The sequence below is a fragment of the Cynocephalus volans genome, chromosome 3 (genome assembly GCF_027409185.1).
Source record: "Cynocephalus volans isolate mCynVol1 chromosome 3, mCynVol1.pri, whole genome shotgun sequence".
NCBI lineage: Eukaryota > Metazoa > Chordata > Mammalia > Dermoptera > Cynocephalidae > Cynocephalus > Cynocephalus volans.
In genome coordinates, this window is record NC_084462.1 from 51,630,243 (window position 1) to 51,702,331 (window position 72,089).

Below are 72,089 nucleotides of genomic sequence, written 5' to 3' on the forward strand. Positions count from 1 at the left end.
CTCAAGGGCTTCTTGTTCTATAGGATCTAGAGTTTGAGTTTTACTAACTTTTGTGGTGTACTTTCTTCATTTTTTGTATTTCTGGTATCTTTTTTTTGATGTTTATTCATTGTGGCAGGGGGTTTCACAGTCCACCGGTTTGAGACTATTGACTGACTATGATGTTGCTGTGGTTGCCAATTTGGTATGGCTACCTCTGTGACTGCTCAGTTGGCCTCTAGTGCCTTGTGTGTGTGGTTACCTCGAGTCTTGGGCCTCTCCGGGGAGCCACCTCTCTCATCAGCTTGGACTCTGCTGGGCTGCTGGATCATGGGCGGTACCGCAGGGTGTGTGGTCTGTGCTGAGCTTCCACTACCCATGCAGGACTTCTTCCTGTTCCATGCACTCTGGCCCGGGCTCCTGGATCACACAGTGGTGGCCCCACAGGGTGTGTGGTTTCTGTCAAGTCTCCGCCTCCCTAGCCGGACGTCTCCCCACTCTGTGCACACTAGGCTGGGATGGGACATGTCTTCTGCAACCCTTGTCTTTCAGCCGGGCCTTCAAGACCCTGTTTGGCACCACCTTGCCCAGGAAGTCTACCAGGTTTCTTCTAGGCACAGACAACCGGTCGCTCTGGGTGCCTTTGTAGCACTGTGTAGATCTTTTCAGGACTTATCACCTTCCTCCTGGTATTGCAGTTATTTGTGTACTTGTCTTATCTCCCACACCAGAGCGTGAGCTCCTTGGGGGAGTAGCCCACAGCACACGGTTTACCTTTGAATCCCCCTGGTGTGGACCAACTCTGGTGCCCGCCTGCAGTCAGCTCTCTGGCAGGTTCAAGTGAACTTGCGAATGCTCCGACCGCACTATTCCTAACCAGAAATCGGTTAGGTGTTTTTCCGAACTGGTGGCCGCAGAGATGGTATATGCCTCCCGGTAACAGAAAGTTTACCCGGGGCCAGAGCCCAGGGTGCAGTGGAGTGACAGTGGGCCCAGCCCATACTTCCTTACCCTCCTGACACTGGCCAGGGATGCCCCATGCCACCAGCCCCACCAGAGAACCACAGAGGGAGTGGGAGGGGAGGCCAGCCCATGGGCAAGCAAGTGGGAAGGCTCAGTGAGGAGCCGAGCTGGGCGACGAGGATAGGCCTGGCCGAGCTGGGCCGGAGCTGCCACCACCTGAGAAAATGGAGGCAGCCCCAGGGCCGGTGAGTGGCCTGGTGGGGCAGGTGTAAGCCGGGCGGGTGTCCACCCCCCAAGCAGGGCCGGGCCGGGGGTCACTCACGGGGCTGGGCTGGGCCGGGTGGCTCCCTCTCTGCCTCTGTGTTGTCGCCGTCCCTGTCCTCGGCCGCCGCCACCTCCTCGAGCTACTCACTCGGTCCTGTGGCATGGCTCGGGCGCTCCCAGGAATCTTCTTTTATGCCAGCATGAAACCTCGAATCCTGAATAGGGCAGCTGGCCGCTGCAGCTAAAAAACAGTTCTTTTCCTGCTCCACACTTCAAAGCTGTTGCCTGTAAACGAGGCAGCCTCTCCTGCCAAGGGCAAAGTGGTGGTCAGTCCCCACGACCAGCCACCAGCAGTGATCCTCCCTTAAGAGACGGCAAGAGGAAGGTGCACAAGTTTCCCGGCTGCCTAAGGCCCAGTGGCCACCTTTTCCACCTCAGCAACTCAGCGCCAACCACCGCAGCCATCGATATCTTAACTCGTGGGTTTTTAAACACTGATTTAATCCACACTTCATCAGTTTGTGATTTCACTTTAAAGTAAGAAGGTAAAAGGTAATTTTCTAGTAATAGACTGATCCTTTATCTTTCTATATTACAGCTTAACAGTTCTTTCCAATGACTTGAGCTGTTTGCACAGAGTGGACAGCTGCTAGTGAATTTCTCTATATACAAAAGGGAACATATTTGAAAAAACAAAACTCGTTCTTGGCTGGGTAGCATTAAACACTAATTTAAAATAAAACTTTATTTCAAGCTACATTTAGTCCCTAAGAAATGAGATGAAAAGAGACCAAATGAATCAGCCAGACAATCCCAGCCTTTTAATCACAAGCATCACTATTGTTAATTGAATACTCAAAGCACATTGGCTCCACTCCCTGAGGTACACTAAAACAAATATACAATGCATGTCTCCTTAAGATTTCATGTGATCAAAATTAAAAGTACCCATAAATTGCAGCAAAAGCAGAGTATGACATCTACATAGAAGACTGAAACCTTGTAGTGGAGATAATAACATTATTCACTAAATCATAGAGGTTCAGAACCAGAAGGGGTTTTATGACTACAGGTTTTTCAACAAAACTTAGAGAGTCTGACTGTCAATGCTCTTGAGCAACATAATGAGGGTAAACCTGAGACCACCAGACTGTACATGTGAGTTATCTGGAATCTATTATTTGTTGCTAATTGGGTTGTATTAGAGTCAGCTGATTTGGTCATTAAGACCATCAAAGTAACCAGATGTTTCCATTAATTGCTTGGCTTGGCAATTGATCTGAACTTTTTATAATATAGTTGTTTCATTGGTGCTTTTTGATTTGGTTTCCAAGGTAGAGATGTTGACAGTAAGTAAAATATTCAGCATTTGTGGAAAATGTCCCTGGGCCCTTTCCTGCCAGAGAGTCCTGAATTTCATCTTTTCATACTTATAGGGGAGAAGAATGTGAAAAAGCTAAGTTTGGGCACAGATAGACAAATTGTAGGGAGCTAATTCCATTGTGTGGTCCACCTGTAAATGAATATTAATCAGAACAGGAAGTGAATGTGAAAAAGCAAGCATCTGTCTTTGAAGTTCGGCTGAATCCTTTTCAAAAAAACTTTTGTTCAAAAACATGACTAAGAACATTCTGAGTGAATCCCATGTGTATATTGATTAACTTCTGAGTACATATTTTGGCCCATCATACTACAAGTGTCTTTAGTTGGCTGTGTGTAAGACAGGGCTATAATATACAAAAATGTTTTAAAGAATTATATTTCAAGATATAAATTTTGCCTCATTGTAATAACAGATTTGTGTAGTATTGGCCCTGGTTGAAACAAATCCTGAATTTAATATTTTAAAAAAGAATTAAAGAAGACAAATCTTAACAATATTAAAATGTGAGGAAGCTTTAAAGCTATAAAAATATATTGGCCACTAGGGTGATGCACAGACCAAAAGAATATGTTAATCACTTGTTTTAAAAAATGAGTTAAAAAATAAAGTCATAAATGGTTTGATAATGTTTTACTTTTGGTTTTCCTTTTCCATTTTTGTCTCATTCATTCAAAAAATTTTTAATTCCCCAAAATATACCTCCCTGCTGTTCTAAACGTGAGCATTGGCATTCCTCTGGGAGCTTACTAGATATGCTGACTCAGCCCCTCGGAGATCTGCATTTTGCCAGATCTCCAGGTAATTTGTATACACAAAAAAATTTTGATAAGTACTAGTCTAAAAGGCTCTAAGACAAACATAAAAAATAAAATTGGAGGGCTGGATGGTTAGATCAGTTGCTTTGGCCCCTGACCTCAAGTAACGCATATTCTTGGGAGCAAAATGGATCAAATAAACAGGTAAGTATGGTATAAGTATCAAAACATGTACAAAGCATTATGGGAACATAGAGAGAAAAGTGTTTAACTTACAGGACACAATCCATTGAACAGGTAGAGAAATTAGAGTTGTATTTTGAAGATCCAGTAAAGAAGAGTGAAAGGCATTCCCAGCAGAGAAAGTGTGTGATGTTTGGAGACTGGAGTCTTCTTTGTTCAGTGGACTGGTGATGTTTGAACCAGGAGGCAGCAATGGGGTGAGGACAGTAAGACAGCATCCATTGCAGGACCTAGAAGCAGAGTGTGAGCTTGGCCCTGGTGAGAGCGAGCAGACATCAGAGCTTTGAAGAAGGGGCATGACTTGATCACACTTCTATTTCAGAAACACTGTGTGCAGTGTACATAGGCCACACAAATGAGGAAAAGACCAGGGAGCAGGCTGTTGCCAGGCCCACATTCAGGAGGTAGGAACTCAAAGAAAGGGAGGATTTTAGAGAATGCTGGAGGGTGGAATTAATTGGGTGTGAATTTGACCCCTGAGATCCATTTTACTGGGGCATTTTTAATACCAATAGCACTCTGAAATGATGAACATTCACTATATGGTTTTAGAATTTTTATACCTTCCTAATATTCACAAGGAAATTCATTTGTGACACGTTTTTCTATCTTTCTCAATTAAGAGTCCATTTTTACCATTTTTATGAGGATTATATTTCCCACAAAGATCATCTCCATCACTTCTCAGTCCAGTTGCATTACATTCAGCATGTAAGAGCTGAATCAGTTGATTCTCTTCTAGACATTTTCTTTGTCATTAGGTAGGATCTATCCCATCAAGCAAGAAGCAAGGGAAAACAAACGCTATTGTATTTCCAACCATAAAAAGGACATCACAGTTTATCCAGATATAAATAAAATAAGCAACAAAAATGATCAACAAAAAATTTTAAACAATGCTAATTCTCATTGACTTAGATTTTGTATCTGGAAAGATTAATTAATTAATCAATTAAGCATACTTTTATTGAGCTTGTCTATGTGGACTTTGCACAGAGCCATGGATGTTGGTAGAAAAAGAAGTACAGTAAGATGCTCTGCTGTTACAAAGTATGGATTATGGACACACACATGTTGTATTAGTCCATTTGTGTTGCTATAACAGAAATACCTGAGACTGGGTAATTTATAAAGAACAGAGGTTTATTTGCTTACAATTCTGGGATAGCTGCACCGGGCACTGGCCTCAGGCTGCTTCTACTCATGGCAGAAAGTGGCAGGCAGCTGGCAGGTACAAGCAGATCACACGGTGAGAGGAAGCAAGAGAGAGAGAGAGGGGAGGTGCCAGGGTCTTTTAGATAATCAGCTCTCACAGGAACTAATAGAGCGAGATCTCACTCACTAATCCCCCCACCTAGGGAGAGCATTAACCCATTCATGAGGGATCCACCCCCATGACGCAATCAGTTTCCAACACTGCCACATTGGGCTTCAAATTTCCACATGAGTTCTGAGGGGATGATACATCCAAACATCATCACATGTATATGACCACTCTTAGAGGTAGAGATGCAGGCTTCAGAGCAAGACTGGGTTCAAATGCCAGCTGTTCCACTTACTGACTGTGTGACCTTTGTTAAATTATTTAAACTCTGTAAACCTTGGTTTCTCTACCTAAAAAATGTAAATAACATGTTGTAAGTATTAAATGAGTTAAAACATGTGAAACATGTAGAATGGTGTCTGACCTACAATGAGAGCTCAGTGTTAGCCATTACTGTCATCATTAGGAGATACATTGGGACCACAAGAGGAAAGCCTACCAATTCCCACAGAAACGTTAGAAGATGACATTTGAATCAAGCCCTGAAAGTTGACCAGACAATCTCCCAGTGGACAAGATAGGAGGAAGAGGGATGTGAAAAGAAGGAGCAGTCTAAGCAAGAGCATAGTGTGCTCTTACAATTTCATAAGTTGAATGGTCTAAGAGTATAGGAGACAGATGATGAGGGGACAAGGATGAGCAGCTTTGCTAGGGCCATTGAACAGGGAATGGAGAAGAGGGGGTGGATTGTAAAGAAGAGTAAAGCCATAGGACTTGCACGTACTAAGTGTGGTGGATGAGCTAAGTGCAGTCTTCATGCTGATTCCCAGACTTCTCACAGGAGACAGATTTTAAGGCATGATGGTAAATTAAATTTTAGACATATTGACTTTGCGAGCATGTGAGACGTGCAGGTGGAAAGGGCCTAAGCAGTTGCATAAAGTTGTGGCACATCATAAGAGCTCAATAAACATTGCTGAGTAAAATAAACTAGAGCACGTGAGAGAAAGATCTGGGCTGGAGATAGACTTTATCTCAAAATGTTAATGCATGGACAATTTTTTTTTACAGGTGTCTGTGGACATTTTTAACTCATTTATTTTTCAAATTAAAAAAAACTATTGTTAATTAGCGACCCCATCCCATTAACCAGAGATAACTCCTGTTAAAATTCCATTGTATGACTTTTCAAATTTTTTATGATGAAATTTACATAAACATATTTTTATAAAATTTGGTCATAATATCTATAATGTTTTGTACCCTGCCTCTTTCTATTAGCAACCTAGAGACAACTATATATGTCTCTATAAATAAATACACATGACTATTTTAATGGCTGCCATCTATATCTTTGCACACATATCCCATTGTACACTATCCCATATAAAAGGAGTCCCCCCTTTTTTGATATTAAGAACAATAAAGTAAGATCCTTGTAAAAAACATTTTGCTTCACATGTCCAATTATTTCCTAAGGATAATTTCCTAGGGTAAATTCCTAGAAGTGAAATTTCTGGTTTAAAGGAATGGCCCATTTAAAATTAGATAGTCATGCCAAATTGTCCTCCAAAAGTATTCACAAATTTATCTTACCAAAAACAATACAAAAGAATGGCAGTCTTCATCCCTAGCCTACTGTCCTCATCAACACTAGCTTTGAAACATCAGTTTATGATAAGAAAGGTAAACATACTTATCATTTCCTTTGTGGTGAAAACATTTAAATTCCATTCTTTTAGAAATTTTGAAATATGTGCATATATTAACTACAGTCACCATGCTGTGCAATAGATCATCAGAACCTACTCCTCCTGTCTAACTGAAACTTTGCTCCCTTTGACCAACATCTCCCTTTCCCCCACCTGCCCCTCCTCAGCCTCTGGTACCCTCCTTCTACTCTCTACAAACATGAGTTCAACTTTTTTAGATTTCACATATGAATGAATTCATGTGGTATTTTTCTTTCTGTACCTGGCTTATTTCACTTAGCGTAACGTCCTCTAGATCCATCTATGTTCCACAATGTATTCATGTATCAAAACATCACATTGTACCCCATAAATATTTACAATTATTTTTGCCAGCTAAAAATAAAATTAAATATAAAAGAAAGGTAAGCAAAGTCCTGGTCTCAAAGAGACTTGTAAATCAGGAGAGAGATATATACATGGGTGTTTTGAGGAGTCTTTGTCTTTCGGGTGTTATTTGAAACCATGAGGTGGGTAAGAGTGTCCCAATGCAAATGTGTAGAGTGAGAAGGAAAGTAAGCCTAGGACTGACCAAAACCCTATAATCAAAGGGACTGATAAAGGAAGAGGTGTCAATGGAAAAGATTAGGAGAAATTAGTCAAAGGAGAGTCAGCCAGAGACACTGGAGACATGAGAGCAAGTTCTCTAAGCCAAGAGGTCTATGTCTTCCATAAGTTGCCATCGCTTACTTCAGAGTTAATTTCAAGTCAGTGATTCCTCTAAGACCTCTGTTGACCTTATTAACCAGGGTCAGGTAGGGCCATAGAAAGTAATTAACTCTATATTCTAGACATTTTCAGAAAAGTTAGGATATGCATTTATCTTTCAAGTTATGTACCCCAAAGCAATCTGAGCTTTGTGGAATTCCTATTAATGCTTCTAGATGAACCCCACAGTTAAAGAGCTTAATCTCACATTGTCAAATAAAAAAGTCGATCTCATTCTGTTAAAGTACAACTAAAGATGCAGATATGTAAATACAAGGGGACTTCAAGCAGTTTGTGGAAAATGGAATTAAAAGATAAAAATAAAAATATAAACTATATTCTCAACATAAACTTCATCAAGTTCAAGACACTTTTGTAAGTGATGGTAAAAGCCACGTAATCCATCCCTAAAGAACTGAGGGTCCTGGGAATTTAACCAAGTCAATGCAGTCTTTTTTACACTATTAATAAAAGAAAAATGGGTTCCCTTTAAAGAGTTTTTAAGATTAAGAAACAAAAAGAAGTCAGAAAGAGCCGAATCAGGACTGTAAGGTAGATGCCTAAAAATTTCTCATTGAAACTCATGAAATTGTCCTTGTTTGAAGGGAGAAATGAGCAAGAGCATTGTCATGGTGAAGGACTCTGGTGGAGCTTTCCCAGGCTTTTTTCTGCTAAAGCTTTGGCTAACTTTCTGAAAACATTCTCACAATATGCAGATGTTACCTTTCTTTGGCCCTCCAGAATGTCAACAAGCAAAATGCCTTGAGCATCTCAAAAAAACTGTTGCTATGACCTTTGTTCTTAAGTGGTCCACTTTTGCTTTGACTGGACCACTTCTGCCTGTTAGTAGCTATTGCTTTGGCTGTGCTATGTCTTCAGGATGGGACTGGAAAAGCCATGTGTCATCTCCTGTTACAATTCCTTGAAGAAATGCTTCAGGATCTTGATTTCATTTGCTTAAAATTTCCATTGAAATCTCTGCTCTTGTCTGCAGCTGATCTGGGTGCAACAGTTTTAGCAGCCATCTCGTAGAAAGTTTGCTCAACTATAATTCTTCAGTCAGAATTGTGTAAGCTGAACCAATTAAGATGTCTGTGGTGCTGGCTATTCTTTCCATTGTTAATCATCAGCCCTCTTCAATTAGGGCAAAAACAAGATTAATTTTTTCCTAGCAATTTGATGTGGATGGTCTGCTGCTGTGAGCTTCATCTTCAACATCATCTCACCCCTTCTTAAAACAAGTTCTCCATTTGAAAACCGCTGTCTTCTTTGGGGGCCTTGTTCCCAATAAGCCTTTTGTAAAGCATCAATGATTTCACCATTTTCCCACCCAAGCTTCATCATAAATGTCATGTTTGTTCTTGCTTCAATTTAGCAGAATGCATGTTGCTCTGATAGGGGCTGTTTTCAAACTGAGTCTTATTCTTCTTAGTGCCTTAAACTACATCCTGTTCAGACATGATATAACAAGTTAGTATAAGTTTATTTTGGTGCAACAAATTTTTGAAATGTATACATAGTTTTTTCATAATTCACATTTCCCATGACCTTTTTGAAGACTCCTCATTTTAGAGATAACGAATGAAAACATGATCAAGAAATGCAACAAAATTAAAACTTCAAAATAAATCAAAAATTTTTCCTTATTTATATACTTTTCAATTTCTATGGGGTAAGGCATCCGTTCATGTTAAAAATATATATAAGAATCAGATAAACCTGGCTTTTTTCACTCAATCTGAGATTTGAAAGCCATTACTAGTTAACCTTCCCAGACCCTGAAATAGAATAAGGATTCTTTAAAAACTATATAATGTGGCATAACAAGAGCAATGCCAAAACAGCATAAAGAAATTTAAACATCTTTAAAAAAAAATTTTCCCTCAAGTGTAGGCAAAGCTCTCTTTGGCTGAATATTTTTAGCAACTAACAAGTCTTTCAATCAGAAGTTCTTATAAGGTATATTAGCAACTACCTGACTCCTAGAACAGTGAATAACAACTTCTTAATAAATAACATTATGGTTGTAACATTACAATAAATTGCAGGATTTTCTGTAATTTTCAAAGTAAAGAGATTCAGCTTGTCTTCTAAAAATATTTCTTTCTCAGTTATTCTTCTAAAAGGAGAAACTGTGCTAGTGGACAGTGAGAGAAAGAAGTATGGAAATTTCATTATCCTTGCCAGTCTAAGAAAAATGTAATTAATGCATGCTTTAAATTGCCCATATATGATAATCAGCTATCATCCCTGTTTTACAACTCTTGACAAAGTTGTCAAGACAACAGAAAAATGTTCTCAAGTATGCAAAGGCTGAGAAAACACACCCATATACTCATCCTAGGAAAACAAAAAAGGAAGAAACCTTACTTCAAACATAGTACATCTTATTATAAGATTAATTTAAGTTAAGAACACAGAAACAGTGTGGTCTAGTGGAAAAGGATCAGTAGTTAGTATCATAACAAATTAAAGTAACTGTAAATCATGTAATTAAAATACGACTACAAAATGAAGCCAGCAAAAATATTCATGAAAGATAAAACATATAATATGAATATTATAATTTAATAATAATTATCTGAGTCACAAATTCCCAAAAGCCCCTCAGATGAAAATTCCAATTCCTCTAAAGAAAGCAGGGACTAGCTCTTTCCTCTGGGGCTGACAACTACAAGATATCCCAGCTCTCCAGGCCATGGGATAGTGTTTTGACAAAGAAAATGGCTACAGAGATGTATATTCCACTTGCAAGCCTGCCCAGAAAGCCCACTCTGCAATTTTCTTCTCTCTCTCACTCTTCCCCCACCCCCAGACTGGGGGTGAACACTCAAGGCAGCTTTGGATTTCACAGGTTGAAGATAGCAGGGCCCTCATCAGTCTGGATTCCTAACTGACTGCATGGAGCAGAATGTACCCAACCCACCTGCATCTCTCCACAGATGAACTTTACATGAGTGAAACATAAGCTTCTTTACATGCTAAGCCACTGAGACATTGGATTTTAATTTTCTACAACAGCTACCTTTACCTTAAGTAATACAATATTCTATCCAAAATCTGGGAAAATGAGTCTCTTTGTCAAGAACATCACTATACCTTGGGAATTTCCAGAAACAGTTCTGATCCATGGACCATCAGGATTTATGATCAGCTCTTCTGTGACCTCTCAAAGGTCACACTAATGTCACAACCCTTGACTCTCTCATTTTTTTTCCTCTGTATTATTTCATTGGCAGTGAGGGGAAGGAAGGAAGAAAAGGCAGGAATTGTATCAGTATGATAAATGAAAAAGAGCAATTTATTAACTCCTTCCTAAAGAAAATATCTGACATGTCTAGATGGAAATTGAATCCACAAAAGAGTGGTAAAGAAGAGAAAAGAACATGATTTAATTTATTCTCAGCTAACAGGAAACTGAAATCCATATGGCTGTCATCTCTCCTGCACACAGGATAGGTTGGAATGCCACATCTGTGAGAAATATGCTTTATGTCAAACTGATTAGGAGAGTCAATATTAGACATAACCTCTTTTTCTTTAAGGTAGGCACACTCCATCATTCATTTATTTTTCTAGTGGGGCTTAAATGGAGGCCTTAATCAACTTGCCTTATAACCTAAAGGCATTTTGAAGAAAAATCCATACTTGTTTCCTTAGTCAGATTACTGAAGCATGAAATGGGATGTCTTGTCCTTCTGCCTTTGGTGGAAATGCCATATATCCTGTTTATTTATTTGGATGGGAGAAAGTAAGAGAATTGTCGAAAAGTTTTATATATTGCCCACTGACTTTGAGTCATATGGTTCAAATTGTTAGAGAAAGATAGGCAGATGCTTTCATCCAGAAAAGACTTACAGAACAACTTTTCTTTTAAAACACAGGAAGATGTAGTCATTGTGGTGGCATCAACCCAAGAATAACAAGAAAAATTCTTAAGTTAGTTCCTTTTCACCCAACTTCATTGGGTACCTTAATTGGCAATATTGCAAACAGTAACTCCAGTCATCATCTGCAAAAGATCTCATGGCTGAATCTAAAAAGGGAAACGCAGGCTGGAAGAGAAGCTATGCAAACACCTTGATCTCCAGACTGGAGGCCTGCTGGAAGGGAATGTGGTGGACATGGAGAAAAAGGCAGAAGAGGTTCCACTTGGCTTGTTCCAGACAGGCTGTAGATGTGTGCAGAACTGCTCATCATAACAGGGATTCTCCCCAGCTGTCCTCTCTACAAAAGAAAATGTCCTTTCTCTGTGCCCTGTAATATAGCTCCCAAACTGCCAGAGAGGCAAGAGAAGCAGGTTTGGAAAACAAATTATGACAAAGAAGGCTAGACAGCAGGCAAGACCCATCCTATCAGCTCGCCACCACTGTCATTGAACTCTGAGTGGCAAAACTATCCCTGCTGCATCTATTGACCACACATGCTGGACACTGGCCCCATTGGCACTGCTGCCAAATGCTTCTGTGCACCACTAACTAGGTCACTATTCAAAGTCTGGAGTGAATGCATTTGATTAATCAAGACTGGGTCTTTCTTGTGCAATGCCCTAACTGCCAGCCAGGGCATATAAATTTCTCACCTTTGGACATTTATAGTGAAAAGAAACTGAATCTCAAAAAGACACCAACTGGGAAATTCCAAAAACATAAGAAGGAGGTCCCTAACAACAACCAAAAGAATGACAAAATCTCCCTACAGGGAGAACACTCAATTTGTTCAACCGACCTGGGAGAGACCTGTGCAGACGGGAGAAGGTACAGTAGAAGTGATGGTAAAAGTTCACAGACCAGAGTGACTCAACTGTTTCAAGTGTTTCAACAGTAAAACAACTATTTCTAGAGAGATCTGGAGAAAAGATGAGCTCATAAATCATCTAGTTTAAATGTTTAGCTGCAGGAAAAAGTCATATTTGAACATAAAGTAAATATTGACAATGGGTGTTATTATGGGAATGTAAATGCTATTTTTATTTTTAAAGGCATCTGAATGAATAGTGGAATATAAATTTCAGTATCCATACTGTAAACTTAGGAGTCTATGTTGAAAATCTTTTGCAAGAATACTTGACAATCTGAACAGGTCACACAGTTCTCCACAGCTATGCATATATACAGGAACAGTAGATTTTCTATCTCAAAGCAGGGAGAAAAAAGTTCTAGACTCTTCCAGGATCAGAAATCACTGAAAGGCAGCTGATATCTGCCCACAAAATGCCAGTTTGGCTCTACGTTGAATCAGCATAAATCTAAACCAATGTTCAGTGTTTCCTCCATTCTTCCCAAGTACAGCTGGTATTTCCAATGTAAGTTCAGTAAATTGGGGGAAAACCACGAAAAGCAAATGACACTTTCTAATCCCCCAGAGTTACGTTTTTGTATGTACAACTATTCAAGGAAAAGCTACTCTTTTTCAAAGCAAAATTGCTTTTTTGTTTTGTTTTACTCTCTAGTTATAAAAAATGAAACAGTCTGGTTGTAATAATTTTTAAAATGCCAAGAAGAATAAGGAAGAAAGCAAAGTCATCTGAATTGAATTATTCCCCTAAAGGACAAAATACTAAAAATAGCTACTTCTTCCTTTACTACTCTATGTGCTTGCATAGAAAACCACCTACCCTTCATCTCATACTTGAATACTTTTTTTTTTTGTCTGTGGAAGGCTAATGCTGGGCACCAACATATTTCTGATTACTCTGGTGAATGGTAGCTCCAAACCTTCTCTGAGCACCAGATTCAATTTCTTCTAAAAGAATCCATGTGGCTTTGCCAAGCATAAGAGATGTACTTCTTGAAATCCCTATTAGACCACCTTGGTTGCCTAGTATACCTCCCCAGGCAGCAGGTCACCAACACCACACATACTTCACAAGGCATAGGCTTCAACAGGGGGCAAGGGTATAAGAGCTCTTCCATATGTAGTAAGGCCTTGAAGGTTATGCCTGAGTTGCCCAAGGAAGCCGCCTTCTCTGCCAGCTCAAAAACATTACTTAGGGGCTGACCCCGTGGCTCACTTGGGAGAGTGAGGCACTGGGAGTGCAGCGGCGTGCTCCCGCCACAGGTTCAGATCCTATATAGGGATGGCCGGTGCGCTTACTGGCTGAGCGCGGTGCAGATGACACCAAGCCAAGGGTTACGATCCCCTTACCGGTCACAAAAAAAAAAAAAAAAAAACATTATTTAGGGCTGGTTTAAGTGCCCTGAACTATAGTTACTTTTTTCTGCTCTGAGGCAATATTCACTCACTCCTTGTGTTTCTTCATTAACTACATTATTTTGTACTTTTTTCAGAATTAGCAGAATATTAATGCATATTTATAACTTATAATTTTTAACTGGATTCCAGGTTACTATACATTACACATATACAGGAAAATTGTATGCTTTCTCCTACAAGAGCACTTTAAAATCAATATCAATTATTGTATTATGAAAAGGACTGAACTTTTTCCAAAAATGTTTCCTTACCTAACAGTGATTCACCATTTCACACTAACTTTAGGAATAAAATAAGATGTCTTCTGTTATCATTTTTATTCAACATTAATCCAGTTCAATAAGGAAAGAATAAGAAATGGAATACAGATTAGAAAAAAAGAAATAAAACTATCTCTATTCACAAAAGACATATTTGTCTTCCCAAAGAAATCTACCAAAATGCTCCTAGCACTAAGTTAGTTTTAGCAAGGTTGCAGATTTACAAAAGCCAATCATTTTTCTAGATCGCAGCAATGAGCAATTGGATTTTGAAATTAAAAGGCAATCTCACTCAAAATAGCACCCCTTCCCCCAGCAAAATACTTAGGTTTAAGCCTAACAAAACATGCTCAGGAGTTATGTGCTAAAAACTGCAAAATACTAATAAAATAAATCAAGGAAGATCCCAACGAATAGACAGATACAATGTATTCATGGATTGGAAGACTCAACATTGTAAGAACCCAAATGCCCCAAGGGATCACACCGAGGAATGTAAGAACCCAAATGCCGCAAGGGATCACACCCTGATCACATAAGTCCTTCTCGGCCACACCCCATCATGGCGCTGGTTGCCCTCTAAGTAGGGATTGTATTTTAAGCCAATCAGCCTTCCCTAGCCCTTTATATATATGTGTGTGTGCCGCCTAATAAACGAGCTCTCTCTGGTGGATCGTCAACTGGTGTCGACTCGTCCTTTCATTTCGTGCCGAAACCCGGGACAGAGTTTCTCTCGAGCGGTGACACATTTTGGATCGCAGCGACAACACCTTCCAAGTCGCCCCTCAGGGCTCCCTCGAGCTGTAACACTTTTCAAATCTCAGCGGCAGCACTTTCCAAGTCGCCCCTCGGGAACTCCATCCTGCCAGGACCGGCCTCCCTTCCACCGCTCACCATTGACGGTCCACCCTTGTCCATTCTTTTCGGCGCTGGCTCCTTCCACTCACCACCGGCTCATCATTAGGTAAGCCCCCTTTCCTAAAAGGCACCAGCCCTTTTTCAGGCTACCACAGGGAGTCTAGATCGTCTGGTAGCCCCTAACGCCCATCCACCACCCCACCACAGTCTTCACGACCACCATAAATTCCCAAACTATAACAGGTTCCAAAGCCCCGGTAAACTTTTACTTTCATTTTTGGAGGTTAAAAGCCCCATTCTGTTCTCTCCTTCACTCTCCTGTCCACCACTCTCTTCTCACCACTTCCCGGGTCCGGGACCGACCAGAAAATCCTGGCACTAGGTTTCTTCAGGCACCGGGCTTTTGCCCTAGAGATGTGGAGGTCTGAGTGATGACCCACACCTCCCTTCTCTCCTGGTTCATACCTGAACCTGCCGGGACTGATGTGACCTACTGGGGATGCCCTCTAGGATCCTGCATTTCCCAACCGGCCAAAGGATCTGTCCTATCACTAAATCTCTGTCCGATTTCTGTCTAAATTCCCATTAAGAGACCAGAATGGGCGCTTCCTCCTCCTCCCTAGGGGACTCTCCACTTCAATGCCTTCTGAAAAACCTCACCAACCTTTCCCTCAGGCCGGATATTGAGCCCAAACTCCTCACCAAATTCTGTACACAAGATTGGCCTTATTATCCTTTAGATAATCAAAACACATGGCCCCCTGAGAGCACACTACGAGACTTCAACTACTGCCAGCACCTAAAAAAATGGAAGGAGATCCCCTACATCGAGGCTTTTTGCCTCTTGGCTCAGAACCCCGCCCTCTGCTCCTCCTGTGCTCCCTCTCAAGTCCTTTTAGCCTGTAAACCCTCTTCACAGTCACCCCTCGATTCTTCCACCTTCGACCCTGCTGATGAACCCCCACCCTACCGACCTCCTCCTCCCCCAGTGCCTCCAGCATCTGCGTCACCTTCTGCACCTCCTGCACCATCCACTCCCCCATCCTTACCCTCACCTACTCCTGACCCACTAAGCCCCTCTTTCACCCGTTCCTGAGGACCTCCCCCCACCCCTTTAACAATCGCCCCACTACGTGAGGTAGCTGGGGCTGAAGGAGTAGTTAGGGTCCATGTTCCCTTTTCCCTAGCTGACCTTACAGAATTAGAAAAAAGACTAGGCTCTTTCTCTACCGACCCTACCACCTACATTAAAGAATTCCAATGGATCCTGCAGGCCTACAGCCTCACACATCATGACATCTTCATGCTCCTAGCCAATACACTCCTCCCTGAGGAATGCTGCAGGGTCTGGGATACAGCCCAAACCCATGCCACTGACACCCATCATACAAATCCGAATCACCCGCCAGGCCCCCAAGCAGTCCCAGAACAGAAACCTAATTGGGATTATAACACAGCCCAGGGAATCCAGGCTCGAGACTGTTTTGCCTCTTGCTTAATAATTGGCCTCAAAAGATCAGCTCGCAAGGTCGTCAATTTCCAGAAAATTCAAGAAATTGTCCAAAAAAAGGAGGAAACTCTCTCCGAGTTCCTCAGTAGATTAACTCAGGCCTTTCAACAATACACTAACTTAGACCTCAACTCAGAAGACAGCCAACATGTCCTTATGACCTATTTCCTGGCCCAATCCTACCCCGACATTAAAACTAAACTTAAAAAATTAGAGCAGGGTCCTGCAACCCCTCAGACCGAAATTCTGTCAGTGGCCTTCAAGGTTTTTCATAATCGGGAGGAGGAAAAGGAATGTCAAAAACAAAAGGCTGACCATGCCAACTTCCAGATGTTGGCCCAGCTTATCAAACCCCCTGGGCACCCTCCCACAGCCTCCACCTCTAAGCCTCCACCTGGAGCCTGCTTTAAATGTGGAAAGGAAGGGCATTGGGCAAAGGCTTGCCCCAACTCCAGGCCACCCACCACTCCTTGTCCAAAATGCAAAAAGAAGGGACATTGGGGATCTGATTTCCCCCTTGCCTGAAGGGGTGAGGGACCAACTGCCCCACAGTCCCCCGAACTGTGGACACCACCTATGGTGGGCCTCACTGAGGAGGACTGAAGGAGCCTTGGGCCCTTCCCGACCATCTCTATAACAAAGCAGGAGCCCAGGGTATCCATGGTTGTGGACGGCCACCCAATATCTTTCCTCCTGGACACTGGAGCCACCTTTTCGGTCTTAAGGGAATATAAAGGCCCCACCACCTCCAGCAGCTCTCCTATAGTCGGGGTAGGAGGTAAACAAATCTTTCCCCAAAAAAACCCTCTTTTAACCTGCTGCCTTCAAGGCACTCAATCCGTTTTCTCCCATTCCTTTCTAGTCATGCCACAATGCCCCGTCCCCTTGTTGGGTCGGGACATTCTATCACGGCTTCAAGTCTCCATTACTTTGCCCCTGTCCTCTTCCTCTTCCCCCATTTCTTTCCTCCTAGCGCTAGTTCAAGCCCAAGATTCTACTGATCCCACCCCTCCAAAGAAGTCCTACCTCAAATCTTTTCACTTAAACCATCCAGAGTCTGCCTTATTACAATATGTGGACGATCTCCTTCGATGCAGTCCTTCATGGGAACAATCCCAAGCTGACACTGCCCATTTGCTTAACTTCCTAGTGGGTAGGGGATATCGAGTGTCCCCCACCAAGGCCCAAATCTCCTTACCATCTGTAACCTACCTTGGTTTTCTCCTCTCCCCGGGAAAGAAGGAAATCACCCTGGACAGAAAACAGTTTCTTACTGACCTGCCCATCCCCCAAACCAAAACAGAGATCCTATCTTTCCTGGGTCTAGCCAGATATTTCAGAGCATGGATCCCCAATTTCTCTTTGCTAGCCCGACCTCTCTATACTATGAGTAAGGGGCCTCCTGAAGAACCTTTACTCTCCTCACCTCAGCGCCCTTTTCTCAAGCTTCGGCAGGCCCTTCTAACGGTCCCTGCACTTAATCTCCCTGATCTAACTAAACCCTTTTTCCTCTATGTTCATGAAAATACGGGACAAGCTCTAGGCGTCCCAGGACAGAATTATGGCCCCTCCTTTGCCCCCGTAGCATACCTATCAAAACAGTTGGACCCCACTGTATGAGGCTGGGCACCCTGTCTAAGAGCCCTAGCAGCGGGGCAGTTACTGCATAAGGAAGCATCCAAATTAACATTTGGGGCACCTCTTACCATTCTCTCACCACATCATCACCTCAAAGACCTCCTTACCTATAAGGCTCTCCAATCCCTCCCACCTTCCAGAATTCTAACCCTCCTATCCTCGTTTCTGGAAAATCCTGCCCTATCCTTTAATACCTGCCCACCCCTAAATCCGGCTACCCTACTGCCTATACCAGATTCCCCCAACACCCCTTTGCACAGCTGCGTAGAAAGCCTTCAGAATTTCATACCTTACCGCTCTTCCATCACTGAGGGACCCCTGTCTCACGCTGATCTCTCATGGTTCACGGATGGGTCCTCATTCAAGGAAACACTCATTACGCAGGGTATGCCATAGTCTCCCTTGATTCAGTTATAGAGGCCCAACTTTTACCCAAGGGTACTACCAACCAGCAGGCTGAACTTATCGCCGCCACGCGAGCCTGCGTTCTAGCTGAAGGAAGAACTCTTAACTTATACACTGACTCCAAATATGTCTTTCATATACTTCTTTTAAGTGTATCTCTCTCATGCCGCCATATAAAGAACGCGGTCTGCTTAACACCAAGGGTAACACAATCACCAACTCAGCTTTAATAGGCATCCCATTTACCTTGTGAATTAGGAGTCATTCATTGCAGAGCCCACCAGAGGGATGATTCCCCAATCACTCGTGGGAATTGTAAGGCTGACCTCACTGCACGCACTGTGGCAATGCACCCACAGACACAAAACCAACTTCCCATTCTTCCATATGACTCCCAAGGTTTACAGACACCCTCTCAGCCTCAACTGCCTAATGATGATAAGTCCTCTCTCTTTTGCTTGCTCCATGACCTAGCCCCCAAGCTTTATCCCGGTTTTTACAAGCCTTCTTCTCAATCACCCCATCCGACAAAGCCCTCTTGCAAAAAATTTCCTCCTCATGCACAATCTGACCAGGGCTCTCCCAAAAAGGCCCTCCAATCTTTCCCCTTTTGAAGTCATGTATGGTAGGCCCCTCCTACCCCCGGGGATCACAGCAACTGAAGGACCCATACCACCCGCCATGGCCTTACCCTTACTCTCCCACCTTCGCACCGAATTATGGAAGTACCAGGACTGGCTACTTCCAGATCTGTCACTTTCCAAAAATAGCCTTTCACTCAGCCCAGGCCAATTAGTATTCTACACTTCCCCGGAACCCAAAACCCCCCTAACCCCTAAGTGGGAAGGCCCATGTCCTGTCATCCTTTGCACTCCAACTGCTGCTAAACTTGCCCTGCCAGGTAATCATGTTACTCCATGGATTCTCCTGTTCTTTTCATTTCACCCAGGGAGCTTTCAGGCCCCTCTGCTAGCTCCCCAGGGTCACCCATTTACACCTGGCAACAGATCATTTCTGAAGCACTCATCTTTCTCTCTTTCTCCTGGAAATTGTTTTCTCTCATGCAACCGCTCCTGGCGGCCGTCCCCTTAAACGCTTCCCTTCCTCAACCATTTATAACCACACTGTCACCCCACCAGGCTCTTTCTTCTGGTGCAATGGAACCCTCTCTACCTCTATCCTGCCTAATCTTACTGCCCCATGCCTACTTGTCACCATCATCCCTCAACTCACTCTGTACACCAGTTCAGAACTGTTCCATCTTCTTCATCCCCCCTCAAGGCAAAAAAGGGCCGCCTTCCTCCTGATCATGGTTGGTATTTCCCTAACAACACCAGCCGGCCTGTCGGGAGGAGCCTTAGGAAACAGTTTATGGGCGGTCGAAGACATAAATGCTAAACTTGAAGGGGCCCTGACCTCCACTGCCGAATCTCTTTCCTCTCTACAGAGACAAATTACCTCTTTAGCTCAGGTCACCCTCCAAAACCGTAGAGCACTAGACCTCCTCACCGCAGAAAAAGGAGGTACTTGTGTCTTCCTTGGGGAAGAATGCTGTTATTATATCAATGACTCCAGTAAACAAACATCATCAAACTCACCGACTTAGCTTCCAGCCTACGAACCACATCCAGTTCTAACCCCTTTTCTTCTTTTATCTTAAACCCTATCCTAACTTGGATTTGGCCCATTTTGGGACCTCTAATCATTATCCTCATAACCTGCCTTTTCTTGCCCTGTATCATTAGGTTTCTTCAAGCCCAAGTGGGAAAAATCTCTAATCCTTTAACCAGCTTTTGCTTAGAAACTACCAGCTTCTAGGTACCAATGAACCCCCCGCCTCATCTCGTGAGCACCTCAGCCGATGCTGAAGAGACACCACCTTCCAGAGGGAACGCATTTCTACACTCCCTCGCCACCGATGCCTGGCTGCTCCCTCCAGTCTCCAACTACGAACAATGGAACCGGTACATATTCGACTTGTGGCTTCAAGAAATGTTTATGGACTTTTCCCCTTTTGAAATTATTTGTTTCTCCACCCTCCTTTGGGATTTCATAATGGGTATTTATGTACCTTCCTCCCTTTGCCCCCCCCACGACGCCCCAGTTCAGCAGGAAGTAGCTCGATGACTTCAACGTCCCCTTTCCTAAAACAAGAAAAAGGGAGGAATGTAAGAACCCAAATGCCCCAAGGGATCACACCGAGGAATGTAAGAACCCAAATGCTGCAAGGGATCACACCCTCTGATCACATAAGTCCTTCTCGGCCACACCCCATCATGGCGCTGGTTGCCCTCTAAGTAGGGATTGTATTTTTAGCCAATCAGCCTTCCCTAGCCCTATATATATGTATGTGTGCCGCCTAATAAACGGGCTCTCTCCGGTGGATCGTCAACTGGTGTCGACTCGTCCTTTCAAACATGGCAAAGATGTCAATTCTCTCCAGTGCAAACTCAATCAGAATTTCAGCAAGCTTTTTAGTGTAGATATCAACAAGCAGATTCTAAAATTTGTTATGAAAAGGCAAAAAAATACTAGAATAGCAAAAAAATTCTTAAAGGGAATAAAATTGGAGGATTTGCACTACCCATTTTCAAGAATTATTATAAAGGTACAGTAATAGAGACAGTGGCAAAAGAACAGACACATAGACTCATGAAAAAGAATAGAAAATCCAGAAAAGGTCCCTTACAAATATAGTCAATTGATTTTTATCTCTATCTGTCTTGGTTTTTTGTTTTGTTTTTTTTTTTACTTAGCATTTTAGTGGTTGCCCTAAGGTTTACAATATGAAATTTTAAATAATCTAAGTTCACCTTCAACTAATACAGTGCTGCTTCCTGTCTAGTGTAATGTCTTATAACAGTATACCCAATTCCTCCCTCCCATCCTGTGTACCATTATTGTCATTTATTTCACTTTTACATGTGCTATAACCATATAATATGTTGTTATTATTATTGCTTTAAACAGTCAAGTTATCTCTTGTAGCAATTAAAATATTATATTTTCCCTTCAGTTATTTCACTTTCGCAGATTCAAGTTCTGATCTGTATCAAATTTTTTCTGCTTGAAAAACTTCCTTAGCATTTCCTGTAGAGAAGGTCTGCTGGCACTAAATCTCATCAGATTTTGTTTGTCTAAGAAAGTGTTTATTTCTTCTTCACATTTGAAGGAGATTTCTGCTGGGTGTAGCATTCTGAGTTGACAGTTGTTTTCTTTCAACACTAGAAATATCACTCCATTGTCCCCGGCTTGCATGGTTTCTGATGAGAAGTCTCATGTAATTCTTATCCCTATTCCTCTCTAGTTAATGCGTTTTTTACCGCTGGTTACATTCAAGGGTTTCTCTCTCTTTTTCCTTTTCTTTTCCTTTTCTTTTTCTTTCTTTTTTCTTTCTTTCTTTTTCTTTTTCTTTTTATTTTGGTGTTTTAGCAGTTTAAATATGCTTAGATGAGTTTTGTTTGTTTGTTTTTGTTTGGTTTTCTATTAACCTGTTTGGGGTGGATGAAGGGTCGATGGTTCTCAGGGGCTGATGTCCTCCTCCCAGGAACAATTTGGCCACCTTTTGGTTGGTGAAAGCCTGCATACGTTCCTGTAAGAAATTAGAGAAACACCAAAAGAGGCAGGGACCAAGAATGGTTGAGGGTTCGACATGTTTGTCCTGAAGTCCTCCCCCATTGCTATAGCCTAGGGGAGTGGTTTGGGTGAAGCAGAAATGTTTCTGTCAGGGGGGACTGGACTCCAGCAGAATCCCCTTTGGAAAGAGCTATCCAGTAGTTTTTAACCCCATAAGAACATGATGTGGCAGTTGTCTCATCATAGCATGTTGTGGGAACATATGTCAGGGATGTGAATGTGTCCTGTAGGGTTCCCCCAAAGATTCCGGGTGGCTGACCTGGGAGGTTAGAAAGTGTCCTTCCACCCACCAAGACCTTGGTTATACATTGTGAACAGGGTGTGGCATATGTCTCTCATAGGAAAAGAAGCAAGAGGAAGAGAAAAGGCAAGCATTCAGGGGTTGAGAGGGTGCATAGTAGGAAAAAGGAGTAGAGGGTAACCTCATTGGGGGTGTAATCACAGAGGATGCCCTGCTGGGCTAATTCAGTTACCCACTCAAGGATGTCTTCAACACTGGAGGTGGTGGGTTGGGGCCAGTCTTGGAGCAGCTCCCGTGTGAAGGACGTGAAGCAGGTCTGCAAGAGTGAGAGGATAATCACCAGGGGAAAGATCATCCTTCTTCTGGGATTGGGGGAAGAGCAGAGGTCCTGGAGATTTTCAACTTTGTGGGTCCTAAAATGGATGAAGTGTGAGATGTTGGGTTGGAGGTTGTGCAGAGGGACCCCTCTGGCTTGGCGTTAACAGATTTCTTTGGGTAAAATCTCAAGTGCTAGTTTTACCAAGGATAAGTGATACCAAGGGGTCTTTCCTAGTACCTCTACTGCCATGGGGGTGGTGAGAAGTACTGTATAAGGCCCTTCCCAACATGGTGAGAGAGGCTTTGGGATTCGGGTTTTAATATATGCTTGCTGTCCTAGGCTCAGTTTAAAGTCTGAGAGGGTGCTAGGGACATGATGAGGTAATAGGTTTGCCTGTTCCCAAAGAAGATCCCTAATGAGTGAAAGAGTAGGGAGATACTGGCCTAAAGGTGATGAGCTGGAAGGGAGAGGCATGAGAGTGAAGGGTCTGCCATACATAAGTTCAAAAGGGCTGAGGCCAGTGGGTTTGCGGGGGCAGCCTCAATAGTTTGTGTTAGATTTACTATAGCATAACCCACCTGGGAGCAGACATGGAGGTGGCACTCCCATCTATGAACCGTGTACGTTGGGGCTGTGTAATGGGACACAGGGAGATGTGTGGAAAGGGATTGAGAAAGAGGTCTAAAGCCTCCATGCAGTTATGTTCTAGGGACATGAGTGTTTGGGGATGAGAGTGGCTGGACTTGAGGGAGGGCAAGGTTTAAAGGAGAACTGGGAATTTTCAATGAAGGTAAGGTGGATAAGTTGTAGGTGGGAAGGGGAGAGAATTGACATGACCTTATGGCTGAGAAGGTCTTGAAGATGATGGGGGGAACAAATGACTGTTTGTTGTCCAAAAATTAGTTTAGAGCTTTCTTGTGCTAAAAGGGCAGCTGCCACCAAGGCCCATAAACAGGGAGCCCATCCTTGAGCTGTGGTGTCCAATTGTTTGGAAAGGTATGCAACAGGGGAGAAGATATCTCCTGCCTCTTTTCCCAAAACCCCGACTGCCAATCCTTGGGTTTCAGTGCCATATAGGATAAAAGGATGAGATAGGTTTGGGAGGAATAGAGCTGGGGCTGTGAGGAGAGTGGCTTTTAATCACTGGAAGGGAGAATGAATGGACTTTGTGGGATCTAAGGGAATGGCAGGATCCCCTTTGGCTGCCTCATAAAGTGGTTTTGCTAGCATGCCACACACAGAGATATCCTGCAAGCCCCAGGAAAGAAAGGATTTCACCCTTTGTGGTTGGAGTAGGGAGTTCAGAAATTAGACTCTTGCAATCCACCATTATTTCTCTGGTGTTGGGGGTGAGGAGGACTCCCAAATATTCACATATTGAAGGAGAAGAAATTTGGGCCTTGCTGGGGGACACTCAATATCCCCTGGAGGCCAGGAAATTAAGGAGAGCAACAGTGTGGGCCTGTGAATCCTCATAGGAGTGGCTACAAAGGAGGAGGCCATCCACATGTTGTATTGAAGTGCTAGAGGTTGGGGGAAGTTCAGACAAGTCTTGAGCTAAGGCCTGGCCGAAGAAGTGGGGGCTATTCTGAAACCCCTGAGGTAATACTGTCCAGGTGAGGTGTTGGGAACGAGGCATATCAGGATCAGTCCAAATGAAGGCAAACAGGTTTTGACAGGAGGGGTGTAAGGGGATAGGAAAAAAGGCATCTTTGAGGTCAAGTACAGAGGAGAAACAGGTTGTTGTTGGGATTGTGGATAGAAGAGGATAGGAACAATTGTTAGAAACAATTGGGGTTATGGGTAAAATGGCCACATTAATGGCCCTGAGGCCTTGAACTGAATGGTATAAGCCATTAAGCTTTATAACTGGAAGGATGGGTGTATTAAAAGGAGAGTGGGTAGGCCGTAAGAGATGAGAAGAAAGGGGTTTGTGTACGAAGGGTTTTAAGCCTATTAGGTGTTTGTTAGTGATGGGGTATTGTGGGACATTAAGGAACAAAGAGGGGTTCCATAACTTAACAAGGATAGGGAATGGTGCATAACAATGGAGGGAGAAGCATCCCATACTAGGGATTAACCTTGTCTGAGGGGGAGGGGAAGGTGGAAGCCTCAGGGTCCAGGTCTGGGGTGGCCTGTAACAGGAGTATTGTAGCTGGAGTTAAAGTATTTAGGGTAAGGGTAGCTTTGAATTTGGAAATGATGTGCCATACCAGTAAGGGGGCTGGGCATTGAGGCATTATTAAAAATTTGGGTGTGAATTGGGTGTGATGTAGGGTGCAGGAAAAGGGTTGAGTGATCCATGGGTGGTATTCTGATCCTGTGACCCCTACTATTGTGATAGAGGACAGGGTTGTTGGTCCTGCATATTCAGGAAGGGTAGAGTAAGTGGCTCCTGTATCGATGACAAAAGAGATCAGCTTACCTGCTACAAGGAGAGTTGCCCTGAGTTCATGTGTGGTGATCTCCATGGGGGCCTCGGGCCCTGGGCATCATCAGTCCTCCTCTTGGGCAAATCTGAGAAGTTCCAGTAAGGATGGCCAAGAAGCCAAAGGCTGTGAGTTGGGGACTGGGCCACTCCCTCTCTGGAGAGTGGCACAGTCAACCCCCCACTGACCTGGCTGTTTGAAGTGAGGACAGGGCAGGGAGGGGGCCTGGGCTTAGGACAGGCAAGTACCCAGTGGCCTGGTTGGCTGCATTTGAAGCAGTTCCTGGGTGGCTTGCCCCTGGGGGAAACTGGCTTAGGGGTATGTGAGCCTCAGATGGCATTAGCCAGGAGTTGGTATTTGGCCTGATCTCTTTATCAATCCTTCTTCTTCTCCTCCAGCCTATTGTTAAAAATCTTGAAAGCTGCATTGAGGAGGTCTCGTTGGGTCATATTTGGACGATCCTCAAGTTTTTTTAGTTTTTTTCTAATGTCAGAGGCTGATTGGGTAATGAAATGAGAGTGTAAGAGGGCCATGCCTGCAGGGGAGTTTGGGTCTATGCGTGTGTATTTTGTAAAGCCTCAGAGAGGCAGGTTAGGAACTCGCTGGGATTTTTGGTGGATCTCTGTGTGATTTCTCTAAGCTTGTCATAATTGACTGATTTGTGAGTAGCCTTTTGGAGGCCATGAAGTAGGTGTGTGATTTGGGGAATGTACCTCATCTGGCTGTTGTTGGGCCATTATCCAGACCTGCTCCCTATCCTTGGGGGAAAAGGTAGAAGTGAGAATCATGAAAACATCATGCCAGGTGAGATCATAAGACTGGGTGAGATATCTGAATTCCTTAAGATATGTGTCCAGGTTGGACTGGAAAGATCCCAGTCATTTTTCGTTTTGTGAGAGATTGGAAAAAGAAAAGGGATATGGACTTGGACAATTCCCTTTGTCCCTGCCATTTTACAGAGGGGGTATAAAGGAGCTGGAGCTAAGGTAGGGTTGTCACCTGACAAAGGGGAAGAAGGAGAGGGGTTGGGTGGCTGAGGACAAAGAGAGGGAAAAGGTGAAGGGGCTGGTGAAGGATCTAGAGCGTAAGGAGGTGGTTGGGGAGCAGAGTGGTCTCATGGATCAAAAGATTGATCCAAGTCTGGAAGGGGAGGTCAGGCATGAACTAGGAGAATTTGAGACATAGGACAGTTTTGACAGAGAGAAGGACACAATCGGAGATAGAAGAAGGCTTGAACATAAGAAATCTATCTGGCTTTGCTGCTTTGGTGACAAAAGTTGTCTAGGTCTCAAAATATCCAAATCAAAAGTGCCATTTTCTGGCCACTGGGATCCATTGTCTAGTTTGTACTTAGGCCAAACCTGATTGCAGTAGAAAATGAGGCATTTGGGTTTTAATGTCTCCCTGGAGGCCGAGAGATTGCAGACAGCCCAGAGGAGTAGAGCGTGGAGGAAACTGGCCAGGAGACAACCCAGAAGCACTGAGCATGGAGGTTTGGATTGTGAGGATCCAATTTAGAGGGTGAGAAAGGAGGTGGTCAGTCCCAGTAGAAGAAGGGTAACACCAAGGAGCATCCTCATTGGTGTGTGCCTTCTTTTCAAGAGAAGAGTCACTGACCAGCTAGACGAGCATCCTGCAATTGCTGGGGGGCATGAGAGGGGTTCCCTTGGCCAGGCACCTGGTCTTCAGGAAGTAGACAGTAGTCATAGAAAGTAGTCAGGGGAACCCATAGAAGTAGGACAGACCCATTGACTCACCCTGAATTGAGGCCAATATTGGATGTGTTGGCCTTGAAGCAGCAAGATGAGAGAGTCCCGGAGATACCTGCTTTGGCAGGTCCAGGAAAGGCGGCCGGGGGTCAATCAACCCAAGAGAGGGGATCATCTGAAGGTCCCAGCCAGGACCCTTCCCAGGTTTTGGCACCAAAATGAAAGAAAGTGAACCAAAATGCTGCGTACCGATCAAGCTTTATTAAAGGAAAAAAATCTGCTGGGCCGCACTCAAAATGGAGGGCAGCAACCATCATTGGGGTGGGAGAGCTTATATGGGCTGTAGGGCACCAAGGGCTGGCTGAAGCAGTCAAGGAGGGGTGTTGTGAGGGAGGGGCATTGCACCCATGAGGAAGCAAAAGGGTTTCTATTTTGCAGAAGTCATGAGGCTTCTCGTAAAGGGAAGCGGGGAGGGGTTGGTGGCCATTCTGTGCTTGGCCTTGCCTAAAATGGCACTGGTTATGTTCGCGATCTATCAGCCAGGTATTGGGATGGGGGAGGGGTTGATTACAAATGGCCCACACTGGGGAATTTTTAGGGAGATGAAACTATTAACATTAGGAGAAGCATGGTGATGAGTCTATGGGAACTCTCTGAATTATCCTTGCAATTCTTTGGTAAATCTAAAATCAATTTCAAAAAAGGTTTGTAAACAAAAACAGTAAGTATCTGTAATTGATGAGAAATGAAATAGAAGAAACTTTTTCACATAACAGACTGAATTGTAGGATGGGACATCCAGAGGATGGTTAGCTTAACTAACTTATACTTTGAAAATTACAGAGTGCCCAGAGCGTTAACTGTTGATTTTAAGAACTCACTATGATTTATGATCTATTTAAATGACAAGAGTAAATAATGAATAAAGTATCCATCTTTTGAAAAATGGAATAAAAGCGAACATAGATTCTATAATCAGAAAACTGTTTTGCATGAAAAGAGTAAAACTCTTCACTAATTCTTAAATCAGTTTATATCAAAATGTATACAACTCTAGGGAACTTAAAACAATCTGATTTTTTTCTTGTAAATGAATAAAATCATTGCGTGTTCTGAAATAAAAATTGGGATGTGTTGTAACCTATGTATGTCGACAAATATGTTACTTTATTTTTGTAGGCAGTGTGCCTTGTTCAACTAGTCTAGGGAACACAATGAGGTTAAATTTCTTTTGACTTCAAGTTAAATGACTCATTCTATGCAGCTTGTTGGACCCCATCCACTTGTTGGGAGGTCTTTCTTGCTTCTCTGGGATCCTTCCCTGCATGAGAGTTCCCAATCCTGCAACCTTTCTCTATCCCAAGCCCTGGTGCCTAAGACCTCTAGAAGAGGAACTCAGACATCCTGCCCCACCAGCCCAGGAGCTGCTGGATTGTCAGCCCTGGTTGCTGTCACTGCCAATCAGTGTCCTTCCTGGAACAGTTAATCCAGCCACTCTCATGTCATTCTTGTCTTCACTATATGGTCCCCTGACCAGCAGTATCACCACCCCCTGGATCCTTCTTTGGAATGCAAACTCTTCAGCCCCACTCCAGTCCTACTGAATCAGAAACTCCCTGGTGGAGCCCAGCAATCTGTGTTTCATCAAGCCCTGCAGGTAATTAGGATGCAGGGCATGCTAGAGTCTGAGAACCACTGGGTTCTGGTGACCTGGGCATAGGCACACACAAAATATTGAAGACCCAGAAGTCAGGCCTGGAAAAGGCCTTTAGTGGCCAGGCCCACCTCTCACTGCTGGCCACTGCATTCTCTGGCTATGGGAATAAAAGAGAAAACTGCTCTCTCCTTTCAAGTTGTATTAGTCAGGGTTCTCCAGAGAGACAGAATCAATAGGATATGTTATAATTATATGAGAGGGATTTATTAGGGGAGTTAGCTCACGTGACTATGAAGAAAAGTCCCACGATACGCCATCTGCAAACCAAATGCCGGTAGCGTGGCTCGATCCAAGTCCAAAGGCCTCAAAACCAGGGAAGCTGATGGTGTCCTTGGTGTAAGTCCTGGATCCCAAAAGCTGAAGAGTCTCGAGCTCTGATGTCCACGGACAGGAGAGAAGAGTGTATCCCAGCTCCAGCAGATCAAGAGAGAGAGCTTCACCTCTTTCCTCTGTCTTTCGTTCTCTCTGGACCTCCAGCAGATTGGATGGTTCCCAGCCACATTGAGGGTGGATCTTTCCCACCCAGGCCACTCAGACTATCATACTAATCTCTGCTGGAAACATCTTCATGGGCACACCTAAAAAGATAGCTTTACCAGGTTTCTCAGCGTTCCTTCATCTAACCAAGTTGACATCTAGAATTAACCTTCACACAAGTCAAGATCAACTATGGTAGCTCCATATCATGGTAGGCTTGCTGTTGCCATTGGATGGCTCTTTTGTTGTACACACACATGCACATGCACACAAACACACAGTAGTTTCCCACAAAAAAAATGCCCATGGAGCCAAGGTCAAGGGATCCAGTAGGGTTTTTTATCTTAAAACATAGGCTGTGTCTGGAATTCCCCTCTCTCAACCTCATCACCCCAGTCTCCAAGAATAGGTGCAGTAACTCAACCTGAATCCCAAGGCCCACTCTGATTTCTCTCCCAGACAAGCAACTCCCAGACTGAAAATTCCCATTTTTGTGTATATACATACATAGATACACACACACACACACAAACACACATTTTTTAACATATTTTTTCTTGCAACTTAGAAAAACATCAAGAAAATTGGCACTGCTTTTTGGCTACTAAAATGTTACTATCTGGTGTCGTTTGAGAAGTAGCAACACGGAGACAGTTTTCTGATTTCCTCCTGAAATTCTGAAATCAGGGCACAGCCTGTCTTTGAAGCCACATGAGCTGCATGTGAACTGTGGGAGCACCACTCATCCCTCGTTGTCACTCTGCAGTGAAAGCAAAGCAAATCACCACAGCAGGTGTCCTCAGCTTTTTGTGGCAGAAAGCTATGGGCAGCTTCCCTAACCCTCATGTCCTGGGTAGACTGAGTGCACTGAGGCACCTCTGTAGGGGATCGGTGCATTTGAGAGTGTGACCAGCCAGCTCCTGAGAGCCAGCCTCTTCGCTAGCTTAAGAGTTGTGGCCATCTCAACCTCAGCAGCTTCCGACAGAATTCCACTATCCTTCTGAGGACTCAGGGAGGAGGACAGTCCTGTGCCAGAAGCCTTCCAGCTCACCATGCTCCTCTGAATTGTGAATGCCACACTGATCCACAGGGCAGGGATCTCATCCCTCGGGTTCACTGTAGCATCCCCAGCACCTACCATGGTGACCAGCACATAGCACATTATGATTTTTTTAATTTGTTTTATTAATTTTTTTTTTTACATTCTATGATGTTGTTGCAGAGCAGTTGGGAGGGAGGGGGAGAGGAGAAAGGGGAAGGAAATGGGATGGAAGAAGGAAATGGGAAGGAGGAGGGGCGGGATCGAGGCCTGTGGCACCCCCTCATTCCCACAGGGGAGACCAGGGAGCTTCCAGTGGTGGCTTGGTCATTGCTGGGCTGGGTGCTGATGTCAGGGGAATGTGGCAAAAGCCCTCGCCTCCCACCTCCCCAGCTCAGGAACAAGCCAGGGCCCTTCTTGCTATAGCTTGGTGGTTGCCACTGGGCTGGTTGTGGGTGTGGGTGGGACACAGCCAAGGCCCTTGGTCCCACACTGCCCCAGCTTGGGAGAGCCCAGGGTGCTTCCTGCAGTGGCTTGGTGGTTGTCACTGGGCTGGTTGCTCACGTTGGGGTGGCATGACCAAGGCGTGAGGTCCCCCACCACCCTGGCTCAAGAGAGCCTAGGGTGCTTCCTGTAGTGGCTTAGTGGTGGTCACTGGGCTGGTTGCTCGTGTTGGGGTGGTATGACCAAGGCCCAGGGTCCCCCACTGCCCCATCTCAGGAGATCCTGGGGCACTTCCTGCAGCAGCTCAGTAGTCGTCACTGGGGTGGTTGCGCTTGTCAGGGGTGTGTGGCTGAGGCCCTTGGCTCCTAACCTTAGTACTGGTTGCAGGTGTCGGGAGGCATGGCTGAGGCCCCTGGCCCTCCCCCTTTCTGGTTTGGTAGCCCAGGGGACTTCCGGTCCTTCTAGGTGTTATAGGTATTCTTTGGTGAAATGAGACCTTTACTAGTTAATAACAAACTTTGTCTCTGGTTGTGGGTACTTTGCTTTTTCTTTCAGTTCTGTGTTGGATTATTTGCTGTAACCACCACTCAAACTCTGTTCTGGAACTAATTTGCTGTCCTTTGCTTACTTCTAAAACAGGGGAACTTCCTGTGAGGACTAGTACTTGAGCTCTGTGGTTGAGCTAAAAGCACATTATGATTTGGTTGGGTGGTTTCATGAGCCTCAGGCTCCAGCCCTCTCCTGTTTCAAGTGAGACTATTGTAATAGCATCTTGCACAGCCCAGCACACTGAGCCTTAGCACAGCCCAGTCCATGGGACCACGAGCCAGAAAATCTGGGTTCAACGCCAAGCTCTCTACCTGTGCTCCCTCCCTCAAATCACTCAACCTCTCTGTTTCCTCATTCAACAAGAGTGGTGACACCTACGTGGCCAGGCCATGGGGAGGATAAATGAACAATGTGTAAGAATGCCCTTGGTGAGTAGTGAGGTGCTGCCTAGATTTGAGAATTGATCATTACTCCTCAAGAGCAAGGAGCTGCCTCTCTGCATCCTGTCCATCCCCATTCACTGGGTGGTCAGAGGCCCCAAACCCGATATTGTCCACATCCATCAGAGACCCTCTTACAATTTGGCCTCCTGGGAGGCTGGTGCTCTTACTTGAAAGATTTGGGCTTAAATTGGTTCAATGATGCTTGTTCCAGAACTGATTGCTGTCCCCTTACTGATTTTAGTGTCTTAGCTAAAACTGCATTTATTTTCACTTCACCCCCAGCCCAGGACTGTCCCCTCCACAGACTATTTGCTGGGGGAGTGTCACCTAGAAGATGGCACAACAGCAAGGCTTATACTGCCTTTCTCTGCTTTTCTAATCCTGTCACCTTCTCCAAACTGTCCTTAGCTCTCTGGAGCCTAAGGAACAGAAGAGAGGATTAAACACTTAGAATTATCCCTTCATATCTCCACCTGCCCGTTAAATCCCTGTGTGCCACTTGGGCCACTGAGTCGGCTTCTCTGTGCTTTGGTCCTCAAAGCTGTGATGAGAAATAATGTCACCAATGAACATTCTGGGGACTTTGTGAATTTGAACTCATAAAATGTAAATCATTTTACAGATGTCGAGGGCCTTAGGAGAGCTGCAGAAATCAGACCAGTGGAATTTTTAGCATGCTTAAAATTCACTTTTTGAACATTTTTCTTATACACCAGAAACACTGAATGTTTTCTATCTCAAATCAAAGTCTTATTTCCTTCTTTCTTGTTTTCTCACAGCATCTGATTTGCAGGGTACATGAGACCATATTTATTTGAACATTTATGAAAATGAGATCATATTTATTTGAAAATTTGCCAGGAGAAGTGATTGTATTTATGTAAATATCCAAATATTATTTGGGCACTCTTAGCTGCTCAGGATTCAGAGATGACTGAGAAACATCCACTGCGTATGAGGAATTGTGTCCCCCCAAATTCATATGTTGAAACCCTAACCCTCAATCTGATGGTATTTGGAGGTGAGGCCTTTGAGAGGTAATTAGGGTAGAAAGTTGGCGAGGTTGAGGTCCCCATGATGGGAATAGTGTCCTTATAAGAAGAAGAAGAGACCAGAGCTCTCTCTCCCCCTGCTGTGTGAGGACACATCAAGAGTATGGTAGTCTGCGAGCCAGGAAGAGAGTCCTTACTAAGAAGCCAACTACACTGGCACTGTGCTCTTGGACTTCTAGCCACCAGAACTGTGAGAAGATCAATGTCCATTGTTTAAGCCACCCAGCCTGTGGTATTTTGTTATGGCAGCCTGAGCAGACTAACATGCAGTTATGTAAAATTCAGAGTATTGTGGTACTGGTGTGGATAGATCCATACCACAGATATGCCCAGGTGCAACAGGAAAACAGGAGAAAGAGCAGCTTTCTTGCCCAGGGGAGATCATGGGTAGCTTCACCAAGGAGGCACGATTTAAATGGAGGCTTGAATTACTGAATTTACTGAATATTTATTACTCACATTTATTGAATGTCAGTGCTTGGCACTGTTATAAATGGGAAGATTATAACGGTAAACACACAGATAAAATACCCTGTTCTTGTGCTGTGAGGTCTAAGCAGGATTCTCTCCATTGTGCAGAGATAAGGTAAAAATGACAACACTTGTCATGTTTCCTTTGGCCCTATTGCCTAAGCAGAGTTGTTTTGCTTGTTGAAACTGCTCCAACAGGTATAGCAAAAGGAAGGGAAAAATCCAGGAATACTTTTTAAAAAAACATTGTCACTCCTTAAAAAATGATCCCCCAGTAAGGCATAACTGGCATAGAATCCAGAAACCGAAATTGGTGTGAGATCAAATAAACACAGAGGCTGGGGGAATTCAGGGCCTAGAACAGAGAAGGCAAGAAAAAGAAACAGATGGTTAAAAATAAATCCCTAAGTCAGGGAGACACAGGTGCAAATCCTGAACCCAGAACTTAACAACTCTGGGACTTTGGGTATGTCATTTAATTGTTCTGAAGTTCTGTTTTCTTATTGGAAAAATAATGAGTCTGATCTTAAACTGTTAAGGGCATAAAAGAGAAAGTGGTTAGTGAACAGGTCAGTGCAAAGCAAAGTGATCCTTAAATGTTAGTTATTACAATGATTATGTAGAGAAGACATCTTCAAAAAGTTTGTGAAAAATGCATAATACGAAAAAACTGTACATGGATTGCAAATTTTCTTTGCACCAAAATAAACTTGTACTAACATGTTATAACACTTCCAAATAGTTGAGGCACTGAGGAGGATAAGACATCAGTTTGAAAGAGCCCCTATCAGAGCAACATGCATTCCCCCAAAGAAGTCAGCTGTTTACAAATGGATAACTCATTTTAAGAAGGGGTGAGATGAAATTGAAGATGAAGTCCACAACAGCAGATTATCCACATCAATTTGTGAGGAAAAAATTAATCTTGTTCACACCCTAATAGAAGAGGACTGATGATTAACAGCAGAAACAACAGCCAACACTGCAGACATCTCAATTGGTTCAGCTTACTCAATTCTGACTGAAGAATTACAGTTGATCAAACTTTCTGCTGAATGGTTTCTAAAACTGTTGTGCCCAGATCAGCTGCAGACATGAGCAGACCTTTCAATGGAAATTTTAAACAAGTGGGATCAAGATTCTGAAGCATTTCTTCAAAGAATTGTAACAGGAGATGACACATGGCTTTTCCAGTACTGTCTGGAAGACAAAGCACAATCAAAACAATGGCTACCAAGAGGTAGAAGTGGTCCAGTCAATGCAAAAGCAGACCACTTAAGAGCAAAGATCATGGCAACAGTTTTGGGGGATGTTCAAAGGCATTTTGCTTGTTGGCACTCTGGAAGGCCAAAGAATGATAACATCTTCTTATTGTGAGAGTGTTTTCTGAAACCTAGCCAAAGCTTTAGCAGAAGAAAGCCTGGAAACCCTTCACCAGAGAGTCTTTCTTCACCACAATAATGCTCTTGCTCATTCCTCTCATCAGACAAGGGCAATTTTCCAAGACTGCAATGATAGCAATGGGATATCATTAGGCATCCACCTAACAGTCTTGATTTGTCTCTTTACAACTTCTTTTCATTTCCTAATCTTAAAAAAAAATCTTTAAAAAGCACCCATTTTTCTTCAGTTAATAATGTAAAAAAGACTGCGTTGACATGGTTAAATTTCCAGGACCCTCAGTTCTTTAGGGATAGACTAAATGGCTGGTATCACCACTTATAAAAGTGTCTTGAACTTGATGGAGCTTATGTTGAGAAATAAAGTTTCTATTTTTATTTTTATCTCTTAATTCCTTATTTCCATGAACTTTTTGAAGTCCTCTCCTCTCTTATTACTGTCAGACCTCAACTACAGGCCTGTTTATTTCCAGGACATTGGTCTTGTGTGGATTAACCTCATAGTGTGTTTCAGACTTTATGTGAAACTCTCAATTTGTATTATTAAATTTCTTATTTTTCTCCATTGTTTTATACTTAGATATCATAAATTATTTCACAATGTGTTCATGGAACTTTCAATAAGCCTTAAAACACCTTAGAGAATTTTGAATTGCCATCTGGTAGGATACTGTAGGTGATGTTATTGTCATATGAACACACACACACACACACACACATACACATATAAATACAAATGTGTGTACAAGGATGTAGGGGAATGTATTTTTTTAGTCTTAGCTTGCATTATTATTTTAAGTGGCCAACTTCCAGACAGTTCTCTAATAGTGTCAGCAAAACAGGCAGGCTTGGCTAAGCTCTTTCTAAGAGTGTGCTGAAAGCTTTTGTATACATTTTTCTATTTATAAAACCACAGTGAAATAAGCTATACTTCAGTCAGCTCAGGGAAGTCTTATGAAATTGTTATGATTTATTTCTGAGATAGAGTACAAATTCCATGGTAATCTTCACTGAATTTTAATAAGAGTTAAAGGAAGACTTAATTAAAGAGTTCTTTGTGGATTTTTTTTTAGTCACAGCCATCTGCAACCATTTCCCCATGGTGTCTTATCACTAGTGTGCAGGCATGGTTGCATCTTTATTGTGTGTGGCAGGGGCTGAGGCATAGAGACATACAAAAATAATGGCGATGCACTTATTTTTGAGGACACAACACTGTCTGTTTCTCTTTCAGGCATCTAACCCCAGATGGAGCTTCCTCTGTGCTTAGATAGGAGATGCTATTTTTAGAGTGAGGCTCCTTCTTAACCAGTTCTCTAAGAATCATTGCATCTCAAAGGGTAATTCTCTTTCTAGAGCAAAAATTTTGCAAATCTAGATAGAAATGGAGTTGTAAAATAGAACATTTTTGTTTCAAAAATTCAAACAGTGCCTAAAGAGTATTTAAGAGAGTAACTTCTGTTGTGATTTCTTCGGCTGATTACTCATTGGCTGCAACCAGTATAAAAGCCATGCAACTTAAATGCTTAATGATAAATTGATTTTAAAAACTTAAGATACATTTATGTGAATGAATTCTTGTCATGTAATTTTGAAAAGCAATCTTGGAGAAGAATGCATATTACCATGGAAATAGGTCTATAACACATTAAATGAAAAGAAAAAGCCAGTACAAATCCAATGTACAACGTGATCTTATTTTGCTTAAAATACAAATCTACAGAAGTTATGCTGAAATGTTTGTATTATTGGTCATTTTTGCTTTCTTTTTATCTGTGTATTCTTTATTATCTGCCATGAATAGGTATTAATTTTGCAATGATAAATAAGATCTTTAAAATGTAAGCTGTGGTTCTGATTGTGGAGAAGATGGATTAAAGACACTCTACCCTGTCTCTCCCATTGAGTGAACCTATAAAGCTTGCAAAGAATGTAAGAAGGATCTACCTAAGGACTAACACATGGATGGTAGCAGATGGATGGAGAAGACCAGACTTTGAAGTCCCACTGAACTAGTGGTGAGTATACCATTTTCTTCACCTTCAGTATCATCCAGCCTAGAATCAAAGGCAATATGAAGTTCAGAAATTCATGCCAGGTGTGGACAGAAAGAGTATTGAGAGAAGATGTGCTTTTCCTTTCTTTCCCATAGCAACACTGAAGCAATACTCTGGTGGCAATGGGCGCTGCATTATGACAGCAATGGCAAATTGCAGGCACTTAAAACTCTGAGGAAAGGGAACTCTTCTCTTTGATCAAATGAACTGTGGTCCCAAGAGTTTTCAGTGAATAAACATGCTACATATTTTTTGTCTCTTTCTCCTTCTGCCACTTGGTATTGGACACTGGCACATTTGCAGGTAGTTTTTGGAATATTGGAGAAACCAAGCTCCAAATTTCTGGCCTGAGAACTGAACAGGGAGGCCCCAGGGAACAAGGATTGATAGAATTACAGAGAGGAGAGAGATCAAGAAAGTAATCACATCAAGTTGTGAATGAACTCCTGAGTTCCTCTTATGCATGTGTGAATCTGCTCCTGGTAAGCATCTCACAAGCTTTGAGAACTGAGCTACAGGGTCACGGACTAGCTGCTGGAATTGGCCTGGGCAGCAGTGAAACCACTTAGAAAGAATTATGTTCAAACCAGAACCCAGAGAAAGTACATCAGAATTCGTAGCCCAAACCTAATCTGGGTAATTGCCTACCAAAACAATAGCAGCAACAACAAGAACTACAATATCAACATTCCTTTTAGAATTTAAATAAGACCCAGGGTGCCTTGAGTTGAATGTCTCCCCCAAACTCAGTCCCCACTGTGACAGTGTAAAAAGGGTGGGAAATCTATTATGGTAATTGAAAGGTGGGGCCGTGAAGAGGTGATTAGATTGTAGGACCACGCTATAGTGAATGGATTAATAATGGTGGTCAGGGGTGTGTTTCTAAGGGCTTTAAAAGGATAGCACATGAGGAGGTTAGTCCCTCTCTGGTCCTGCTTTTCACAATGCACTACCCTGCCATTACAGAAGTCACCACCAAAGAAAGCCTTCATCAGATGTGTTCCCTGGACTTTGGACTTCCCAGCATCTGAAACTGTAAGCAATAAATTTCATCTTCTTATAAATCAGCCAGTTCAGGTATTTCTGTTATAAGGAACAGAAATAGACAAATACATAGAGTTTCACACTGTGATATTTAAAATGTACAGGACATAATCCAAAATTAACTGGATTACAAAAAATTAACTGGTATACAAAGAACCAAGAAAATATCAACTCACAATAGAAAAGACAGTTAACAGATGCCAACCCTGAGGTCACATAGATGTTGGAATTATCAAAAACACCAAAGCAGCTATTATAACCATGCTCCCAAAATTATACAGCTTAAGCATACCAAATAATAGATGTAGAGTGTCAGAATGGCTAAAACAATAAATAAATAAAAATAAAACAAAATATATACTGTCCTTAGGAAACCTTCTTTATATAGGTAGGTTAAAATTGAAAGGATAAACTAAAATATACCATGCTTACATGAATCAAAAGAAAGCTAGAGTGTCTACATTAATATCAGACAAAGTAGATTTCAGAACATGGAAAATTACCAGGACTAAAGAGGACAAAATGTAATGGTAAAAGAGTCAATTTATCAAGTGCTCATAATAATCTTAAATATATATGTACCTAACAACAAAGCTTCAAGATGAATGAAGCAAAAACTTATAGATCTGAAAGAAAAAAAGGACAAATCTTCTGTCATAACTGAAGACTTCAACCTTCCTTCCTCAGTCATCAATCAAACAAGTAGACAATCAGCACTTATATAGAGAACTGAATTTCATAAAATAACTGCATCTAATTAAAATTCATAGAACACTCCACCCAGAAACAACTTAATACACATTCTTTCCAAGTACTCATGAAACATTCACTAAGATAAACTACTATTGGGTTATAAAACAAATGTTAACAAGCTTAAAAGAAATTAACCAAGTATATTCTCTGACCATAATAGAATTAAACTACAGAAATATGAATGAAAATTTTTTGAACACTTTGAAAATTAAACAATGTATTCATAAATAATCCATGGGCCAAAAGAGAAGACTCCAGGGAACTTAGAAACTTTTTGAACTGAAAAAAAAAAAATACAAAATATCATCATTTGTGAGATTCAACCAAAGCAATGCTAAAAGAAAAATTTATAGAATTAGCCACTAATTAGAAAAGAAGAAATGTCTTAAATCAATCTAAGAAACTGGAAAAAACAACAAAATAAACTAAAAACAAAAAGCAGAAAATAAAAATAAGAGCAGTAATCAATGAAATTAAAAACATGAAAATCATTAATGAAAATTAACAAAACCAAAATCTGATTCTTGAAAAGATGAGTAAGATTGCTAAACCTCAATCTAGATTGACAAAAAAGGAGAGAAAACACAAATTACTAATATTAGAAATGAAGAAGAGATGTCAATATAGACCCCATATAAAAAGGATATGTAAAGGGGAATAGTACAAATAATTCTATGCACACGTGTTTAATAACTTAGATGAAATCAACCAATTCTTTAAAGGCCACAAACTACCAAAACTCACCCAAGAAGAAACAGATAAACTGAATAGTCCTATATCTACTAAAGAAATTGAATTCTTAGATAAAAGCCTTTCCAAAAAAAAAAAAAATCTTCAGCCCACATGTTTTCACAGGTAAATTCTACTGATTATTTGAAGAAATAATATAAGTTCTACAAATCATCTTCAGAAAAAGGAAGAAAACAATTCTCAAGTCATTTTACACTGTCAGTATTACCCTGACACCAACACTAGATAAAGGCAATACAAGAAAACTTGAGTGCATTATCCCTAGTGAATGTAAATGCAAAAATCTTCAGCCACATACTAGAAAATTAAATATATAATAAATATATATGATTAAATATATGGAAAATAACAGTACAGCATGACCAGGTAGAGTTTGCTCTGTGAATGCAATACTGGTTTACTATTCAAATATCAAACAATGTCCTCCATCACATCAGCAGACTAAAGGAGAAAAACCAGATGATCATATCAATTGATTCAGAAAAAGCATTTGACAAAATTCAACATCTGCTCATGATGTTTTTAAACTCAGAAAACTAGTAAATAGAACAGTACTTCCTCAACCTGATAAAAAGCATGCACAAAACACCTACAGCTGACATCATATTTATTTGTGAAAGACTGCATGCTTCCCCCTAAGATCAGGAATGAGGCAAGGATGTCAACTCTCACTGCTCCTACTCAACCTCATACTTGAAATCCTAGCCAACGCAATAAAGCAAGAAAGATAAATAGAGGCATACCAATTGCAAATAAAATAGTTCCTATTTGCAGGCAACATAATTATCCATGAAGAAAAATCATATGAAATCTACCAAAAAAGATCCTTAAGCTAATAAGTGAGTTGAGCAAGGTTGCAAGATACAAGATCAACATACAAAAATCAATTGTACTTCTAGATGCTATCAGTAAACAATTAAAAATTGAATTTAAAAAAAAAACACAAAATTATATATAAGTTATATATATAAATATATAATTATATATAAATATAACAACACATGTGCATGATCTTTATGCTGAAAATTATAAAGCCCTAATAAAATAAATCAAAGACATACATAAAAGAAGAGACATATTGTGTTACCGGATGAGATTTAATATAGTTAAAATGTCATTTTTTTCTGAAATTAATCTACAGGTTTAATGCAACTGGACTCAAAATTCCAGTGGGATTTTTTGTAGACAAAGATATGCTGATTCTAAAATTTAGATGGAAAGGAAAAGGAAGGAGAATAGCCAAAACAATTTTGAAAAAGAAGAGTAGAACTGAAGAACTCACACTACCTGATTTCAAGAATTACTCTAAATCTACACTGACTGAGACAGCATGGTATTGGCAAAGAGAAAGACACTTAAATGAATGGAAAAGAATAAAGAGTGCAGAAATAGACCCATACTTGTACAAATATGTGCACATAAAAATATATGCAAAGACAATTCAAAGGATCAAAGATAGTGTTTGAACAAGTGATGTTGGACTCATTAAACATTCATATGCAAAAAAAAAAGAAAGAAACTCTACCAAAACCTTACATCTTAAACAAAAATTAAAGTGAATTATAAATATAAATGTAAAACATAATGTAAATGTAATATAAATCTAAATGCAAGGCATAAAAATCTTTAGAAGGAAATGTAGGAGAAAATCCTCATGACCTGAATTTAAGCAAAGACTTCTTAGATATGACATCAAAAGCACCATCTATAGAAGAAAACTAGTCAATAAACTAGATTTTATCAGAAGTAAACATTTTCATTCTGTTAAAAGAATGAAAAGACAACCTATACAATGAAAGAAAACATTTCCAAATCATATAACCAACAAGGAATATATTAAAAAAAGAAAACTCAACAGTAGGAAAACAAACAACACAATTTAAAAAACAGAAAAAAGATCTGAACAGACATTCACCAAAGAGGATATAAGGATGATAAACAACACAAGAAAAGATACTCAGCATCATTTGCCATTAGGATAATATAAATTAAAACCATGATTAATAATCACTGCACATCTATTCGAATGCCTAAAATGTTTTTAAAAGGCTAAAAATACCAAGTGCTATTGAGAATGTGGAGCAATCTGAACTCTCATACATTGCTGGTGGTAATGGAAAATGGTACAGCCACTCTGGAAAAATAGTTTGGCAGTTTCTTATAAAGCTACACACACACTTACCATATGACTCAGCAATCCCAATCATGCTACTTACCCTAAAGAAATAAAATTTAAATTTTATTTAATTTTTTAATAAAAACCTGTACGTGAATGTTTATAGAAGCTGTATTCATAATTGCAAAACTTGGGAACAACCCAAATGACCTTTCAAAGGAATGAGGTTCTGGATGAATCTTGCATGATGCTGAGTGAAAGAAGACCATCTCAAAAGATCACATATTGTTTAATTCCATTTATAATGACATCCTGGAAAAGGCAAAACTATGGTGATAGAGAACAGATCAGTGGGAATGAGGGATTGGGAGAGGACATAACTACAAAGGAGCAGTGGGAGAGAGTTTCTTGGGGGTTATAAAACTGTTCTCTATTCTAATTGTGGTGGTGGTTACACCTGTCTATACACCTGTTAAAACTCATAATACTCTATATCCAATTTAAAAAGTCAACTTTGCTGTATGGTGACTTAAAACTTTTTAGACTTTATATTTACAGGTCTATAAAAATCACATCTATGGATCTACATAGATCACATTTATGTAGGTATATAAATGTCCAAAAAACACAATCTGGTAGCAGTTCTTTTATTTCATCAACTGTCCATAACATGAAACACTGATTCATTCAAATTTTTCAGATCAGTAATTAGGTTTTCTCACTTTTTTTTGTTGTTGAAATATTCAATGTCATCTTTTAGTACTAGATATTCCAATATACATAAAGTCTATTTCTTGAGATTATATATACTGAAGCATCGGAAACATAAAAAAAGAATATCTCAAATACAAAATTAAGTACAAAGGTAAATATTTACTTAAAACCAAAACAAGGTATACCTTTGTAAACAGCTGTTAAGTACTACCTATACCACAAGATAAAATAATAGCATGGTATTTCTAGGATGATCTTTCTGACACGTCCTGTAATTCCTTTTTTTCTGTATTTTTGGCTACATGCTCTTGGATCACCTCTTCATAGGATAAGAATTTTGTAATAATATCATTTCCCACTGATGGAAAGATAATTCAGTCTTGTAGCATGGTCGATCAATGCTTTTTCTTAGCTGTTCATAGTTTAGAAATGTTTCATTCAGCTTCATCACTCATGATTGTTCTTGGTAGTCAAGCTCAAATAAAACCTGCAACTTCACCCACAAAGACATGCACTGATGTCAGTGAATGTATTTGTGCAAATATAAGAATTGTGAGAAATTCTCTTTGCTCAGTTCCCTTCTATTCATTCATATATATATATATATATATACACATATATATATGTATATATATGTGTGTGTGTATATATATGTGTGTATATATATATAATTGTATACATTGTATTTTAAGAATCCCTGGTAGGCAAAAATATCTGTTTTGACCAGTGAAATTGCATACATTTGATGACAAGAAAGGTTTTCCACAGACTAGCTTTTGGCATTGTAAGTTACAAACTATGCTTCTTCTCCAGTATTCACATACTTAGGGGACCAGGTGCCATGGGACACGTTCACATCAACAGTAGGACTTTAGGTCTTGCACCTTTGTGTCATGAGATCAGGTGTCAGAAGAGAGGACAAAAGAAGTAGCCTCCCTTACACCAGGTCAGCTGACAGTGACTTAGCTGTAGACAGTGTGGGAAAGCAAAATATTTCAGCCCCCAAATATATTTCTTTGACATATTTCAAGATGGCTAATTCAGAGAGACTGGAAAAACAAGATTGACTAGAAGGCCATTTCTTTGTGGAAAGAAATTTGCATCTGTGAATGCAAAAACAGCCTGGCTGCCTCTGAGGTGCCCCTCCTTTGGCTACTATGTATTCTTTGAGGGCAGCTGTGAGACTACCTGAGGTATTTATTTGCATGCTAGATGTCTTTACTTTAACTTTTGACTTCCTTCTTTCACCTGTGACAACACCACCTTTCAGAACTTCAGAGAAACCTGGTCTCAGGCCGTTGCTCTGCAGCTTCTACCTTCCCTACCTTCTCTCTCTCCAGAACACTGGTTTATAAGCTTTATAACCCCACTGGATTTAGGATGTTACTCTCTCGTGATTCCCCTGTGCTTTGCCTTGTCCTAGTACGTTGTAAATGATAAAATTTGATATGCCTTTTCTTCCTATTGATCTAAATTTGTCAATCATTTTTATTAATGAGGCTTTAGGGGTTAAGTTTTCCTTTGGCCACTACAACGGAAATGACTGCAAAGCATATAAACAGATCTGACTAAATTCAAAGGATTGCATTCCCCACTCAACCTCCCCTTAGCTGGATCCCAAAAGTGTCTTGCTCACGCCACCACCCTCTGCCAAGGGAGGAAGTGGAAGGGAGGAGACATGTGTCTTTCAAATATTGCAGTATCATATAACCATGTGACCACCTAGCCAGGGCTCCTCCCAGGCCTAGGGGGGCAGTGTGCAGTGAGAGACCCTGAGTTTTGGCTCCTTAGTGTCACGGTAAATCTGCGTCTCCTTAGGTCAGAACCTGTAAAGCCAAACATCCTTAAGAGACAGAAAAATTGCCACAATTAATCCAATTTAAGATAATTATTTCTTTCATGTGGAAAAAGCAGATTTTCCTTTTCTTTTTATTTATACATGAACCATTCGTTAACCCTTTGCTAGGCTGTAGTCCCTCTTATCCTCGGTTTTGTTTTCCATAGTTTCAGTTACCTGCAGTCAAGCAGCGTCCAAAAATATCAGATGGAAAATTCCAGAAATAAACAATTCGTAAGTTTTAAATTGCATGCCATTCTGAATAGCCGTGATGAAATATCACAACTTCCTGCTCTGTTACTTCTCCATCACAGGAAGAAGGGTGAGAGAGAGAGAGAAAGACCACATTCACGTAAGTTTTATTAAAGGATATTCTTATAATCTTTCTATTTTATTATTGGTTATTGTTGTTAATCTCTTACTGTGTCTAATTCATAAATTAAACTTTGTCATAGGTCTGTGTGTATAGGAAAAAACATAGAATTGTAAGGGTTTGCTATTATCCATGGTTTCAGGGATCAACTGGGGGTCTTGGACCATAACCCCCATGGATAAGAGGGACTACTGTACAAATAAACATGACTCAGTTCCCATTAAAGTGACCCATATAAGCAAATACTCCCACTAGAGTGTGTTCAGTGGTGGGAACCCCAAGGAGAGAGCGACCAGCTATGTTCAGGGCTGGCAGTGCCGTGGAGGTCCAAAGTAAGCTTCCATGGGCTGGTGCTCCATTTGAGTATTGAAGAAGCCACACAGGTTCGCCAGGTGGACAAGGAGGAAGAGAGGGTGCTCCACAGGCAGAGAGTCAAGTGCAAATGAACCAAGGCGAGATGCAGCAGAGCGAGTTCAGGGAAGGACAATTAGTGTACAAAGGCCAGATTGTAGGGTGCATGCTGGGGTTTGTCTAGGAAGGAGTCCAGTGCAGAAGGAAGGACATGAGAGGACGAGCTGGTGTGAGGACAGCTGGAGCAGCGAGCCCACAGGCAAGAGGGAGAGCTTCCTAGGGCTGAGGAAGTGGCAGCAATGATGTGTTCATGTCAGTTAGGATTTGGCGATGATTGACTCCATATTGAATTTGAGGAAGAGATGGGAGTTCGAATATGAAGTCTTCGGTTTCCTGTAACTTTAACTGTAATAAAATCATTTTATTAGAGAAATTTTTTAGTGTAAAGGAAAGGTAAAAGAAAAGTGTAATGCACCCACAGGTCCCCATCACTCAGTCTCAATAATGATCAACATTTTGCCTATCTTGTAGAAATACCATTCAAAAAGTTAATTTATAAAGCATCATAAAACTCCAGCCATATAAAAGTACAGTAACAATGTATGAATCGATAAACTTTGATGATATTTCAGATCATTGAGGAGAAATAAATATTCAGTAAATAGTGTGGGGCAACTAGTTAACTATTTGGGAAAATGATGTTAGATTCATACCTCATGCCATATTTGAAAGGCATAAGGGGTAAAAAGATTTTAAATGCTGTTAAAAAATAGAATAAAATATAGCAGAATATTTTTATAATTTTAAGGATGGAAAGAGCCTTCCAAGCATAAATTTAATGGAAAAGTAATTACAAAGGAAAAGATGCCTAGTTTTAACCAAATAATTTCTGTACATCCTTCTGCAAGTAAATGGTAATGAAAAACAAATTGAGAGAAAAGTACAAACTAATATATATATTACAAAGAGTTTATTTCTTTACATTATGAAGTGCTCTTACAAATTAATAAGAAAAAGACAAATGCCAATAGAAAAATTTCAAAGAACATGAGCAGACTCCTCAGCAGAAACCGTTTAAATCACTTGTAACCATACAGAAGAAAAAAAATAAATCTTGCTAATCAAATAAATTATAGTGAAGCTGAAAGTCCATACTTGCTTATCAAATTGGCAAAATTTCTTTTTAAAGAGCATGTTTAGAGTTGATGACATACTTGAAATTTGCAGCCTTATATACAATCATGGGAATATAAACTCCTACAATCTTTCTGGAGATCAATTTGACTGACAGTTTCTATCAAGAGGTTTACTACTATTCAAGCATTGACCCATTAATTCCTCACTTAATAATTATCCTAAGAATATAAGCAAAGATGTATACAAAGATATTTATATAAGGGTGGTCATCATAGTGTTAATTTTTAAAGTGAAACATTGGCAACACTGTAAATATTCAATGGGAACATGTTGGAATTTATTGTGATTATGGTAAATTTATGCATCTTATCTGATGCAGCTATTTTTAAAAAATCACATTTTAAAATTCATTAATGGCATGGGGTATTGCTGATAATACATATTGTGAAAAGGATATGACCGAGTTTCACTTTAAAAGGGATGTGTATATAGTTGTATTTATAGTCATATATATATGATTATGCATAGTAAAAAGACTGGCACTAAATACACTAAAGTGTTAATTCTGTTTATCTTTTAAGCTGAAATCTGGGTGACTATTGTTATTCCACATACCTTTCTGTATTTTTCTACCATGAACATGAGTTACATTTATATTCATAAAAAGAGTGTTATTTTGTTTATGGAATTTCATTTGTTTGTATTCTATTTCTAAAATGATTTCAGTATTGAAAAAGGAATAGACTCATTACTTCACAAATATAAAGAGCAACATCAAAATTCATAACGAGAATATTTGTTTGCCTGGGGGCAAACTTTCCAAATCAAGAAGTGCACAAATGAATGAAGACTGAAGTAGTTCCAGAGCCTGGCAGCGTACTTTGATTTCACACATAATATTGAGACTTGTATAGTTATCTCCATAATGTGACCTTAGTGCCCAGTCTCATGAAACAATCTATTTTTCCATTTTTTGGTTTATGTCTTGCCATCCACATGTGTCAAAGGGTGACTGCCTCCTCAAGACAGAAGAAATCCACTGTACTGGGTACCTTACAGATATTTTTCTAGCCTGAGACTGTCACTTCCAGAGATTGCGAGATTATGTCTTTCTGAGAAAATGTTTTCCAGCTTTAAATAATTCTGCTAGCAAGGACTTTTGCATCCAGGTAAAATCTGATCACCAAAACTTCCTCTCCTTGGTGTTAGTGCTATCCTTTCAATCCTGGAGGTCATCATTTCTATCTGTCCCCAGCTTTCTTTTCTCTATTTTAGACATTCTCAGCTCCTTGAACTTTTCCACACACATGTGATTTCCAGAACTCTCTCGCTTCCTGGTAGTTATCTTGCCCTGCCATCTATTGTCTTGAAATGTCATACCAGATGTGTACACATGTGATTACATGCAGAGTGCAGGGTACTATCCTCTCCCTGATGAGGACAGGACCAACAATGCAGGCCACAATTGCTATAGCTGTTCTAGTAGCTGCATCACACACTGACACATGCATTCAACTTGGGTCCACAAAACAAAGCAGAAAAATCTTCCAAGGAGCTTTTCATGTAAGGTTCTTGTATTTGTCTGCTCAGGATGCCATGACAAAATACCTCAGACTGAGTAACTTAAACAACAAACATTTATTTTCTGATGTTCTGGAGGCTGGAAGTCCATGATCAAAGTGCTGGCTGATTCAGTTCCCTGTGAGACCTCTCTTCCTGGCTTGCAGACAGCTGCTTTCTCACCATGTCCTCACATGGACTTTCCTCTGTGTGCCCAGAGAGAGAGAAAGAGCTTTGTTTCTCCTCATCTTCCTATAAGGACAACAATCCTATCAGATTAGGGCTCCACCCTTATGATCTCATTTATACTCAATGACCTCCTCAAAGGCCCTGTCTCCAAATATGAGATTGGGGGTTATGGCTTCAACATATGAATTTGGAGGAGACATATTTCAGTCCATAACAGTTTTGCAAAGTCAAGTAACCTGTCTCAATTCTTCCACTCTTGCCAACCCATAGTTAAATGTCCACAGAGTAACCAGAATGATCTTCTAAAAACACAAGTCAGATCAAGTCACTGCTTGGCCCAAAGTCCTCCAAGATATTTTCTTTATACCCAAAATAAAATACAAACTCCTGTGGTCACCTGCCAGGCTCTGTGTAACTTGGTCCTCCCTGCCTTCCCAAGTCTCCTTCTTCCCCCAGCCCTCTCTCACTGCCCCTTCCCATGCTGGCCTCACATCAGCCCCACATATGATGGGGGATCCCAGGCACTTCCCATCCATATTCCTGGCTTGCCCCCTATCTGCTTTCAGACCTTCACTCAGTGGCCACCACTCAATCCCCCCATCTGAACCCAGCCCCACCTCACCCATTATCTCATCTTATTTGTTTGAATGCAGAGACACATAGTGCTCCCTGCTGTTATAGCTTACATTGATTTGCTTGCCATCTGTCTCCCCCAACTTTAAAAAAATCGTGCTTACCACCATACCTCCAAACTCTACGAGAGTTCCTGGCACTAGGAGAAGGCAAAAGCTCCCCTCCTTTGGCTACTGTCTATTCTTTGAGGGCAGCTGTGAGGTTACCTGAAGTATTTTTATTTGCATACTAGATGTCTCTGCTTAACTACCTCTGACTTCCTCTTCCACTTATGACAACGCCTCCTCCCAGAACTTCAGAGAAACCTGGTCTCAGGTCATTGCTCTGGGACTCCTACCTCCTCCCACCTTCTCTCCCTCCTGAACACTGGTTTGTAAGGACATTACTCTCTTGGGATTCCCCCATGCTCTGCCTTCTTCTAGTGTAACAGCCTGAATGATAACACAGGAGGTGAGTGAAGCTCTACAAATCAAATGGAAACTACATTTGTCATAAAGACCTCAGTCCACATAAAAAACCAAAAAGATGAATCATACTTTTAAAGGACTCTAGCCAAAATTTGCCAGAAAACTCATCTGAAATGAGATAAAACATTACCCATTGCCTTGCTTCATATCAGAGTGGCACCTAGAAGTGAACTCAAATTGAGTCCTTTTAAAATTATATATGGGAGACCTTTCCAAGCCTCCATGCTAGGGATTCCCTCTCTAGATATAAAACATGACTTGCATCTGAAAGCTATGTGCAACAGTTGTGCCAACTCTAGCTATTCTACATTAGCTTGCCTTTCCCTGGTCAGCTTTTCCAGCAGACAAACCTCTATACCCCTTCGGCCCAAGAGACAGAATGCTGCTAAAGACATGGTGAGACCAGGGCTCAGACCAATTGACTGAGAAATGGATGGGTCCGTATGATATCTTGATGACCACCCATACCTCCCTAAAGCTTGCCAATGTTAAGCCTTGAATTTATCACATACAGGTAAAACAAACAAACAAACAAACAACAACAACAACAAAAAAACACCACCAGAAGTGGGACCTAAGCTTGATCTATGGGTTTATGAGCTGTTGGGGGACCTCAAACTTCTATTTTAAAAAGAAAAGTAATTCACACCGTGGGTTTTATAAACTGTTTTCTAGCTACTCTTATGTGTACTTTGCTGTGCCAAACAAATGATTCCAACTTGTTTTTTTACAATGGGCCCAACACTATGCTGACAGGCTACAAGTAGATTTTTCCTGGATATGTGGGCTACTTCCTCTTTCCAGCACTTCGGTCCTACCTTGGTGGATATTTAACTCCCCCCATCATTGGGCCCTTAAGTTGTACTGCCCCCTTCTGCTGGAAACAAAGAAGCCATACTTATAACCATTGGCCCAATAACACCCCCAAATTAGACTAGATTAAACCAACTCTCTGTAAATACACTATACATAAAATAGCTTTAATTAACTCAAAAATGGGCCTGATAAAGAAAAAGCTGTTTTACAAAATAAATGGCTTTGGATGTGCTAACTGTACCTCAAGGTGGAACTTTGCTGTAATTAAAGCTGAATGCTGTGTATATATATATATACACACACACACACACACACACACACACACACACACACACATATAAACATACAAATATATATATATATATCCCAGATAATCCGGGTAATATTTCATGTGCTTTAAAAGATATACAATATATTGTTTCTATGACTGATCCCACTTTATCTCTAATTGCTTCTCTTCCTGGTTTAGAGGAAGGCACTAATAATTTTAATAATTATAGTGTTTTTAGGAATTTTACTGTGCTGTACCATATACTGTTGCTACAATTTTTATATGGGAATACAGGAACGATTGACTCAAAGGATGTTACAGAGTTCTGTTCCCCAAAAGGGAACCAAAAGGATTTTTTTAAAAAGTCAAAACGTTTCATCGCAAGTCCCCTCATCATCCCCATTTGGCTAGAAGCAGTCAGAACAAACTCAATGACCCTTATTCCACAGAAATGGAATAATATTTGACAGTGGGGAGTTTGTAACAGCCTGAACAGAAGTGATTCCATTTTGTTAAACTTCTAAATTAAAAAGTTTTTTTCTTACTCTTGTAACCCAAAGTGCATAGCTTGCAGCTGGACATTAGAATAGAATGATTCTTTTTTCGTTGTTTTGTTTTGTGTGCGTGTGTGCGTATGGCTGGCCAGTAAGGGGATCCAAACTCTTGACCTTGGTGTTACAAGGCTGCACACTAACCTGCTGAGCCAACTGGCCAGCCCAGAATTCTTGTTCACATGATTGCTAGAACATAATGACTTTTGCTCACTATGTACGCAGAATAATTATAGAAGAAATTATTAACCCAGATGGCTATTCTTTACTAGCTTATTAACTGGATATTTTTAAGGTGAACAGGAACTCCAACCATGACTTGACTTCATGGAGGACGGTCACCATGAATCAGCTCCCACCTGAGAAGTTCTTTGATGTTTATCTACAATTTTATGATTATGCCTGCATGTCCCTACTTAGGTCACGATGAATCAGCCCCCTACCACCTGCCCCTATAAAACCTCTTGGCAAGTCTGGGGAAAGTGGAGATGGTCTTTGAGACATAAATCCACCATTCCCCAGGCTGCTGGCTTCCTGATTAAAGTCCACCTTTCCTTATACAAACACTTGTCTCTCAATTATTGGTTATTGAGCGGCAAACAAATGGACCTTTGGAGTTTCAGTAACACAGACAAGTAGTCATGATGAGGCCTGGACATATGTGTCCACAATGCTGGAGGACAAAACTCAATATGGTCTCTCCCTGTCTCGGCACTGCCTCTTGGGGGGCCGTTTGGGGGAGTGGGCGGGGAGTGAGAAACAGATTACGTGTCTTTATTAGGTCTTTTGATTACTTAGGAAAACTGAGTTAAAAATTGAAGTTTATTTTCTTTCTCTCTGTGTAACTTTATATTTGTATAAATGTGTTACTAATATGTGTTCCAAAATTGTATGAAATTCTGACATGTCATGGTATGTTATTAGTCCTAGTTATGGCTTTTATGAAAGATTGTTGCAGGTCATGGAAATGACTTTTTTTTTTGTCAATTGTGTCTTTAACCATGCCACAGTTAATTGCTTTATTTCAATACTGTTTTTAAAAGGTCTTTACAAATCCTAGAGTGTCATCTCTTCAAAGGAGTTTATGGAAAGGATAAAAAGCCTCTGACATATACTTTGAAATACAGACCTCTGCTGATCAATTGAACTGGTTTGAACTCCAGTGGAAAAACTGGTTTGAACTCTAATGGAAAACTGTTAATCTCACATCAAGCAGGAAAGAATTAATTACATGGGACTGAACTGATAAAAGACTAAAATGATTTTTTTTCACTTTTTTGTTTGAAACACTGCTAATTCTTTTTATGTTTTGTTTTCCACACTTTAAAGAATTTTTCCCCCTCTTTTAGGCTATATGGTAAAGTAAATTTTTGAGCAAAATTGAAACATTTACTTTTCTCTCTATTTGAACCCTCCTGAATTTTGAAAATATGTGGGAGTATTCTTATTTTATGGCAACACAGTTATTTGCATAAGTTCAAAAAGAATCTGCTTTCTTTGGTAGTAGGAGGACAAAATTGGAGACACTTGTTATTTTACCAAGGCTTTGATTGGAATGTCATATTTTCAGATATAAGCAGACTGCTTTAAGGAATTGAGGTTGACCTTTTATGGAGCCAATAAAAACCCCCTTGGAAAGACTGGCTTGGTACCCTGTCTACATGATTACAGGGTTCTTGGCCATATGGTAAGTAAAAATGTAACTTTCTGATGGGCCGGAACTTCAATATTTTGGGGACCTCCAGAAGAGAGGAATTCACCCAACTCATTCAGGTAGTCTGAGAGTGAATCAAATCCATGGGTTGGCTTCCTCAGTCCCAAGAGGCTTTTAAAGGTCTAATCTGAGATTCCTTACAAAAGTCCCAGCAAAGCCAATTCAAAAAAAGCCTATATAATAAATCATTACTCTTGATGTACTTGATGAGAATAATCAAGCCAGAGACTACACTTATTTTGTAAATGTATTAGTCTTGTCATAAATATGTTTGGTAAAAAGGGGTATGGGGGGGGCTTGTAGAGAGAGAAATTGTGTTTCAGAAGAAGAAACTGATAGTACATCTGTTATTAGATTCCAGCCCTGCCCATTGTTTTCGAGTTTTTATTATCTGGACTGAATCCTGAATTTTTAATTTCCTCCAGTATCTGGCTGTGACTCTCCTAACATTTTCAGGGGTTTTTTTCCCTACACTTCTGAATTGAAATCACTAGAAATTGAAGCTGCCTTTTTCCGAAGGCCCTGCAGGCCAACGTGATCTTGGCTTTGAAGGAAAATCACTGTTGGCAACTTATATTTGAACATTTTGTGCACACAACTGTAATCCAGAAATATATATCAGATTGCTACAGCCAGGATACTCCAACTGAAGATGCTTCAGAGACTCTAGAAAAACTAGCTTATAGACAACTCCAGATTTAACAGCCTGAACGGAAGTGACTCTGTTTTGTTAAGCCTTTCAATTTAAAAACTTGTTCTCTCCTATAACCCAACCACATAGCCAGCAGCTAATTGCCAAAACACAATGACTGTTGCTCTCATATTGTATACAAATAATTAGAGGGAAAATTATAAACCCAGATGGCCATTCTTTACTAGGTTATTAACCTGATCTTATTTGAGAATAACAGGAAATGAGCCCATGGAGAATGAAATGTGACATTGGTCAACTCCCACCCAGGAAGCTCCTTGACGATTATCTGAAACACTGAAGCATGTCTGCACATTCTCGCTTAGCTCACCATGAATCAGCCCCTCACCACCTGTCCATATAAAACCCTTTGGCAAGTCTAGGAAAAGTGGAGATGGTCTTTGAGACATAAGTCCACCATTTACCCTGGCTGCTGGCTTCCTGATTAAAGGCTACCTTTCCTTACACTACCACTTGTCTCTCAATTATTGGCTATTGAGCAGCAAGCAAATGAACCTTTGGAGTTTTGGAAAACAGACATTAACCTTTGTTTTCTTTTGTTTTCATAGAAAATCTCTTATGAAATACCTGTATACTTAGATGATACAGAGACCTATCCTTGATGGGAGCCCATTTGCAATGCCCCTTTCTGGAATAGGACACAACTGTAACAAAACTGACCTAGTCTAAGGACTGAGAGATTGATTCAAGAAACTATTAAGTGGTGTACTCAAATCTGTTTTATCTGCTTGTCCCAATTTATGCTTTTTCCTTTGCTTATCTCTTATCTAGAAACTTTTAACCCAAATCTTTCCATAGCTACCAATCTTATAGTAATATGTGAAACTTTCTAAAAATTAAAATTTCAAAGGGGAAACTGTGGGAATACAAAGTATTTTAGACTCAAAATATATTTTTTTGATCTATTTCAAGATGGCTAATTCAGAGAGATTGGAAAAACAAGATTGGCTAGAAGACTGTTTCTTTGGAAAGAAATTTACATCTGTAAATGCAAAGAGCCAGGCTTCCTCCCAGGCTCCTCTCCTTTGGCTACTGTCTATTCTTTGAGGGCAACTGTGATGTTACCTGAAGTATTTGCACGTGCATACTAGATGTCTCTACTTAACTACCTCTGACTTCCTTCTTCCACCTATGACAACACCTCCCCCCGGAACTTGACAGAAACCTGGTCTCAGAGGGCCATTGCTCTGGGTCTTCTACCTTCCCCACCTTCTCTCTATCCTGAACACTGGTTTATAAGCTTTGTACCCCTATTGGAATTTGGGACATTACTGTCTTTGATTCCATTGCGCTTTGCCTTCTCCTAGCACATTAAATAGTAAAATTTGTCATGCCTTTTCTTCATATTAACCTAAATTTGTCAGTAATTTTTATTAGTAGACCTTTAGGGGTGAAGTTTTCCTTTAGCCCCTACCGTGTGATTTTCACAAGTGTGAATCCACCACTCAACCTACTGAAATTGCAAAGGCAGGTACTAATGAGATGGAAAATATTACCAAGTATTTCCTGGACTGTAAAGCTAAGGCTTACAGACCCCTCGAGTCTGTTGCACAGATTGGGTTACAAACCCACCACACGCAGGTCTGTGGGCTAGGTAATAGGAAAAAAAGGTTCTGGGAGCCATAGGTATAGAAAAATGAATGGGTTTTATTCAGACCTAGGAGCAACTGTCCTAGTGGCTTCTCTGAGAGTTCTGAGAAGCACTGGGGAGCAGAGCTGTTAGTCTTTTATACTTAAGTCCACAACCCTGGACACCTGGGTGCCCATATGCAATTTACATTAAGTAGTAACAAGGAACACCTAAGGATATTTACAGCAAATGCTCAGCAAGATTCTGAACATCTGAGGGGCCCTGGTCATTTTCCTATTTTTCCCAACACTGGACACTTTCTTGTCTGTCCCTGGAATAAGTTATCAGCTCCTTGCCAGCCTCACCCAAAGCTATCTGCAATCCAGTCACGGAACACTTGATATTATGTCCAAGAGGTGAAGGAAGTGACACTCAGGAAGAACTAAATCCCCTTATCATACCCAGACCAAAAGCAAGGATCCAGACAGGAAACAAACATCAATTTAAAATGAAAGACTTTACATAGGTCACCTTCTTTAATCCTCACAACCACCTCAAGTTTCCTGAATTTTACAAAGAAAGTGAGTATCAGGTAACAATGGCTAATATGTGACAAAGTTAGGATTTTGGTCCAGATCCATCTGACTTTTCAACCCTTGCTATTCCCAACATACCCACTCTCTCTCCTTGAGTGTTTCTTTAGGTAAGCACCTTTTACTTAATCACAGTCTCTAGGAGGCATATGTGATTCACCTGTATGACTTTTAAAGTAAGGATGAAAGCAACCCTTACTGAGCTTCTGTATGTGAAAGGCATTCTGCTCACCCCTATGAAGAACACAGAGAAAAATACCTCAAGGAGCTTGGAATTTGATGTAGGGATACTCTTTTTCAAGTTGGACTACACTAAGTTGTTAAAGGGTTAATTATCATAATGCTACTTTTCTCTGAAATATTTTTCTTTTCCTTTTTTATTGTGATAAGGGCACTTAACATGAGATCTATCCTCTTAACAAATTATAAGTATACAGTACATTGCTACTGATTGTAGACACACCACCTCACTGCCGTCAGGATGACTGTCATCAAAAACAAAAGACAATCCTGACATTTGCAACCACATGAATGGACCTGGAGGTCCTTATGCTAAATGAAATAAGCCATGCTCAGAAAGACAAAAACCACATGATCTCACTTACACGCAGAATCTTAAAAAATAAAACTTGTAGAAACAGAGAGTGGTGGTTGACGAATCTGGGAGGTGAGGGGGTTAGGAAGATGTTGATCAAAGGACACAGAATTTTAGTTAGACAGGAGGAATAATTTCAAAAGATTTATTGTACATTATGGTGGCTATAGTTAATGATACGTTGTATACTTGAAAATTGTAAAGGGTAGAATTTAGTATTCTTACCACAAAAAAAAGTGAGGTAATGCATAAGTTAATTAGCTTGAGTTAGCTACTTCATAGTGTATGCATATATCAAAACATCATGTTGTATACCATAAATATATATAATTTCTATTTGTATATTAAAAATAAGTTTAAAAAATTAACAAAAGATAAGTGTTGTCAAAGATGTGGAGAAATTGAAGCCCTTGCCCACTGTTGGTGGGAATGCAAAATAGTGCAGCTCCTATGGAAAATGGTATAGAATTTCCTCAAAAAATTAAAAGTAGAACTACATATGACCCAGTATCGCACTTTGGGGGGTATTTATCCCTAAAGATTGAAATCAGAATTTCAAAGAGATTCTCATCTGCGTGAATAAGAAATTCACAATAGCAGAGATAAAGGACAACCCAAATGTCCATTGGCAGACAAATGGTTTAAGAAACCGTGGTATATACCTATGGTGGAATACTACTCAGCCTTTAAACAGTAGGAAATTCTGCAACATGCAACAACAGGCATGGACCTTGAGGGTATTATGCTAAGTGAAATAAGCCAGGCACAGAAAGACATGTACTGCATCATCCCACTTATATGAGACACCTAAAATAGTCAAATTCATAAAATCAAAGACTAGAGTTGTGGTTTCTGGGGGCTGGGAGTAGGGGAAAATGGGGAGTTATTAATCAACAGGCTTACAATTTCTGAAATATTTTTCTCAAACATTCTCTCTCCTCTCTCTCTACACACACACACACAATGTATTTTAGTACACTGTTAATGTATTATCCCCTTCCATGTTTTAATTACTATTAAACCAATCCATGCAGATGAGATTATGGCCAATGACTGGCATTTCCCTAATTTGAGTGATTGTCAAAAGCATTTGGTTTATCCTGCAGTGGCCTCTCTTTCTGACATTTATTTTAGGTTCTGACAAAGAGTTTTAACCCATAATATCTGATAGAATGTGATTAAGGGAGAGTGTGATTAAATGATAGCCTAGAAAGGTGTGGGTAGGGAAAGAAACACATAAGAAGCATACCACACAGGATGCCAAAGTATTTATTTTATAGTGATTCAAGACACCTTCAAAGAATTTGTTTACAAAAGATTAGCAGGCAATTAAGAATTGTTGGGAGTCCTTTGCCATTATAAATAGCAATATTATACATCACTTCTATTGGTTAGGATTTACCAAAACTTAGATGAATGGAAAACAGAAGAAACTTTGGCAGGAAGCATCTTGAATCTTCAGAAAGGAATTTGAAGAGAATGGAGCATTAGCTGCCAGGAAACACAACTGCATGGAGATCCATTGTTTAAAGTCCTCATACAGCGCTGAATGTTTAGCCCTCCCATCCTCAGGTAGAATGTGTCACCTGTGCTAAACACGGGGGGGGGGGGGGTTGTCTGTATCCATAAAGGCGGCATTTGGAAAAACCCATGTTATAGTATTAGGCATGATAACCAGAAACTCTGCTCTGACCATGTCAGCTAAATTATGGTGCCCTGGGAGATCTGGGATAGGTCAGTAGTCAGGTCCACCTCTCCTAGAAAACATTAACATAAGGCCATTTTCACTTAGAAGCAGACAGGATGGCACCAGAAAGGCATAAAATAACCTAGAATGCTTTTGTGACCTTTACCCTAGATCCCTGCATGTAGGATATAACCTAGTAACAATCCCAAATTTATACATCATGTACAAACCAATAGAAAATCTGAGGAAGTAATTAGGTGGGGTTGTCCTTCTCTCTCTCTCTTTTGACCCTCCCCCCTTGTTGTGATTATAAAATGCTAAGTTCTGCTGGCCCTTTTCAGAACACATTTCTCAGGGTGACCTTATCTATGCGTCTCCCCATTTGCAATCATTATATTGGTCAATAAATCCTTGCTATATGTATTTGACCTCAGTTTTTTTCTTGTTTTTTTTTTTTTTTTTTTAGGTCATCAGAGAAAACAAAACCCTAAAGAATTTTAATTCTATGGTATGACTGTAAATATCAGAAACAAAAGCACAAAACTATATGAATAAGAGACAAAGTGGCAATACACAAATCTATTATTAATGGTGATTGCCTTGGCTGGTAGAACTATGAGTAGAGTTTTCTTCCTTTTCTGTATTTTCCAAATTTTCTTGAATAATTGTGTGCTTCGACAGTAGAAAAGCTTACTTTAAAAATATGGAATGTATTTTCTCTTTCTTTCTCTGGAAAGTGCACTATTTTCCTCGTAGGAGCTGCCTCAGCAGCTGTTCCTGACACATGGGTTTACATCACGGAAGCCAGCACTCAGTGTTGAGCAGATGAAGGAAAAATGGCAGAACTGGTGAGGTGAGGCTTAGATTTGGGGGGATCCGAATAACTAAAACAGCAGTTAATTTTTTGTCACTTAGTCACTGTGCCCTGGCAAACACTAGGAGCGCCAACAGCTACTAACATAGTGCCTATCTCTTTTAAGCATTATTAAAAATTTTTACAACTCAGGGGAGGCATTTTGGAAACCATTCTTTTCAAAGTGAAACTCAGGACACAATAACCAACAAAGGACATCTGAGCTGTTTCTAGGAGCAAGTGTTCTATACACACACACACACACACACACACACACCAAATTATAACATAAATAAAAATGTACCAAATTAGGGATATTTGGGAAACATTTTGATAGTTTATGGAAAGAGAAGACAAGTGTTGAAATTGAAATGGTTATAGGACACTAACAGGTTTGACAAATGTACTTAAAGTGCTGAAATATACCCTGAAGGCTTATTGCTTTAAGAAAATCTTTTATCTCCGTTACTTGCTAGAATAAGAGGTATCTATAGCAGTAGCAGCAGTATGCATTGAGCTCAAGAGTGTGTTGGAGGAATCAGATTGACTGAACTCAAATTTAAATTCCATAAGTCCATGGCCATGTGCAAGTTATGAAATTCTCCAAGTCTCAGTTTCCTGATTTATAAAATAGGGTACTAGGAGACTTGAAATAATTAAATGACATAATTAATATGCAGCATTTACATAGTGCCTGGCCCATATGAGTTCGTAATGAATGTTATCATCCATAATACCAACAGGTACCAGTAGAACTTAGCCTAAACTTTTAAATCAATCCTTTGCTGTGGGAGCCACAAGCTATCTGCATCTGAGAAGAGAATGAAAGGTACTGCCGTGAAGCCATGTGTACCTGCAAGAGGCCAGCATGTGCTGTAGCAGGAAGTTAGAGCTTAGAATTTTAAGATGCTAACTATATTTAAGAATCTCCCATGCACTTAGTTTTCAATGGTGGGAAGAGTAGTTTGAACATTTGGGGGGTATTGAGTACAGAATGTGGATTTTCCAGCCCTGTGTCATTTGGAATACAAGCTGCAACTCGTTGTCAGTGTTGAAATAAAGATTCATTTTGCAAGGATGAGATTGTCTTCCTCCCAGATTCTTTGTAATTTGATATGCCATACATTAATGGGCTTACCTCTCTATGCAAAAGCTGTAGAAATGGCACCTGGTGAATTTCCAAACCCTTTCCAAGAGACTCATCTACCGTCCCTCTCTAGCTCTAATCTTTTTATAGAATAGAGCCTAAACGGAATTTTTTCATACTTCCAAAGATTTTAGTCTCTATGGTGTAAGAATACCAATGCTGAGAGTGAAACATAAAAATAGATCATGCAATGGTAAAATTCCCAAGGTATCTGGCACAAGCAAATGTAGAACCACGTTTTAGCAACATTTCCTCAAATAAGATGATGTGCAATTCCCATAAACTTAATAATCACTCATGGAAAGTGAGCTCACCATGAAAAATTACAAACTATATAAGAAAACAAACCACCAGAAAGAGTATAGGTGCAGTATCAGAAAAATTAGCATTCTAATAATGCAAATTGATAAAACAATAAAAGATAACTAAAATATATATGTTTAAAATTATTAAAGAGATAAGAGAAAAAAATCACGATGAAAGAACGGGAAAATAAAAATGATCAGGCAAATTAGAAAATGAAACAAATGGATTTTTCTATCAATGAAAACATAGTTACTGAGATTTAGCTCAGTAGAGAAATGAAATAGCATATTAAACATAGCTGAAGAGAAAATTACTGAACTGGAAGTTAGAACTGAAAAGAAAATAAAGAAGCAGAATATGTGAAGGTTTTAGAGATATGATAGAATGAAAATTTCAACATAAATCTAAAGTAACAGAAAGCAAGAGTAGATAGGATAAAAGTAACATATTCTTTGGAAGATAATACCTTGGAATTTTTCAGAATTAGTGAAAGATATGAATACTCAGTTTGATAAAGCACACTGAGTTCCAAGCAAGACAAGGAAAAGAAAAACGTTTATTTAAACACATAATGGTAAAACTTCAGAGCCCCCCCCCCCACACACACACACAAAAACCGGGGGGGTGGGGGGAAGAAGATATAACAACCACAACTACTTGAAGTTGATACGACAAGCAAACAGAAAGGACATTGTTGGGGGGAGGGGGGAGGGAGAAGGGAGGGAGGTTTTGGTGATGGGGAGCAATAATCAGCCACAATGTATATCGACAAAATAAAACTTAAAAAAAAAAAAAAAAAAAAACTTCAGAGCCCCAAGATAAAGATAATATCCCAAAAACAACCAAAGAGAAAAGATAGTTCTATGCAAAAGATCTACAATTAGTATGACAGCAGACTTCTTATCAGTGATAATAAAGACCAGAAGGCACTGAAATATTTTTTAAATGATGACAGTAAAAGAAGATCAATTTTCTATACTCACCTAAAAATTCTATACTCAAAAATCTATACTTATCTAGGCAATGTTTTAATAAGCAAGGTGAAATAAAGATATTTATAGACACAGTTTGATAAAGTTTACCATGAACAGATTCTCACTGATAGAGTTTTAACTTAATGATGTGCTTGGGTCAGAAGGAATTAAACTGAGAAGTTAGGAGTGACCTGCAGGAAACAATAATAACAACAAGAAAAAAAGTAAATATGTGAGTAAATCTAAATAAGTATGGGCAAATAATAATAATAATAAAAGTGACTTATTTAGATTTGGATGAGGTATTAATAAAAATTAAATTTCACTAAAATATAAGAAAGATCATTGGTCTTAGAATCAACCAACCTTGGTTCTAGTGCTGGTTTTATAAGCTATGTCACTTTGGAAAACGTCATTGTTCCCACTTATAAAATGATATTCAGATAAGATGAACATAAAGTTTTCTTTAAAAATTTAACGTGATATTATTGTGCTGCCCACTGGTCACTTTTTCCCTCAGGGAAAGAATACAAGAATCTATGTAATAATTCCAATGGAACCAAAGAAATATGCCCCTTTGGCTTAAATGCCTGTCTATTGAGTTACATACATATTTGTTGCTCTCCAAGGAACTTAAATAACTTCGGCAAATTCCTCTTGAAACCCCCAAACTGATTCACAAAATTTATAGCAATGGTGTGACAGGGAACACTCACTTCTAATGTTGTGTCAAACATTTAATGAGCACTTGGGCATGCTGATGTGGCCCAAAGCACCATCTGCCGCCCAGTCATTTACATGCTACATTAATCAGTCCCATAGTGAAATCCTCCTGGGGCCTTGCAGGAGCTGGAGATGCCTCCCACCATGGCTAGGAAAGCTTCAAAAGGAAAAAAGAATTGGGAAACAAAGTCTAGTAATCCAACACATTCTGTGTGTGCTGAGGGGTGCGGGGGTAGAGAATATGAAATTTCTCCCTGGAAGACAAAATGGAATAATTCTGTCTATTCTAGAATGATCCTTGAATCAGACAGGAATGATTTCTTCCTATCTGAGTGAAGTGTGCAGTCTGAGGTCTGAGAATTACATTATGGAGGAACCCCCTTTTTTCCCCAAATGTTCCTTTAACTTCTGTTAAGTTTCTGCAAGTTAGGAAGCTATTTTTCTGGTCTTAATTCCTTCAAGAACTCTTTAAATTATTGTTCTCATGCTAAGTACAAATATGGTGTTAATCCCTAAAAATTTGTATGGGGATTACTGCAAGGCAGCTTCTATTTCTTTACTTAAAGGAGCATATCATGGTCTATGTCCTGGCTACATCTGCAGACATTCTTCTGCCTACCCTTCTTTCCACAAATGTCAAATGACTGACAATTATCCTGATATATTCATACCTGGGCACACGTGATTCATTCTGCCTGGAATTGATTTCCCTCTTTCTTCAAAAGACAGCTCCTCTTCATTCTTAAAAATCTTTCTTCCTTCCACAATCTGCCTCTAACACCTCTCAACTACATAGTCTCTTAGGTCCCTCCTCCTATGTGCCCCCCAAACAGAAAAATACACTGCATGGTATACCCTACTAATAATCACGATTTTATCCAAGTCCCTTCTCCTTCGAGGCACATAAAAAAACTGTATATTTCCACCCCTTTAAAGTTAGGCATGGCTACGTGACTTACTTTAGCCAGTGATATATGAGTGGAAATAATTTGTGTCACTTCCAAATCAAAGCATTTAAGGAATGTAGGTGATTCTCCCTCCTTCTCTTTCCCTCCCACATCACTTGAGAACACATGTTCCAGATGATGAAGCTCCAGGATAGTAGAAGCCCCAATGCTCTGGTTTACCAAGGTGCCACATGAAGAACATTTGTTATGGAAAAATGGCTAGACCCACGGAGGATTTCGTGTGAGCAAGAAGTAAGCCTTTTCTTTGTCTAGCCAGTGGAACACTGGGGCTGTTTATTACTACAACATATCCTAACCTTCCTGATTAATATAATATTTCTATAACAGAACTTATCACACTCTGTTACATATCTACTACATTTATCTATTTTATTGCCTATTTCTTGAGATGATGGGCTGAGACATTTATTTCTGTATTCCCTGCACCCAAAATACTGACTGACATATAGTAGGTGCTTAACAGATTAAATAGCATGAAAGTATGAAAAGTAGCAAAAAGATATTCTGGATTTATTTTTGTTTCAGGTATCATCACTTTGTACACCTATAGTGTCAGGTCTGTTAGGCAGAAAGACACACACATAGCAAAGAATAGACTGCTTTCCTTAGATTAGGCAAAAAATGTCAGGCATTGCCAGGTAAGTTGCGCAATTTTGCACATAATTCAATTTCACTTTTCAGCCTTCTTTCACCTGCAATTTCCTGCAGAAAATCATCACAGTCTTCAAAATTGTGCCCAACATTCTCACTTTGAAGAAGCGAGTCATAACTCATTGTGTCTTGACTATCAAGGAAGTCTTGAAACCAAGGGGTGTAAGCCTTTCAACATTTTTTTTCTGAAATTGTTTTTGCTATTCTAGGTTGTTTGCAATTTCATATAAATTTTAACATTAACTTGTAAGTTCTCCAAAAATGAAAGAGCTTGTTGGTATTTTGAATGAGATTATATGAATCTATAAATCAATTTTTTTTTTAATGTTAATATTGATTATTCCAATTTATTAATATGGCTTATCTATTTTATGGCTATGTTTTCTTGAATTTTCCTCAGTAATGCTTTGTAATTTTTTAGTCTACAAGTCTTATATATTTACTGAAAATTCACTTCTAATTATCTTCTTTCTATATTATTTAAATGAAATTACATCTTTCATTTCATTTTCCAATTTTTTGTTGCTGGTACATAAAAATTAATTTGTATATTGAGTTCATATCCCATGACCCTGCTAAAAATGCCTACTATTTCTAGTAACTTTTTTGATGATGATTTAGTGTTTTCTAAACGTGAGATCAAGTCATCTACAAATAAAGACAGTTTTACTTCTTTTCATTCTTTACGTCTTTTATTTCTTTTTCTTGCCTTATTGTACTGGCTAGAACCTTCAGAAAAATTTATATTAGTGGTAACAAAGGTGGACATTCTTGTCTTGTTTCTGATCTTCTGGGGAAAGGCATCCAATATTTTACCACTAAGCATGATGCTAACTATGGGTTTTTATTAAATATTTTTCTCCAAATTAAAGAAATTTACCTGCATCTCACAATTCACATATTTTATTTTAATTTTCATTTCAATCACTTCAAAATAATTTTTAATGTTTCTTCTTTAACTTATAGATTATTTAGAAGTGTGTTGTTTGATTTCCAAATATTGGGCTTTTCCAAATATCTTATTGTGATTGGTTTCTAAGTGACTTTCCTTGTGATCAGAGAACATGCTTTGTGTAATTTCAACATTTTGAATTTTATTGAGACATTTAATTTGCAGCATATGATCTGCCTGGATGTCTATTCCATGTGTACTTGAAAATAGAAAGTGTAGTCTCATCTTGATGGGTAACTAATTGTTCTATAAATAAAAATCTGTTTGCTGTTGACAGCATTGTTCAAATATTCTATTTCCTTTTTGATTGTTTCTCTGCTTGTTCTGTTAATTACTGAGAGTTGTACTGAGAAACTTCAACTATGATTACAGATGTGTCTATTTCTCCTTTGAGTTTAGTCAGTTTGAGCTTCACATGTTTTGTTATTTGGTTGTTGTTTGCACACATATTTGTAATTGCTATGACTTCCTTGATGAATTAATCTTTTATTCATTGTCACTCTTTATTTTTTGGTAATACTTCTTGTTCTTTTTCAGATATTAATATAGCCTTTCAATGCTATTGCAAGGTACTTGCTTTTTCAATTCATTTACTTTCAACTTTTGGGATTAAAATGCAACTCTCAGTAGTTTACATTGAAATCCAGCATGTGGTTGTATTTTGCTTTTTATTCAGTTTTCCTTTTTTAATTGAAATGCATAATCTATTTATATTTATTACAGTTATCTATATATTTGACTTTAAATCTAACGTTTTGCCATCTGTTTTCTATTTCTTCCCTTTTCCTTTTTTCCTTGTTGGTTTATTTGTTTCTTCTTCCCTGCCCTCTTTTGGATTAAATAAATGTTCTTTCTTTTTTTTTTTTTCTTTTTTCTTTTTTCTTTTTTTTAGTATGTCATATTTTAGCTATACTTTTTTGGTATTTTTTACTGATTGCTTTGGTTTTATCACATATATCATTAGCTTACATAGTCCACATAGAATTAAAATCATGCCACATCACATAATTCCATCTGCAACCCCTACACTGCATAATTCCATTTGCAACCCCCCCACCACCGACTGCTGTGTGCTCTTGTTGCTGTATATTTTACATCCACATACATTATAATCCCACTATAAAAGGTTGTAATTTTTGCATTAAATAGTCTATTGCATTTTAAAGAATTTAATAGAGGGATTTAAAAGATATTCCTTTATATTTACTCACTTATTTACCATTTCCTGCACTTTTCATTCCATTTCTCATAGATCCAAGTTTCTACCTAGTGTTAATTTCTTCAGCATGAATAACCTCTGCATTAGTTTTAACAAACTACCGCAAAATCAGTAGCTTAAAACAACACAAATTTGTTACCTTATAGTTCTGTAAGTCAGAAATCTGAAATGAGTCTTACTGGGACAAAATTAATGTGTCTGCAGGTCTGCATTTCTATCTGGAGGCTCTAGGGACAAGCTCATTTGGTAAATTTTTTATTTTAGATGTTATACTTTTTCAGGTCTAGAATACCAATTAGTTCTTTGTTTATAGTGTTAATTTTGCAGCTGAAGTTTCTCATCTGTTCACTTATTATGACAGTCTTATCCTTTAAGTCCATAAATGTGCTTATAATAGCTTCTTAAAAGTTCTTGTTCACTAATTCCAATATATTGGTCATCTTAATTTCTGTTCCTTTTCACTTCTTTGTCTCTTGGCTATGGGGCACAATTTTTAGTTTCTTTGCATCATATATAGTTTGGGGGGGGGTTGTTTTGTTTGGCTTTTGTTTTTGTTTCTGTTTTATATACTGGATGTTATGAAAGATAGGTCTACCTAGCCAGCAACTTAGCTCCTGGATGAAAACCTTGAATTTGTGGACGCTGGGTAATATATAACGGTGAGTCTATTCCTTAGTTAAAAAAAAAAATCCTTAGTCCTGGGAAACAGCATTCACTCATATCATTTCCCTTCTGAGGTTTCAGTGGAAAGCCTAATGTGTTTACCAAGCCTCTTTACTTGGATGGATTCAAATGTCAAACTGTTTCCCCCATAATGGGCTGCAGCTGAAATCTTTGTTCTACTTTTTCCACCTTCAGCTTTTGCTTTCTTCGCTGCTACTTGAAGCCTCCCCCATACATGTACAGTCACAGATTTGAAGGGAGTTTATAAACATATTTAGGGGCTCTCTCCTCCGTAGCCCCTCCTTTTCAGGACTTTCTCCCCTTAATTTATAGTTCTTTTGGCACCCCTAAATTCTATTCTCTGAAACATCAAGCCCATAAAACTGCTATTTTCTGCTTAAATTCTAGCTTCCTTATGCCATGGAGACTTGGGAGTGCCTCCATGGAAAACACTGTGTAAATGGAGATTTCACCTAGTTTTATTCTCTTTTTCAAGTGTCTAATTCCCTCAAGTTTCTGCCACTTTTGGGGTGTTCTCCAGTGCCTCCTAATAGTTGGGTTTTTTTCTTTCATATTTCATCCAGGGTTTATCATTGATATTGGGGGAAGGCTGTTGTCCTACACAAGCTAATCTGCCATTACTGGAACTGAAACTCCCCCAACATCCTTTTAATGAAATATTTTTCTGCTTAAATCAACTGGAGTTGGTTTAGTTAGAAATTTTGCAATTGAAGTCTGTGGCTAGATCTAGTACTGACTGATAATTAAGATTAATGTAAAAGTTAACTAGTTATATATAAGTATTTATCTCTTTACAATCTAATTCCAGTGGGCATTATCTTTTGAAAACGGTTTGGATAGACTTTTTAAACATCATTTATTTTTTATATTTCTGAAAACGCATGAATATGTTTACTCACTTATTTATTTAAGTGAGTAAATATAAAGTACTTTCATGGTAGCTTATCCTTTTTTTGTGCCAGAATTGCCAAACTGGCTATAGGATAGTAATAAATATTACTCTTCTGATGGAGTTTGCATTAGTTAGGGCTCTTGCTGACAAGTGATAGAAAATCAGATTGGACATATATTGACCAAAAAAAAAAAATCTCCACTCAAGATCCAAGATACAATTGAAGAATTAAACTGTGGTAAGCAGGCATGACCTTGGGCCTCAAAAGCAATTGAAGCCAGGTCAATCCAGAGTCCAAGACTCTGCTATTTTGTTCCATCTACTTCTCTCTGACCATTGCCTTCATTCTCTCAGCACCTGAGAAAACTTGGCTACCAATAGCTGCTGATTTACACATATTAAAAATTCAAGAGAGAGACAGAGAGATTTTCTTTCTTTCACACAGTACAAAAATCCTGAGGATCAATTCTGTTTAGCTCACTTAGGCCATCCTTGCATCATTCACTATTGGACAAAAAAGCAAGGTCAAATAAAACCATCTCAAACAGACATGTAACTGGGGGGAGACTCTTTCCAGGAGGGGAGGAGGCAAGATAAGTCCCTTAAATTTCTCCTTCAGGATTCATTTCTAAAGTTTCATTAACATAGGAAAAAGAACATGAGATTTAGAAAATATACTTTGAAAATTAAGTTGTCTGGCTTCTGGTAGAGATGGCAGAATAGACAATCCCTAGCATCACTCTCTCCTATAAATCAACAAATTTACCACCATTAAAAAGCAACAACAGCCAAGCTGGGGCCATTAGAGCTCAGGGGAAGAGGAGGAGAGACCTACAGAGTCCATGAAAGCAGGAGAAGACGCGATGAAAGAAAGAAAGGACCACTCCCACCATTTCAAGCCCCGGCCACTTCCAGGCTGGAGCTGGTGAGTGCACAGAGCAAGAGCTAGCAAAAGCTGCAGTTGTGCCCTTTGTATGAAGTTGCTTGGGGGCGGCAGGGAAGAAGAACCCACTAACAGGGTTCCCATGGACCCACATAGGAGCAAGGAGCCACAGACAACAGAAAAAAGGAGCCCCTCAGGGGCCAGTGAGTCATTGCAAGGGACCAGCACATGGCCTGTCCCATGGGAAGTGTTTGGTGTGTGGGCGGTGGGGAAGAAGGGCCCACCAGGGGAACACTGGGGCACAACATAGACAGCTGATCTGCCCTCCAATCAGTGCTGGAGCACTCTGTGTAGACTGGTCAGAAATACAGAACTGCAGGGGGGTCAGTTTGCTGAAAAGGCTCAGGCCCAGACCAGAGTTTCTACACAACCCAGGTGTACCGGATCTCACAGGACCCAAAAGTACATACAAAGTCAACCACTGAAACCTGAGTTGCACAAAAAGCTTTCTTCAGGGACTCAGCAGTAAAGCAGCAATTTAGCTCAAGTGCAGGGCTCAAGTGCTGGTCCCCATAGGAAGTTCCTCCATTTTAGAAGGAAAGAACAATTAGTTCCAGTGCAGAATTTAAGTGGTGGGGACAGCAAATAATCCAACTCAAAACTGAAAAAAAAAAATTCCCACAGACCAGAGACAAAGTTTGATATTAACAAGTAAAGTTCTAACACCACCAAAGAACACCTATAAAGCCTAAAAGGACTGGAAGCCCCCTGGGCTCCCAAACCAGGGAGAGGGGAGGGCCATGTGCCTCAGCCATGCCCCCCCAATGACCACACCCAGCCCAGCAACAATCACTAAGCCACGACCAGTTGTGCCCTGTGCTCCTGAGCTGGGGCAGTGTGGGCCGAGGGCCTCAGCCATGACCCCCGACATTCACAACCAGCCCATTGATGACCACTGAGCCACTCCCAGAAGTACCCCAGGCTCCTGAGCTGGGGTGGTGGGGGGCCAAGGGCCTCAGCTGTGCCCCCCTGATGTCCACGCCAAGCCAAGCAATGACCACTGAACCACTGCTGGAAACACCCTGGGCTTCTGAGCCAGGGTGGTGGGGGTCGAGGGCTTCAGCCATACCTCCCTGACATCTGCATCCAGCCCAGCAAAAACTGTGCCACTGCTGGAAGCCCCCTGGTCTCCCCTACCATAATAAGGGGGATGCCACAGGCCTTGACCATGCAACCTCTCCTACCTCCTACTCCCACCCTATTTTCTCCCCCTTCCCTTATCCCCCTCCCCGCCCACTACTCTACAACATCTTAGAATAAGGCATGAAGCCAGGGGAAGCCAAACCCAGCCGGAACTAGGCAAGCTTCTGCCACTGCCCCAGGACCCCACCGGGGTCCTGAGATATGGATCTGGGGGAGGCTAAACCCAGCTGCAACCAGGTAAAGAACACACCAAAAACAGCATTTCCACATGGGGGGATAGCCAACCATAGCCACCAGAATTGCCATGGCTGCTGCAAAAGCAGCTAGTCTCTACAGCAGCAGTCACAGCCACTGTGCAGATGGCACACCAGACTCTCAACTGCAATGACACAAGGAGAGGCACCAGCAGAGACTAAAAAAAAAAAAAAAAAAAAAAAGAAGAGGTCCTCTCTCTCCACAAAGCACACTCCAGAGAAATAGAACAAGCATTTCCTTTATGATAATAGGGGAGGAGTTGATCACACCTGTCTCAGTACTGAACAGATCATCTAGGCAACAAACCAGCTGAAGAACAGTTAATATATCAGATGGAGAGAACAAATCTATGGTTATTATGGTTATTGGGGTGGGCGAGAGGGGAGGGAGACCCAGAAGGGGAGAGATTTGATAAGGGGCATAAAGAATAAGTATGATTTGTAACAATGAATATGCTAATAAAAATAAATTAAAAAAATAAAATGAGAACATGGAATCAGTACAGAAAAAAATAAGAATAAAAAAAGAAAATGAAGTCAATTTTCTATTTAAAAAAACATTTTTCTGAGTGCTTAATATGTGCCTGTGCTGTATCACTTATGCCTAAATATTCATTTGATATGCAAAAATTGCCTGAGGAAATCTGAAGTAATGTAAAGAGCACGGGCTATGGATATAACAGATGCAGGTTCTGGTCAGCCAAGCTGGCCAATCACAGTTATTAACTTTTTGACTTTGAGCAAGCTAGATCATCTCTATCTTTACCTTTCCTTTACCTCTACATTGTTGTAACGAAAATGACCTAGTAGGTTTTTGTGGAAACTAAATGAAATGAGATAAATAACACAATAGAGATATTCAAAAGTGTTAGATTGAAAGTCAGAATCTGTTTCCTTATACAATACCAACAATTTTACTTTCTTTCTGACCCTTAAAAAATAAAGTCCACTATTTGATTTATTTGTACTCTGGGGGGAATAATATAGAAATGGAACAACAACAAAAATAAAACAAAACAGTAAATTGCCTCTGGCTCTTTTGCAATTAAAAAATCAGTACACAAGCATTAAAATAGAAATTCCAATAAACACTCAAGAAAGGGCTTTGATAGCAATCTTATTACATTACTTATTCAGCATTTAATGGGAGGCTTTGTGCAATTCTCATTCTGCTGCCCTCTCTTCCTCTTTGCTTTTCCTAGTTCTACTCCCTCTCCTTCTGCTCCTCATCTCACCGAAAAGTCATCTGAAGGCAAATTAGACTTGAGGTATTCATCACCCTGGTTTGACAAGGCTGCTGCAGAAATCCCTTCCCCAGACCTTTCAGCAAGTTGATTACATTACATTATACCATTTAGCCCAAGTTTAAGAGAAAAACTTAATTTATCTTGCTAGGCAGAAAAATGTGTTATTACTACATTCAAAGAAAGTAAATTGGAAGAAAGATAATGCAAAAGGACAAAGATGAATTACAAGTGCTGCCTGGAGTGAGCACTCCAGTTGTATTACAAATGGAACCAACACTACATATTTTTCTTGGTACATATTTTTCTAGGACATACAGTGGATAATTTAGAGTAGAGGGCAAATGAATGAGGCCATTCATTCAATCAAGGCCCATTGATCTTTAAATGATCAGATTGTGAATCATAAATCTTACCAAGAAAATTGGGCCACCTCCAAAAATTGTGATTAGTATTGTTAATGTATTCAGTAGCCCCTGCCAGTCTCCTTGGCTACATCTCCCTAATGTGGCAAATCAAGGCCCTTCACCATCTGATTTCTAACTGTATCTCCAGCCCTGTCTTAAACGATGTCATTTGGACTCCCTACACATCACCAAACATCCATTCCAGAGCCTTCCCTGATTCCTCTAGGTCCAAAGCATTCCTGGGCTGGTCTACTTTTAGCTGCACAGAAGATGTGCATTATAATGATATGTTTATCTGTTTATCTACTGTTAGGCAATGAGCAACTTGAGAGCAAAGCCTTTGATGTAATTGTTTTATTAAGACAGTTTTATTGTGCTATAATTAATACACAATAACCTGTACATATATCAAGTGTACAGTCTGATAAATTTTGATATATGCAGACATGCAGACATACACACATATATGAAACTATCACTAAAATCAAGATAATAAACAAATCCAGTATCCACAAAAGTTTCCTCATGCCCCTTTGCATTAATTTTGATTTTTAAAAACACTGCATTAAAATATTATTTACCTTGATTCCTGGTTTAGGGAACCCCTTATGTGTGGTACCCAAGGCAGACCCCTCACTCACCTTACTCTAGTCCCTGCCCTGCCTTAACATCTGAACTAAATCACATGGATTTTTCTACAATAAGGCTTCTATGCACTTGCTTCAGAATAGCACCATGGATTGTCTCTAAAAGCCTCTAGAGATCCTATCCTCTTCCTTTAAGTTAAGAGAAATATTCTGATAACTTGAACTTGTGCACCATAGTGATAATGATCTGCCTTGAGATCACCTCCTCCAGGCAAGGATCACCATCCTGCATCCTAAGTGCTTTACCCTGTGAAGGACCATCCTGTTGGTTTTCTAGTCCCTTTCTCTGAGCACAGAAAAGAAGAATAAAAGAATATGTTAACTCTTCAGTGAGTCAACCTACCATAAACAGCATTGGATTGAACTAAATTCCTAAGTCATGCCCTTTGCTATTCAAGTTTTATCTATACAGTGGCACCATCAAGGAATGCTCACAATTAAACCGGCAGCAAAAACAGAGACTGGAGCAGCCACTCTCTTGAGAGGGGTTTTCACTACTTCAGGTCTATTGACAGTCCCCACTAGAATCACTATCACTTACCTGAAAAGAGAAATTCAGAAGGCAAAGCAAGCCCAACATACATCATCCCCAGAATGTACAGCAGATTAATTCTTCAACTGTTGCAGCCCAGGAATTTAATCTGTGTCTGAAGTTGTGGGCATTGAAAGATTAGTGAAGGTTTAAGTTGAAATGGCCCTGCATTCCTAACACAAAATCTTGTACTCAGAAAAGGGGGAGGACACAATACACATTTAATTCCTTATCTCTCCTCTGGCATCAAGTGAGACTTGTTCTTTTCAGCTCTCCACCTTAGCTCACAACCAACATTGTACAAATGTGCCCATTGATTTGTATGGTTATCTGGGGCTACGGGATTTGTGGATAGCATGACAGTGTATTCGCTACAGGATTTGTGGATAGCATGACAGTGTATTCGCTACAGGATTTGCAGATAGCATGACAGTTAGCGTATTGGCTATGGGATTTGCAGATAGCAACACAGTTAGTGTATTCGGTAATGCTAAGGATTGTTTTAGCTGTGGTTTTTCCTGCAGTAATTTCATTTCTGTCAGTACACCTCTGATTAAGCACAGTTTGCCCACAGCATACCAGGTTATGGCTCATCCACAAAAGCAGGCACAGCCCCATATCAGTCCCTGTTTTCACTATACCTAGTGCCCTTCCTCTCAAATCATCAATTCCATTCCTCTGATTCTGATGCATACCCACTCAGTTTTGGAGATCAGACAGACTTTGCTTTGCTTTTCAGCAAAGACTGAATTCTGGTTCCAGCTCTACCACTGTTCTGTTAAGTGCCCTTTTGAAAGTCACTTAACCACCTTCTATGCCAACAGTTCTCAGCACAGCCTGTTCATTAAAATACCGATGCTTGGACCCCACCCCCAGAAATTCCAATTCAACTGGTCCACAGTTGGGAGGTGATTAAAATGCAAATTTCTAGCTCTT